Source organism: Myotis lucifugus, unplaced genomic scaffold (genome assembly GCF_000147115.1).
Source record: "Myotis lucifugus unplaced genomic scaffold, Myoluc2.0 scaffold_40, whole genome shotgun sequence".
In the NCBI taxonomy this organism is placed as follows: Eukaryota; Metazoa; Chordata; class Mammalia; order Chiroptera; family Vespertilionidae; genus Myotis; species Myotis lucifugus.
In genome coordinates this window covers 331,379-401,697 of record NW_005871088.1, presented here as the reverse complement: position 1 = coordinate 401,697, position 70,319 = coordinate 331,379, and the positions used below count along the sequence as shown (strand labels likewise).

General features: G+C 47.1%; 3 protein-coding genes and 1 non-coding gene across 5 annotated transcripts; 3 read left to right on the top strand and 1 right to left on the bottom strand.

Annotated features, from left to right (window-relative positions):
- Nucleotides 1-19,490: 19,490 nt before the first annotated feature.
- On the top strand, nt 19,491-34,137 carry LOC102417269 (opsin 1, long wave sensitive). Its single transcript, XM_006087664.3, has 6 exons — nt 19,491-19,676; nt 23,713-24,009; nt 27,419-27,587; nt 28,633-28,798; nt 30,181-30,420; nt 34,026-34,137. Exons 1-6 carry the CDS (start codon nt 19,565-19,567, stop codon nt 34,134-34,136), a joined length of 1,095 nt encoding a protein of 364 aa, XP_006087726.1. The 5' UTR covers nt 19,491-19,564; the 3' UTR covers nt 34,137.
- A 443-nt stretch (nt 34,138-34,580) lies between these two features.
- TEX28 (testis expressed 28) lies at nt 34,581-41,008 on the bottom strand. Its single transcript, XM_006087775.3, has 3 exons — nt 40,293-41,008; nt 36,481-36,616; nt 34,581-34,937 (listed from the first exon to the last, which is right to left on the bottom strand). The coding sequence occupies exons 1-3, from the start codon at nt 41,006-41,008 to the stop codon at nt 34,581-34,583; spliced, it is 1,209 nt and encodes a 402-aa protein (XP_006087837.1).
- Nucleotides 36,711-36,817, top strand: LOC111825794. The gene has a single exon (XR_002828966.1). It is a non-coding gene; the product is annotated as a U6 spliceosomal RNA (small nuclear RNA).
- Nucleotides 41,009-45,805: 4,797 nt separating the features above from the next.
- Nucleotides 45,806-66,359, top strand: TKTL1 (transketolase like 1). 2 transcript variants are annotated; one of them, XM_023753008.1, is made up of 13 exons: nt 45,806-45,939; nt 48,773-48,872; nt 51,704-51,801; nt 52,748-52,939; nt 53,025-53,152; nt 54,356-54,549; nt 55,733-55,897; nt 58,277-58,433; nt 60,176-60,306; nt 62,464-62,547; nt 64,668-64,764; nt 64,897-65,016; nt 66,187-66,359. In XM_023753008.1, the coding sequence occupies exons 1-13, from the start codon at nt 45,806-45,808 to the stop codon at nt 66,357-66,359; spliced, it is 1,773 nt and encodes a 590-aa protein (XP_023608776.1). The 2 variants fall into 2 exon arrangements, with proteins under 2 accessions (XP_023608776.1, XP_006087836.1); XM_006087774.3 differs by having other exon boundaries at nt 48,755-48,872.
- Nucleotides 66,360-70,319: the final 3,960 nt, after the last annotated feature.

The following is a 70,319-nucleotide window of genomic DNA, read 5'->3' as shown; positions in this document are numbered from 1 at the left end:
AGGGGTCGCAACCCACAGGTTGAGAACCGCTGATCTAAGGGGAAAGAAGTCAGTGCCCCTGACTAAAAGTCAGGTATTGCATGGGGATTGTTTTGGTTTGTTTTTGTTGTTAACCCGAGGATACTTTCCCATTGTTTCCAGAGAGAATGGAAGGGAGGGGGAGAGATGCAGAGAGAGAAACATTGATGTGAGAGGGACACATTGATTGGTTGCCTCCACCAGGGTCGGGAACGATTGAGCCTGCAACCAAGTTACGTGCCCTTGACCAGAATCAAACCTGGGACCTTTCAGTTTGTGGGCTGACACTCTATCCACTGAGCCAAACTGGCTAGGGCTGTATTGCATGTTTTAAAAATTCTTGCAGCACACTGGTTGAAAACTGCTGCTCTAATAAGTAAAAATAAAATATATGTAAGTAACCATATAAAACCAGTTAGGCTATTAGTAAAAGTCTAAACAGTAGTCCTATTTCCTTCATACTCTCTTTCTCTCTCTAAAAAAGTGTTTGGATGAGGAGAAAATGAAAAACTGGATTTTTTTTCTTTAATTGCCGTGATGTTATGGTTGCTAAGTTATAGGATATGGAATAAAGAGAGGCACTTTGGCCCTAGCTGGGTTGGCTCAGTGGATAGAGCGCTGGCCCTCTGACTGAAGGGTCCCAGGTTCAATTCCAGTTGGGGGCATGTACCTCGGTTGCAGGCTTGATTCCCGGCCCGTGAGGGTGCATGCGGGAAGGCAACCAATCGATGTGTCTCTCTCACATTGATGTTTCTCTCTGTCTCTCCTCTCCCTTTCATTGTCTCTAAAAATCAATGGAAAAAAATATCCTCGGGTGAGAATTAACAACAACAACAAAAGAGACACTTTGCTATCAAGCCAAATATTAACAGTTTTAAAGAAGCATCAGGGACCTCTTCTGTATTAAACACTCTTACCAATATTTCAAGGGCTTTCGCAATATAAGAGAGACATAGGGAACTGGCCTGTGAGCCTGATGGGAATGGAAAAGCAGAGAGGAAGTCCCTGACCCCTGAGGTTCACTGCCCCACGAGCCTCCATGGACCAAGGATCCAGCGCCAGCAGTTGGGAGAGTCCTCAAGTCCCCGCCAGTTACAGGATTCTAAACTGAGTACTGCATGGCCTTGGGTTGCAAAGGCCCTGGTCATTGCATTCATCGCCCAATGACGCACACAACTCATTTTGTGTGTGTGTGATAAAAGTTTTTGGAGCCCTCTTATCAAGTTGTGGCCTTAATAAAATAAAGCCAAGAAAATAACCTACAACTCCAAGTTCCTTCAACATTTCATTGCAAGGTAAAGCCTTGAACAATTACATTGTTTTGTTCCTTTAAAAAATAGCTCTTTCTTCTTCCCAATTTTATCTCAGTATAAAATAACATGCAAACGCTACATTTGGGTTTTTGCAAGATTTGAGATTTCTTTCTTTCTTCCTTTCTTTCTTTCTTTCTTTCTTTCTTTCTTTCTTTCTTTCTTTCTTTCTTTCTTTCTTTCTTCTTCCTTTTTCTTGTTAATCCTCATCCAAGGATATTTTCCCATTGATTTTTTTAAAGAAAAAGTGGAAGAAAGAGGGAAAGACAGAGAGAAACATTGATGTGAGAGAAACACATCGATTGGTTGCCTCCTGCATGAGCCCTGACCAGGGCCCGGGCCAGGGAGAAGCCCGAAACCAAGGTATGTGCCCTTGACTGGAATCGAAACCAGAACCCACTGAGCCAAAACAGCTAGGGCTATTATTAAGTTCTTACAAAAAACTTTATCAAATGGAAAATTTTCAACTCGTGATACTTATCCTATAGATCAGAAACATTATTTCTTACATTAAATGTCTATGGCTATGCAAATGGAAGCACATGAGTTGAATTAAATTGAGTTAAAATAACGAATGTCTTTATTTTAAAAATTGATCCTTTTAAATTTCCAACAAGAGCAATAATTATGTAGTCCTACAAAGCTACTCCATTTTGTAAAATGAGTCATTTTCATTCATCAGCTATAATCATACTGTTCTTAAATGTCAACCTACTATGATTTCTAAGATTTCCTAATCCATTGATTTTGAGACCTTGGATGACTAATAAATTGAGGTAATGAGCAAGTAAGCTCTATCTGAACAATTTCCAAAGTAATTACAATTCATAGAGACAGAGAATGTAGAAGCACATAGTTACTTTTTACTTATATATTCTTGTCTGTGTATAAACACAATTGCCCCTCATAACATTCTAATTGAATTCTGAAAATCACTGTAGTATAACATTGCTTTGTGCTCTGCCTGATTGTTTTAATTATATTTTAAAACCTTAGGAGCTCAAAGTCTTAGAGCTTTAAATAATATTGCCATCTGAACATCTTTTACTGTGACTGTATATAAATGTAAATTTGTATAACGCATATAAAGGCGTACTAAGTCAATAAATGTTTTAAAATATTATGTATAATATAGTAGAGAGGCCTGGGCACGCAGAAGAAAAAGGGTCTTTAAGTAATCAATATCTTTTCAGCACAGGTATTCTACCCGGAGGGCAGGAGTTCTTTTTCACCCTAGTAGGAACTGGCAGCTCAAAATATGTCAACAGAGTTGCTTTTCTGCTACCCCACACTAGGCATGATTATTTCACAAATGAGGCCAATTATAAGAAAACTAGAGGCCCAGTGCACGAAGTTCGTGCACTGGTAGGTTCCCTAGTGGCTGCCAGCTGCCTGCCGGGCCTCCCTCTCTTCCCCTAGCCGGCCCCATCCCTGGTCAAACTCCTGGAAGGACGAACTCCCGGTAGAGGGGACAATTTGCATAGTACGCTTTTATTATATAGGATAAGCAGGCAAACAAAGCAAGCAGCCAAGGTTCTTCCTTAGTGGAGGAGCTAAAATTCCTACTGGTTATCATGTTACTTTCTCCTATCAAATATTGTGACTCTGGTTTCACTGTCAAGGCCATGGGCATTTCTGGGTGCAGGACACCTGTGCTCTTATCAAGCAACTGACTATTTTCCGCTCACAACTCTCTTTGATACTGGCCTTCTCCTAAGATCAGTCCTCAAATTAATAGCAATGTTGACAAGGGTCTTCTCCACGCCACCGTCCTTGGTAGATGGCTGCTCGGTAGTGCCAAGGTTTGCCCCTTCGCCTGGCTTGGATGATCCATTGCAGGGAGCATGTGAATAAAGGGGGGGGGGCGCGAATCCAAAATAATGAGGCATGATCAGAATGTGCCTTTTATTCAAAACAACTCAATGAGATTTTAAAAGCTACCCTATCAATTTTTCAAAATGTCATTAATTTAAATGTGTTTGGGTAAAAAGGTATGAAACACTGATCCATGCTGCATTGTGGATGAATCTCAGGAACATGATGCTACTAGTAAGTGAAAGAACACAGACACCAAAGGTCACGTAGTGTATTATTCCATTTATATGAAATGTCCAGAACAGGCCAATCCATAGACAGATAGCACATTAGGGCTTGCCGGGGACTGGAGGGAGCAGGGAATGGCAAGCGACTGCTAATGGTACAGGGTTTCTGTTTAGAATAATGAAAATGTTCTGGAATAGATAGTAGTGATAATTGTACAACATTGTGAATGCACTAAGCTCCGCTAAATTGAATTGTACACTTTCAGATGGTTAATTTTACATTACATGAATTTCACTTCAATTAAACAAATTAAAATATGGTTTGATAATTGCCTAACTTCTGAGGATGAATTTTAAATTGCTTATATTTTTATGTGAGAGCTAACACATGCGCTCTCAGCACAATAACTTTAATACTTTCTGAAAGATCATATTCCAAGGTTAAAATCCCCTTGTTTATTAATAGCTTTAGTGACACACAAAATGGACAGATTGTCATGTCCAAGGTGGCTGGAAGCAAATGGCCCAGCAGGACAGTGTCAGGGTGCACAGCCTGGCCACTGTATCCACATCAAGGTTTGTCAAGTGGTGACAACATGGACACTGTTACTTGGGAAGGGGCAGTGCCACTGTCATAAACCCACACATTCCCCCATCAGAGACCTCCATGCCGACTGCTTAACAACTTCTTCCTGTCCATTGGGTTTTCTCTGAGATGTGGGGACTGACAGAGCACTTCTCATTGGATGGGTGGATAGTCATCAGAACCACTCCATTTAAAGGGGCCGTTCTTGCCCCACCAGCGTGGCTCAGTGGTTGAGCATCAACCTATGAACCAGAAGGTCACAGTTCGATTCCCAATCAGGGCACATGCCTAGGTTGCAGGCTTGGTCCCAGTAGGGGACATGCAGGAGGCAGCCAATCAATGATTCTCTCTCATCATTGATGTTTCTATCTTTCCCCCTCCTTCTCCCTTCCTCTCTGAAATCAACAAAAATATATTTTTAACAAAATCTGGTCCAGTAATACTTATATCAGACAAAATAGATGAAAACAAATAAACAAACAAAAAAAAAAACACAATTGCTCCCATTCTGCATGTCTTTTTGCAATATGATTTGGTCACTCCTCCTCCCAATAAGAGACAAAGTCTACTTCCCCTTCCGTTGACCAGGGCTGGCCCTGTGATCTGCTTTGGCTAATAGAATGCGGTAGAGTTGACATTGGGTAACTCCCAGGCCTAAGCCAGAAGAGGCTTTGCAGTTTCCATGTTTGTTCTCTTGGAAGCCATTACCACGGAAAGAAGAGGCCTGTCTCCAGAGGCCCTGGAGGATACGACGTGATGTGGAAGAGAATAATACAACCCAGCTAGAATCAGCACCATGCCACACACGGGACCAAAGTCATCTTGGATGTTCCGTCCTTGGCTAAGCTCCCAGTGAAGTCACACGAGAGACCCCAACCAACACCATGAAGAGCAAAGAACCATCCCCCAGAGCTAAGTCAACACATAAACTCATCAAAAATAACGAATCATTGTTAGTGAAGGCCACTAACTTTTGGAGTGACTTGCGATACAGCACCAGATCGCAGATATACTTGAGATCCAGACCAAATCACAGAGTGCATGTAAACCAGGAATAGCCTGAAACGACCTGAAAAACCTACCTCAACCTGTAGAGAACTAAAGCTCAAGATTCCTAGACAAACCCTAACCAGAAGAAGATTTCCTGAGGTAGGCTGCTGGCCCAAGACCAGTGGAACAGGACATAATTACAAAAGACTTTCAGGGAACAAGTGAAACTGGTGAGGGAGAGCCAGCTGTCATTAACTGTCCTGGAATACTCTTGGCATCGTCCTTAGTGTCACATTTTCTAATACTCATGCCATGAAACCTTTTCTCTTTGTTCTTTCTTTCTCCATGGAACAGGTTATGCTTCTGAGGACTGGACTGACATCAGGATCACATTAGATTTCATAGACGCCACCATTGGAAAGGGAAGTATTGGAATGCAGAAAATGCTTAAGAAAACCCAAAGGCAATGACCACAGAGCGAGATGCAGATATTCACATAACGAATGATTCAAAAACCCACAACTAGCCTTTGATAGAGGAATTCGGGTTGAAGACATACTGACCTTGACTTTCATTCATTAAAATTTGTCTTAGCATTCTGCCCCTGGACCCCCAAAATTCATGTCCTCCTCACATGCAAAATACATTCATTCCATCCCAACAACCCCAAAAGTCTTAACCAGTTTCAGCATTGGCTCAAAAGTCTAAAGTCTGGCCCGACCAGCATGGCCCAGTGGTTGAGCATTGACCTATGAACCAGGAGGTCACAGTTTGATTCTCAGTCAGGGCACATGCTCGGGTTGCGGGCTCAATCCCCAGTGTGGGGCGTGCAGGAGGCAGCCAATCGGTGATTCTCTCTCATCATTGATGTTTCTCTCTCTCTCTCTCCCTTCCTCTTTGAAATCAATAAAAAATATATATTTAAAAGTCTAAAGTCGGATTTAGATGCCATGTAAATCAGATATGAGTCAGACTTGAGGTCTGATTAATCATGAGGCAAATTCCTCTCCAGCTGTGAACCTGTAAATCAATCAAGCCCTGCGCTTCCAAAATACAGTGGCAGAACAGGCAGAGGGAGAAACTGGAAAAGGGAGAAGTTGGAAAGGAAGGGCTGACAGGTTCCAAGCAAGTCCCAACAGTGCAAACAGCATCAAATCTAAAGGCTTGAGAATCATTTTCTTGAACTTGAGGCTCTGCCCATCGGGCCCACTAGGGCAGAGGGCCTACCTTCTGGACACACTGGGGCATCCCTGTCTCCATTGCTTTCCTGGGCATGGCCCATGTGTCAGCTCTCACAGTTTGGCGTTGCATGCCTGTGGCTCTCTGAGGCTGGAATTATTCACAGGAGGTTCTACCAGTCTGGGCCCTGAGGTGACCCCAACCCCACGCTCCGCTAGGCATTGCCCTAGCTAAGGCTCTCTGCCAAGGTCAAAGGTCCAAGTGGCTCCATCTTTCAAAGTCCAGGTTGAAGGAGCCATTCTTCTAGAACTCTACTGGGCAGGGATTGGCCCCCACACTTTGAGGAGCACCACCCCCAAGGTCTTGGGAGGCACTGTTCCCACAGCTTTGGGTGGGAGTTGTCCGACCTGGTGAAACCCAGGCAGTGGCCCCACCTTTGAAACTGAGAAAGCAGCGCTGATGATCTCTGATCTTTGGGGTCCTTCCCTTGCCTTGAAGAATAGCTCTATGGTGCCGTCTTGTACAATTTAAGAAGTCCCCCAGCCTTCTTCACTCCTTCCTGTCTCCTTCCGCTTCAGTTCAAATCAGCAACTTTACTGCTAGGATGGCTGAGGAAGTCCGTGGTTCACACCCATACTAATTTCCTTATTGAAGAGTTGCTTGACCACACACACCCTTAGTGTTCACTTCAAAACCTGCTTTGTCATTTTTTTTTGCAATATGAATAGGCTGAGAATTTTCCTAATCTTTAAGTTCGGTTTCCCTTTTGATTAACCATTTTATCTTTAAGTCATTTTGCTCTTTTCACGCTTTACTGCGGGCATTCAAGAGAAGCCAAGCCACACCTTCACCACGATATTGAGATATTTCCTCAACCAAATACCCAATTTCATTGCTCACAAATTCTACCTCCAACAAAACACTAGGGCATGAACACAATTCAGCCAAGTTCATTGTCACTTTATAACAAGAATGGCCTTTCCTCCATTACCCAGTAACATTCCTCATTTCAGTCTAAGACCACATCAGAATGGCCGTTACCATCCATATTTTTGCTAACATTCTTCTCATGACCCGTTAGGTATTCCCTAAGAAGACTGGGGCTCTCTCTACAACTCTCCTCTCTATCTTCTGGATCCTCACCAGAATTGTTTTTAAAGGTCCATTCATAACAATGTACACTTTTTCTAGAACATGCCTCCAAACTCTTCCAGCCTCTACGCATTACCCAGGTTCAAAGCCGCTTCCATGTTTTTAGGTATTTGTTACAGCAGTACTCCCACTATTTTGGTACCAGTTTAATGTCTTAGTCTGTTTGGGCTGCTGTAACAAAATACCATACACTGGTTGGTTTATGAACAACAGAAATTTATTTCTCACAGTTCTGGAAGCTGGAAGTCCAAGATCAGGGTCCCAGCATACTGACCTTGACCTTGGATGAGGGCTCTCTTCTGGGTCACTGAAGACTTCCCATTGTAGTCTCATTGTAGTCTCACATGGCAGAAGGGGAACAGGTCTCTCTCAGGCCTCTGTTTTTATTGATTTCAGAGAGGAAGGGAGAGGGAGATAGGAGCATCAATGATGAGAGAGAATCATTGATGGGCTGCCTCCTGCACACCCCACACTGGGGATGGAGCCTGCAACCAAGGCATGTGCCCTGACTGGGAATCAAACCGTGACCTCCTGGTTTATAAGTCGATGCTCAACCACTGAGCCATGCCGGCCAGGCTCAGGCCTCTTTTATATGAGCATAATCTCATTCACAAGGGCTTTGCCTTCATAATTTAACCACCTCCCAAAGGCCTCACTTCCTGATACCAGCTCATTGGGCATCAGGATTTCAACATATGAATGGGGGCGGGGGCACAGACATTGAGACCATAACAAAATCATAATGCATTTATACCTGACTTTCAACTGCCGTTTACTGTATAACAGGGCAATGGAGAACTTAACTGAAGGCAGTTAGCTGGTCCCTGAGCATTTTGGTAGCAACAATGTGCCGCTCCTCTTCCCTGGGGCTGCTGGGATTCAGAGCAAAGCAGTTACTTGCACTGGTCAATCCGACTGGGTCCTTTTGCCTCCCAGTGTATACCTCACCAGAAATGTCACTTGCAAAATGACATTTTTAGTCACAACCTCACCAGAAATGTCACTTGCAAAGGGAAAGCTCAGATTCAGATATCCAGCCATACAGAACAAGGCTGCGCCTCACAGGAAGTGGCCTGGGGCCTCCTCTAGCAGGGAGGGTCACAACCATACACAGAGGCAAGCAAGTCCGCCCCCCCTCCACTTCCCAGAGAAGGAAGGGCACCCTGCATTCGGACCCAGTGGGGACAAGCTTTCTGTCCCTGAATCAAAGGCAGTAAAAACATTTCTAGAACAATGGACACAAAGCACATCTCTTGTTGCACTGTGTAAAAAAGATGGGACAGATGAAAGGAACACACATAATAACAGATGAAGGGAACACACACAATAAAAACACCTGGCCCCGAGCTACAGGAAATACTACTGTTAAAAAGGATTCGCCCTGGGCTTCTTTCTGTTTGGAATTCCTTCCCTGGCAGTGGTGGACAGTGAAAGGGAATCATATTGTCTGTGCACATCTTGTCGATCATTTTAATTGCATATTATTGTGTAAGCTTTTGTCTGATTTCCACTATCTGTGACAGAGAAAATAAGAAAACAATTACCTAGACCACAAATGTAATTGCAGACGACGCTGCGAATGTATTAATGCCACTGAGTTGCACATCTGAAAATGGTCGCGATGGCGAATTTAATGTTATGTGTAGTTTACCACAATTAAAACACCCATTTTTTAAAAGAAAAAGAAAATAATGAAGAGATTTCTGGGTTCGGGTAGGAGTAGGAAGGCAACAAAAACCCCGAATTCCCCCTCTTCTAAAATCACAAAAACACAGGAAGACTGAACGCCACCCCCACCCCACCCCAATCTACATGTTTTCTAAAACCAGGAAGCAGACAACTGAAGAATCTGTAGGACCAGCAAGCCACTAGGGTGTGGCAGAGCGGTGGGGTGGTACAGACGGTCCCTGCGCTACCCAGGACGCACTGACCAGGATGACCCCGCAGGTGGCTCCTGCGTGGGGACAGCTGTGGGCGGGTCTGAGAAGAATCAAGACAGAGACCTGTGCGGCAGGAGGGATACGGTAAAAGAGGCGAAGAAAGCGAAAGCGGCCCTGAATGGCCACGCAGTGCCATGTAGCTAGGCGAGAGGCACAGCGGCGCCAGAAGAGGGCGCCCGAGAGCTAGCGCTCAGGCCCAGTGGTGGCCCCTTCCTGCCCCTCAAGGGTCCTTAGGTTTAGAGCCCGCAAGCAGCTGGCAGATGGAAAACCGGAAAACCCAAGTCGTTCAAACACAAACAGGAAACATTTTGCGCGCCAGTAGGAAGTCAGAGGCTTGCATAGACTCCATTCCTGTCAGAAATTCTTTTCGATGCTCCATTTGTCACAAGTTTGGCCAGTGAGAGCCCGGTCGAGCTGGCTCCCGTGTCCTTTTGCCATTCCCCACAGTTTCTGGCACCACAGAGATGTACCAGGCTCACCTTGCACTTCTGATAGGCAGTACCTGGAAATATGCATAAAATATATCAATCTGTACATGAGTGTTTAAAACAATGAGAGTTCAGATCGAAATGTCTAATTAACACACAATATTATACCTCTCTCCTTTCTCTTACCCTTGAAGGTTAGGATTTGTGAAGCGAATTTCATTTTGTCTTTGTCCCAGGACACAAACAGGCCAGTTGTGACATAATGATGCTAATGTGAGAAGAGAAGCCTGCGGTGGCAGCTTCTGCGCTGGCCTGCGCCTGCTGAGCACCCTGTGCCTGCGTGACCCAAACACCACATCGTTTCATTACAGTGCAAATTCTGCCCGGGTTAAGGCTTGGTTCTGAACTTGATTGTAACTATGAATCCGATTGGGGAAAAAACACTTTTTTTTTCAAGTAAAAAGAAGAAAAATTGATTTAAAAATTAGCCCTAGCCAGTTTGGCTCAGTGGGATAGAGCGTGAGCCCCGTGGACTGAAGGGTTCAGGGGTTCGATTCTGGTCAAGGGCACGTACCTAGGTTTCAGGCACATACCTCGATCTCTGACCCTGGGTGCATGCAGGAGGCAACCAATCAATGTGTCTCTCTCACATGGATGTTTCAGTCTCCCCTCCCCCCTCACTTCCACTCTAAAAATCAATAGAAAATCCTCACTCCTCAGGATTAATTTTTTAAAAAAAGAAAAGGAAAAGGAAACAAAAAAAAAGAGACAAAGCATCAAAAGCCCATCTGGTTTTTCTGGAGTAAAATTCTATCTATACTAATAAAAGGGTAATATGCTAATTAGACTGGGAGACCTTCCAGACATCCTTCTAGACAAAGCCATGGTGGCAGGGCTGAGGCAGAGGCGGTTAGGGGCGATCAGGCCAGGAGGGGAGGGCAGTTAGAGGTAATCAGGCCAGCGGGAGGGGGGGCCAGTTGGGGGCAAGCAGACCAGCAGGGGGGCAGTTGGGGGTGATCAGGCCGGCAGTGGGGGGGCAGTTGGGGGCCAGAAGGCTGGCGGGGGGGCAGTTGGAGGGTGAGCAGGCCAGCAGGCAGAGTGGTTAGGGGCACTCAGGCAGGCAGGCAGGTGAGTGGTTAGGAGCCAGCGGTCCTGGATTGCGAGAGGAATGTCCAACTGCCACTTTAGGCCTGATCCCGCAGAGATTTCTGTGGGATCGGCCTAAACCAGCAGTCGAACATCCCCCGAGGAGTCCCAGATTGGAGAGGGTGCAGGCCGGGCTGAAGGACACCGCCCCCCATGCACGAATTTCATGCACCAGGCCACTAGTAATACCATAAAGGAATAAAACTCTTTCTCTTCTCTGGTGATCATGTGGCTACCACAGCAAATGGAACTGGGTGTGGAGGTATGATGAGTTTTAATCCATTCAAAGTTCAGATACAAATAAATGGAAGCATAAATGGTGCTTCCATGGATAAGAAGAATTAACATTAAAATGGCCATACTATCCAAGACAATTTATGGACTCAACACAATTCCTATCAAAATACCAGTGGCATATTTCACAGAAAGAGAAAAAATAATCCAAAAATGTATAATGGAACCATAAAAGACCCTAAATAACCTCAGCAATCTTTAGAAAGAAGAACAAAGTTGGAGGAATCACACTGATATCAAACTATACTGCAAGGCTATAACAATCAAAACAGCATGGTACTGGCAATAAAACAGAAATATAGATCAATGGAATAGAATAGAGAACCCAGCACTAGCCGGTTTGGCTCAGAGGATAGAACATTAGCCTGCAGACTGAAGGGTTCCAGGTTCGATTCTGGTCAAGGGCAAATGCCTGGGTTGCAGGCTCAATCCCCAGTAGGGGGTGTGCAGGAGGCAGTCGATCAATGATACTCTCTCATCATTGATGTTTCTATCTCTCTCTCCCTCTCCCTTCCTCTTGAAATCAATAAAAAAAAATTTTTAATTAAAAAAAAGAATAGAGAACCCAGAAATAAATCCATTACTATATGGTCAATTAATATTTGACAAAGTATGCAAGCGCATATAATGGTAAAGAGAGTCTATTCAATAAATGGTGTTGAGAAAATTAGACAGATCCATGCAAAAAAAATGAAATTAGACCATCCTCTTACACCATATATAAGAATAAACTCAAGATGGATTAAAGACCTAAATGTACTGCTCAAAACCATAAAACCTCTACAAGAAAACAGGCAGTAAAATCTCTGACATTTCTCTTGGCAATATTTTTTTATGGAGTAGCTCCTTGGACAAGGGAAACAAAAGAAAAAGTAAACAAATGGGATCACATCAAACTAAAAAAAAATTTCACAGCAAAGGAACCCATCAACAAAATGAAAGGCATCCTACTGAATAAGAGAAAATATTTGCCAATGATACATCTGATAAGGGGTTAATATCCGAATTTTATAAAGAACTCATACAACTCAACAACAAAAAAACCAAACAACCCAATTAAAAAATGGGCAAAGGACCTGAATAGACACTTCAAAGAGGACATGCAGATGGCCAGGAGACATGAAAATTTGCTCAACTCGCTAATCATCAGAGAGATGCAAATTAAAACCACACTGAGATATCACCTCACCCCTGTCAAAATGGCTGTCACTAATAAATCAACAAACAAAAAATGTTGGCGAGGATGTGGATGGAGAAAATGGAACCCTCCTGCACAGCTGGTGGGAATGCAGACTGCTGCAGCCATTGTGGAAAACAGTATGGAGTTCATCAAAAAAATAAAAATGGAACTGCCTTATGACCCAGCAATTCCACTACTGGGAATATATCCAAAGAAACCCAAAACACTAATTTGAAAGAATATATGCACCCCTATGTTTATGGCAGCATTATTTTCAATAACCAAAATATGGAAGTAACTCAAGTGCCCATCAATAGTGAATATCCATTTCCAGTGGATAAAGAAGCTGTGGTACATATAGACAATGCATTAAAAGAATGAAATCTTACCATTTGCGGCAGCATGGATGGACCTCCTAGAGGGTATTATGCTAAGTGAAATAAATCAGTCAGAGAAAGGTAAATACCATATGATTTTACTTAAAAGGAATCCAAAGAACAAAATAAATGAACAAGAAAACATAAACAGACTCAGATACAGAGAACAGACTGATGTTTGCCAGAGGGGAGAGGATAGGGGAGTGGGTGAAAAAAGGTGAAGGGATTAATAAGGATAAATTGGTAGTTTAGTCATGAAGATATAAAACACAGCATAGAAAATATCTATACTGGTATAATAAAAAGCTAATATGCAAATTGACCAGTCGCTATGATGAACACTGACCACCATCGGGCAGATGCTCAATGCAGAAGCTGCCCCCTGGTGGTCAGTGCGCACCCACAGGGGGAGTGCCACTCAGCCAGAAGCCGGCTCACTGCTGGCAAGCGCAGTGGCGGTGGCAGGAGCCTCTCCTGCCTCCAAGGCCCCACTAAGGATATTTGACTGCCGGGGAGGGGGCCTAAGCCATCAGTCAGACATCCCTTGAGGGCTCCTGGCCTGCTAGAGGGCTCAGGCCAGGGCTGAGGGACACCCGCCCCCGTACCCCAGTGCATGAGTTTTGTGCACCGAGCCTCTAGTAGTCAATAATATTGTAATAACTATGAATCGTGCCAGGTGGGTACTAGAAATAATAGGGGAACACTTTGTAAAGTATATGATTACCTAATCCCTATGCTGTATATCTGAAACTAACACAAAATAATATTAAAGGTAAACTTTAATTGAAAAATAAAATTTAAAAATGGTTCATATGGTACATTTGATGTTATGTATATTTCATTACAATAAAAAAAGTCAAAGGCAAATGGCCAAGTTGTTCCTTGCCTTGTCGTTGTAGCAGCCACTGACTGCTGGCCAAAGCCAGAGATGAATCACGGTGACAGCCAGCCCCCAGGGCTCCTAATCATTGCCCCTCCCAGTTGCTTAAGAGTAGTTGGATTAGACTAGTTGGCCATCTGATCTTTCAGCCTGGCTTGCGGCCCCAGCTGGCAGCAAGGGAGGGAGAAGGGGGGGGGCACAGTGGAGGGCCTCTCCTATTTCTCCTGCTGCTCTTCACCCACATTTCACCCCCTTTTTGTTCTTCATCTCCTTCTCAAGTGCTGCTCCTCTTTCATCCACCATAGGGCGGGACCCGAGTGAGCTTTCACTGGGCCTCGGGGAGCACACGTGTGCGGCCAGGTGCTGGGTGACTTTCCAGGGCAGTAATCTGCTTTCTGCTAAAACAGGACTTGATCTTCTGTTAGCCCTAATCATCAATTAGCACCCTACTCTGCAGAGACAGTGATGGCCCAGGACTCACTGCCATCCCCACCTCCTCCCGCCTCTGCCATCTCCCCTCCCCTTCCCCAGGATCTTGGGGCCAACCCATGACTGAGCTCAGTGATTAGTGTGATGCTGGGCAAGAGCGGGCCTGGCAGGTGGTGGGCAACTTCCAGGGCTCAAGCTGGAGGCTTCCTCCAGATGTCCTGCCCCTCCTCTGCTAGACTCTCCCTGAGATGGCGCTGCACATTGTTCTCAAAGGGCTTCCGACCAACATGGCAGCCCCATGGGGCCAGAGTTGGGGGGAGGCAGGACTAGCCTTTTCCCTTTATTTTACTTTTTAGGTTTTAAATAAGTTTTTATGGATTTCAGAGAGAAGAAGGGAGAGGGAGAGGGAGAAACCTCAATGATAAGAGAGAATCATTGATCGGTTGCCTCCTGCACGCCCTCTACTGGGGATCAAGCCTGCAACCCAGGCATGTGCCCTGACCAGGAATTACCAATAAACTGCGATCTCCTGGTTCATAGGTTGACTCTCAACCATGGAGCCACACCGGCTGGGCATAGACAGAAGGCGAACCTGGCCCAAAATGGCAAGGTCACCCCATCCAAGGCCATCCAGCCAGTCCATGGTGGTGCCAGGAACAGGTGGTCCTGTGTCCAGTGCTCAGAAGGGACCAGATGGGACAGGCGATCTCAGAGGAAGCCCATTTCCAGCTCTCGCATCTTCAGATGCTCTGATTCTTTGACCCTGGTGGAGACAGGCAAACAGAGCTCCCTGCAACCCAGGAAGGGAGAAAAGCGTGGATTGGGAAGTCACAATGACCTGGGATTGACTTCTAAGGCTCTGACATTGTCACATTAAGCTACACTGTGAGCCGCTTGAACATGTTTCCGCTATGGGCCCCTGCTTTCGCTTATTTTGGGTATATACCCAGAAGTGGAATTGCTGGATCACGTAGTAATTCTATTTTTAATTTTTTGAGGCATTGCCAAACTGTTTTTCCACAGTGGCTGCAGCGTCACAATCTAATTTTAGGATATTTCCATCACCACCAAAGGAATCCCTGTCCCCATTAGCAGTCATTCCTCATTGCCCCACCTCCAGCCCCTGGCAACCACTCATCTCCTCTCTGTCTCTGGATTTGCCTATTCTGGACATTTCATATGAATGGAATCATACGCTATATGGCCTTTTGTGACTGGCTTCTCTCATTCAGCATCATTTGAGGTTCATTCATGTTGTGCCATGGGGCAGAACTCCATTTCTTGTTATGGCTGAACTCCATTGTCCACATTTTGTTTATTCATTCACCTGTTGATTCACTTTGAGACTGTTTCTATCTTTTGACTTCTTATGAATAGTGCTGCTATGAGCATTCTTGTACAAGTTTTTTGTGTGGACATGTTTTTTTAAAAAAATATATATTTATTGACTTCAGAGAGGAAGGGAGAGAGAGAGAGAGAGAGAGAGAGAGAGAGAGAGAGAGAGAAACATCAATGATGAGAGAGAATCATTGATCAGCTGCCTCCTGCACACACCCTACTGAGGATCAAGCCCACAACCCAGGCATGTGCCCTGACCATGGAATCAAACCGTGACCTCCTGGTTCATAGGTCGATGCTCAACCACCAGGTGGGCTGTGTGTACATGTTTTCAGTTCTTTAGGGTAGATACCTAGGAGTAGAAGTGCTGGGTGAACTTTCTCATGCAGTTAAGGGAACACAGCTTTCCAGGTGTCCTTGGGCAGCGAGCCCAGCTTTCCAGGCTGCCAAAGGGCCCTGGCAAGGCTGTGACCAGGACTCTTTCCTTTAATTTCACGCAGAGCCTCTAGCCTGGCACCTGGCACGTGGCAGGCACTGGCCAATGCCAAGAGCCATTCTTGCTATGGGTGGCCCCGCTGGGGCTGCACGCAGCTCTGGCCCTCAGCTTGGCAGCCAAGGCTTTCCCTCCACCTGCAGGCGTGGCCGCATCACCAGGAACGTTAGTGCGGAGTGCTGAAGAGTCATGGCACTGAGAACGGGACAGTCAGGCCATCAGGCCTTGGCTTTATTGAGCTTAAAGCCAACGCAAAGGAGGTGGCTGAAGACAGCTGGATTTCAGAGCTGGCAGAAGCCATGAGAAAGGGTGTGCTCCCTAAGGGGGGGCCTGTGGAGGAGGGTGGAGGGTCCTCAGTAAAAACAGGTACCTGGACAGTGTGGCCCAGTGGTGGAGCATCAAGCTATGAACCAGGAGGTCACATTTCGATTCCTGGTCAGGACACATGCCCGGGTTGCGAGCTCGGTCCCCAGTGTGGGGTATGCAGGAGGCAGCTGATCAATGACTCTCTCTCATCATTGGGGGTTCTATCTCTCTCTTCCTCTCCCTTCTTCTCTGAAATCAATAAAAATATATATTTTTTTTAAAACATAGCCGGTTTGGCTCAGTGGATAGAGTGTCAGCCCTCGGACTGAAGGGTCCCACGTTTGATTCTGGTCAAGGGCACATACCTCAGTTGCAGGCTCAATCCCTGGCCCTGGTCTGGGCATGTGCGGGAGGCAACCAATCGATGTGTCTCTCTCACATCGATGTTTCTCTCTCTCTCCCCCCCTCCCTTCCCCTCTCTCTAAAAATCAATGGAAAAACATCCTCGGGTGATTAACAATAACAACAACAACAAAAACAGGTAAGGCTGCAGAATTGGGCAATTAGCAGGTAATTGGTGCCCCTGCCAAGTGCAGAGCCAGCAGCAGCCAGACTACAGTGGCTGAGGAGGGACAGCAGAGGTGACTCATCTGGAACACTCTGTGGAGAGGTTTACCTTTGAAGGCAAGTCTAGAGGGAGGCTGTAGTCAGGGGCAGTGCAAGGAAAGGTCGTGAACTCAGGGGAAGGAGACTTGAGCAGGGGGGGTCTGAGTGCCTGTGGGCACCTTCAGATGCTGCGGGAGGGTGGCCTAGATGAGCTCCCTGGTAACTGAAGGAGCTGCGGTTCATGGCGAGCAAGGAGAGGGGAAGAAGAAAGCAAGATGCACAGTAAGACTCTCCCCACCCCCAGGCCGCCCCTCCCCTCCTGGGGGAGGAGCCCCCATAAGTCCAACTTGCATGCACATGGGTACAGTGAGATGGTCTGACCCTCAAGGAGGCTCCATTTCCACGCCTGAGCCTTGCAAAGCCTCCCAGCACCCCCCACCTCCAAGGGCTCTGGGGAAAACCAGCTGGGAAAGGCAGATTTGGGCATCGGGCTGCTCCCCTTATCTGAAAATCCTGACCCTTGGGCCACCTGACCTAAGAGCAGGTGCGGGCCCAGCTGGTGCTGCTCAGTGTTTGAACATCAACCCCTGAACCAGATCACAGTTCGATTCCCGGTCAGAGCACATACCCGAGTTGCAGGCTTGATCCCCAGTGTGGGGTGTGCAGGAGGCAACCAATCAATGATTCTCTCTCATCATTGATGTTTCTATCTCTCTCTTCCTCTTCCTTCCTCTCTGAAATATATCTACACTAATAAAAGAGAAACATGGTAATTAGCGTACGACCGCTACCCTTCCCATTGGCTAATCAGCATATCCTTATGCAAATTAACTGTCAGCCAAGATGGCGGCCGGCAGCCAGGCAGCTGGAAGCTAACATGAGGCTTGCTTGCTCCAGTGACTGCAGACTTCAACTTTCCCTGCCTGACTTGCCGGCCTCTGAGCTACAACTCTAAGAAACTATGTTGCAAATATAGAAGCTAAACAAAACCCCAGAAAAAAGCTTTCAGCCAGCGGGGATCTCAGAGCTAGAGTTATACATTGTTTCGATTATAGCAGCGGAAGCCTCAGAGCTAGAGCCAGAGCTAAAGCTGGCCCAGAATAAAAAGAAGAAAAAGAAAAAAAGGAGTGGTTGGGAGCTTCAGTCAATTGCCAGCCTGAAAGCAGCCCTCAGCCCCTCACCCAGACTGGCCAGGCAACCCAGTGGGGACCCCCACCCTGATCCAGGACACCCTTCAGGGCAAACCAGCCGGCCCCCAGGCCTCTATCCTATATAGTAAAAGGGTAATATGCCTCCCAGCACCGGGATCAGCGGAGCCGCGAGGCCTCCTGGCACCGGATCAGCGTGACAGGGGGCAGCGCCCAAACCCCCTGATCGCCCTGCGGCTCTGTGTGTGACAGGGTGCGGCCCCCCCCCACAGGCCCTGCTCTGTGTGTGACAGGGTAGAGCCATAACCTCCCCATCGGCTCTGCCCTGAGTGTGAGAGTGGCAGCGCCCCAACCCCCTGATTGGCCCTGCTCTGTGTGTGACAGGGGGTGGCACCCCAACCCCCCACCCCCCATGGGCCCTGCTCTGTGTGTGATGGGGTAGAGCCATAACCTCCCCATTGGCCCTGCCCTGAGTGTGACAGTGGCGGCGCCTCAACCCCCTGATCCGCCCTGCTGTGTGTGTGACAGGGGGCGGTGCCCTAACTCCCCTATCGGCCCTACTCTGTGATTGACAGGGGGGAGCTCCTCAACCCCCTGATGGGCCCTGCTTTGTGCGTGACAGCGGGGAGCTCCCCAACCCCTGATTGGCCCTGCTCTGTGCGTGACAGGGCACGGAGCCCCAACCCCCCTGATGGGCCCTGCTCTGTGCGTGACAGGGGACAGTGCCCCAACTCCCCAATCAGCCCTGCTCTGAGCCCGACCAGGGGCTGCACCTAGGGATTGAGCGTGCCCTCTGCCACCCAGGAGCAGGCCTAAGCCAGCAGGTCGTTATCTCCCAAGGGGTCCCAGACTGCGAGAGGGCACAGGCTGGGCTGAGGGACCCCCCCTTCCCCCCCGAGTGCACAAATTTTTGTGCACCGGGCCTCTAGTATATATATATTCTTTAAAAAAATGGGTGTTGGATGCCAGGGCTGACCAGCATCCCCTGAATGACGGATGAACAGATTACTCTGACACAATTTCACAGTGAAAGAGAAGGCTAAGGGACGGCCTGGCTGAAGGAGCCAGGCAGCCTGGATTGCCTGCCTCGTTAGGCCTTTATTGGAATGTTTATCTTTAGATACAATCAGTAGGGTGAGTAATCTTGGGAGGACACATGTGTTTATTGTCCTCTAGGTAAGGGCATCCAGGGGTTAAGCATAAGGATTCCAGTAAACACCTGGGGGTCTGCACATGCACAGACTTGTTTGGAAAGGTCAAGGAATAATTAGGGGGGCCGCCTTTGACACTCCGCTAAGTCTCCCCTAAGTCGGAATTCCGATACACAGGGCAGGAGGCCTTCCACACACTTCCCTTTTCTCAGAATGTCCTTCTTACAAACTTTCCAACCAAGTCTCTTGTGTTCCCCAACAGTTGGACAGTAGGACGGAACAGAGGGTCCTTGGCAGCTCCGGCAGCTGCGTCAGAAAGCCAGGAGCTCTGAGTTTGGTTCCAGGCCAATCCTTCTGAGCTGCCCTCATGGGCTCGCCTAAGGAGCCAGGAAGCAAGGGCTGGGGGAGGAGGAGGTCTAAGTCCAGGCCCCAATTAAGAGATCAGATGGTGAAGAGTTTGGGGGCTTTTAAGGTGAGGAGGCCCAGCTGATCCTGCAGGCTTGTATAAAGCACTGTAACCCCCAGACAGCTCGAGGGCTGGCGGGCACCAGGGACAGGGCTTTCCGGAGCCATGGCCCAGCGATGGGGCCCCCAAAGGCTTGCAGGTGGGCAGCTGCAGGCCAGCTTTGAGGACAGCACCCTGGCGAGCATCTTCACCTACACCAACAGCAACGCCACCAGAGGTGAGAGGGCAGGTGCCGTGGAGGCTGGGTTCCGATGGCTGAAGCAGCCCCTCTGGGAAACCAGGCCCAAGTGGCCACACGGGGGGCCATAGGCTGCCCGCCCCACCAAGAGTGTCTTCTGCACAGTATCACAGCCAAAAGGGCTTTCCCTCTTAGCTTATTTTTTTAGCTTCTTTTATACATATATGTTTTTATTGATTTCAGAGAGGAAGGGAGAGGGAGAGGGAGAGGGAGAGGGAGAGGGAGAGGGAGGGAGAGAGAGAGAGAGAGAGAGAGAGAGAGAGAGAGAGAAGGAGAGAAACATCCATGATGAAAGAGAATCATTGATCGGCTGCCTCCTGCACAACGCCTACTGGGGATCGAGCCCACAACCCAGGCATGTGCCCTGACTGGGAATCGAACCGTGACCTCCTGGTTCATGGGTCGACGCTCAACCACTGAACCACGATGGCCGGGATCCCTTAGCTTTTATGATGACACGAATGTGGGGGGGTGTCCTTTATGAATAGAAAAAGACACCAGAATATCAAATATGAGCCCTGTCCAGTTTTGCTGAGTGGTTAGAGTGTCTGCCCATGAATGGAAGGGTCTCAGGTTTGACTCCTGGTCAAAGGCATGTACCTCAGTTGCAGGCTCTATCCCTGACCCACAGGTCCTAGAATGTGTGGGAGGCAACCAATCGATGTGCCTTTCTCACATAGATGTTTCTCTCTCTCTCTCTCTCTCTCTCTCTCTCTCTCTCTCTCTCTCTCCCCTCACCTTTCACTTTCCCTAAAAATCAATAGAAAAAAATCCTCGGTTAAGGATTTTTAAAAATGAATATCAAGTATGCATTTTCTTTCTTAAGCATTTTTATTGATTTCAGAGAAGAAGGGAGAGGGAGATAGAAACATCAATGATGAGAGAGAATCCTTGATTGACTGCCTCCTGCACGCCCCTCATTGGGGATTGAGCCTGCAACCTGGGCATGTGCCCTGAGTGGGAATCGAACCATGATCACCTGGTTCATAGGTCGACATTCAACCACTGAGCCATGCCGGCATGGCTCAAACATGCATTTGCAAACCTCGTAGGCTTCCCAGACCCTTTGAGAATCCCTTTCCCATGCAAGTTCATTACTCTTTCCTCGTGGCCCTGTAGTGCTAGTGAGCACTCGTTACATTCAAGTCTGAGAAAGGACCCGGTCTGACTCATCTTTGCATGTTCTGAAGCCAAAAGGAGGCAAACTCCAGGCAGGAGGCTTGAGGGCAGAGATGAGTGAGTTCTAGAACCTTTGGATCAGAAGAGACTGTATTAGTCACCTTGTCCAACTCCGTGTCCATGTCCGGGGCCTGCAGTCTTACCCGGCACATTCTGGGGGAAGAAGTTTGCTCCACTCCCAGGGCTGCCCTTCCGCTTAGAGTTGGCCCATGACGAGAGAGAAAGGCCCCAAAGAAACTGAAAACTCTGATGAGGCAGCTGAGTCCTGCCCTGGGAGTGACCCCGTCAAAAAGCTTTGCCTGTAAACCCTTCAAAGAGATGAGGACCCTAGTGATCCCCAGCCCTAGACCTGTCCCAGGTCCCTCCTCCAAACCAAAGGTTTCTTGACTGCCAGGGTAGTGATCAGCAGCGGGGTTCCTGGGCACATCAATCTGATTGAGCCCCAGAATCGCCTTGATGGAGATGGAACAAAGCTCTCTGTGGGGGCCTCTGGGGCTTCATCAATGCCCGATTCCTTTCTGCACATTTTACCCCAAAATATTCAAGTATCTGCCAAAGGAGAGAGAAAAGTATAGTAAACCCCTGGGTCTCAATCATTTGTCTTATTTCATCTATAACCCTCTCCTCTAATCCCTCCTTCTGATTTCTGGAAGCAGATCCAAGACATCACACCATTTCCTCTATAAATCTTCAGTACGCACCTGTAAGAGAAAAGGATTCTAGGAAACATAACCATAGCCTGACCGGCGTGGCTCAGTGGTGTGGCTCAGTGGTTGAGCATTGAACCACGAACCAAGAGATTGCAGTTCGATTCCTGGTCAGGGTACATGCTTTGTTTGTTTGAATCAGGGTTCAAATAAGGCCCACGCGTCCCTATTATAGATATGTCTTTATAGCCTTTTTTAATTTCGAGGTTCCCCTTCGACCTCTTTGCAATTTATTTGTCAAAGTAAATGACTCACTCACTGGACTCACTCACTTCAGACTCTGCTGATGTCTTCCTATGTGTGGCTTCCCATGCCCCGCCCACCCCATTCGTCAGGATGTTTCTGTAAACTGGCTGCTCTGAAGGTCTGCTGAGAGGTCAGCTGGATTTGTCGCGTGTTTTGACAAGATTGCTCCACTGGGGGGGGGGGGTCCTTTTTTCCAGGGTGTTGGCAGCTGCTGAGCCCAATGCCCAGACCCATTAAACCACTGGGGATTGCAAAAATTGCATTCGGACTGTCTTCGTCTGTTAGCTGGGTTACATCGATAAAGAGAAACATGTCCTCATCTACTATTGTGTTCCCTTTTGGGGGGGATGTATATGGGAAAGACAGGAGAAATGCTTGATTCTTCCTTTTTATCTCTCCTATTTCAAAATAATGACTTGGTTCCCCAGTGAAGCCAATTGAGGTTGACCTCATAGGTCGATGCTCAAGCACTGAGCCATGCTGGCCGGGCTCCCTTCCGGTATTTTTTAGAATACCTTCTCGTGCTCATTTCTTCACAAAATGAGTCCCAGAGTTTTCAGGAGGCAGGAGCAAGGTGGCACTGCTGGAGGCACTCCTTCCTGGCCTCCCACAGTCAGAGTGCCCCAGTCCCTCCGGCACCGTGCATGGCCCTTGTTCCTGCCCTGTCCCTCTTATCCCTGTCCTCCCAATCTGGTCTCCCTGGGTTGTCTGGGAAGGACACTACTCAGTCTGTTTCATTTTGAAATTGCCTCCGCCCCTTGCATTTGCTTGCAAGATGGAGTATTTCAAACACCTCACAGTCCCAGTTGCTATTCTCACACTGAACCTCTGTACTTTCCGGGGAACTCCAATATATACTAGAACATCTTGCAGTGATGGCGAACCTATGACCCGCGTGTCAGAGGTGACACGCGAACTCATTTTTTTGGTTGATTTTTCTTTGTTAAATAGCATTTAAATATATAAAATAAATATCAAAAATATAAATCTTTGTTTTACTATGGTTGCAAATATCAAAAAATTTCTATATGTGACAAGGCACCAGAGTTAAGTTAGGGTTTTTCAAAATGCTGACACGCCGAGCTCAAAAGGTTCGCCATCACTGGCTTAGAGTCTCATCGTGGTAGTCCCAAGGGGCCGAGTTGACTCTCAGCTGGGGAAACCTGGAGAGGCTTCCAGAAGCCAAGGGCATCTGACCTGGGCTTCATGGCGTGGAACGGAAGAGGACCTGGTGCAGGGGAGAGTGTGAGTGAAGATCCAACAACAGCCCAGCCGGTGTGGCTCAGTGGTTGAGCGTGGACCTATGAACCAGGAGGTCAAGGTTCGATTCCTGGTCAGGACACACGCCTGGGCTGTGGACTCAATCCCCAGTGTGGGGCGTGCAGGAAGCAACTGATCAATGATTCTCTCCATCATTGATGTTTCTGTCTCTTTCCCTCTCCCTTCCTCTCTGAAATCAATTTAAAAAGATATTTTAAAAAAAGAAGATCCAACAACAGAAAGACATGAAGTGTGCAAGGAAGACAGTGTAGAGGGTGTGGGGGTTCAGGGGAGCAGAAGCCTGCCAATGGGACTACAGGAGGCTGGCCCAGTGTACTGGGGTGGTGAATCAGAAGAGAGAGAGATACCCAGCAGAGATGATGAGGAGTTTCACTTTGTCAAGTTCAAAGATGCCTGTGCGGCTGTCCATCGAGCCAGGTCCTCTGGCCTGAGAGACGGGATTGAGGGCAGGTTGTTTGCAGATGGACAAAGGTAGAGAGAAAGGCAGCAGGTAGGAGAGCGGGAGTGTTGACGGGAGGCTCTGTCTGAGTGGGGAGAGGACGGATGGGTGTTGCCGTACAGGCAGATGACGCCACTACCTACTCTGTCCCTCCTGCCTCCAGGCCCCTTTGAAGGCCCCAATTACCACATTGCCCCCAGATGGGTGTACCACCTCACCAGTGCCTGGATGGTCTTCGTGGTCATTGCATCTGTCTTCACTAATGGGCTCGTGCTGGTGGCCACCATGAGGTTCAAGAAGCTGCGCCACCCTCTAAACTGGATCCTGGTGAACTTGGCTGTGGCTGACCTGGCAGAGACCCTCATCGCCAGCACCATCAGTGTCGTGAACCAGATCTATGGCTACTTTGTGCTGGGCCACCCTCTGTGTGTTGTGGAGGGCTACACCGTCTCCCTGTGCGGTAAGCCAGCTGAGGGCCCGGGCTCAGGAGAAGACCCAGCCTGCTGTGCATAAAAGACATACTCACACGGCACACCCCACGTGTGCCTGCAATGAACATGTTTGAAGGGAGACAGATGTGCAGGAGAAAGCGGGCCTGGGTCATCATTTAGGTGGGGGGCCGGCTGGTGCAATCCAACACAGAGATAGGTTCTGCCTGTTCTTTGTTTGGTTTTTGAAAATATATTTTTATTGATTTCATGGAGGAAGGGAGAGGGAAAGAGAGATAGAAACATCGATGATGAGAGAGAATCATTGATCGGCTGACTCTTGCACGCCCCACACTGGGGATTGAGCCTGCAACCCGGGCACGTGCCCTGACCGGTAATTGAACTGTGACCTCCTGGTTCATATGTCTATGCTCAACCACATTGAGATATGCCAGCTGGGCCAGGTTCTGCCTTTGGACAGCCACTTTGGGGCCATGCAGCTGGCATGTGAGGAGACAGATATAGAGTCAGACAACCTCAGAACAATGTGGGAGGGGAGGGCTTCGGGCCCCCCGAACTGAACGCCCACCATCAGGGCCATGTTCCCTTTCAGCTCACCTGTGCTGGCTTTTTCCAGGGAAAGAAGCAATTCCCAGATCCCTTTCCCCATCCCCATCACTAATATCTCTGTGGGCTGTGGCTCTATTCAGGTCAACATTGGCTGAGAAGTACCCATGTGCTGGGCTTTGTGGTGGGCACCAGGCATATAGGATGTGGCACCCAGGGTCCCAGTCCCAGGTGTTCCCAAGTCCAGGGAAGAGGGGCCCCTATCACAGATAGTGACTACAGAGTGCCATCGGTCCTCTCAGAGGACCGTGTCCTGGAGGAGCTGAAACTTTTTAAAAATTGTATTTATTTATTTTTATTGATTTCAGAGAGGAAGGGAGAAGGAGAGAGAGAGAGAGAGAGAGAGAGAGAGAGAGAGAGAGAGAGAGAATGAGAGATAATCATTGATCGACTGTCTCCTGCATGTCCCCCACTGAGGACCGAGGCCCCGGGAATCAAACCATGACCTCTTGGATTATAGGTTGATGCTCAACCACTGAGCCATACCGGCCGGGTCCAGCACTTCTAAACCACTTTTGGTGCCATGGATGCCCCCTGGCCCTCAGGGGAAACATATGCAGCCCTTCTCAGAAGAATGTTTGCAAATGCACACGAAGTCCATAAGATTACAAAGGACTACAATGATACTGAAATACAGTTCTCAAAGTATTAAACAGTAATTAGCAACATAGTCTTCATTTAAAGTATTAAAATTATAATACTAAGTTATATTATCTGTAATAATAAAAGCATAATATGCTAATTAGACCAGACATCCTTCCGGGCAACCTTCCGGATGAAGCCTGGGCTGCAAGGGAAGCCCAGGTCCCAGGTGCCAGAGGGAAGCCAGTACAGGCAGCTGGGGGAAGGAAGGCCTACTCTTGTTTGAATTTTGTACATTGGGCCTCTAGTAATTAAATAAATAGTATTAGGAGTATTTTCTAGAATATTAGTGACACCATTCTTTTTTTTAAATATATTTTATTGATTTTTTACAGAGAAGAAGGGAGAGGGACAGAGAGTCAGAAACATCGATGAGAGAGATCGATCACCTGCCTCCTGCACACTCCCCATCGGGGATATGCCCGCAACCAAGGTACATGCCCTTGACCGGAATCAAACCCAGGACCCTTGAGTCCGCAGGCCGACGCTCTATCCACTGAGCCAAACCGGTTCGGCACCATTCTTTATTAAAGTATCAAATAACTGGACCTGGCCTGACAGTGATTGAAATTTCAAAGTGATGCCCTAGCCGGTTTGGCTCACTGGATAGAGCATCAGCCTGTGCATGGAAGGGTCCTGGCTTTGATTCTCGTCAAGGGCACATACCTCAGTTGCAGGTTCGATCCCCGGCCCTGGTCATGGTGCACGTAGGAGGCAACCAATCGATGTGTCTTTCTCACATCAATGTTTCTCTCTCTCTCTCTCTCTCTCTCTCTCTGTTTCTCCCCCTCCTTTCCACTCTACCTAAAAATCAATGGAAAGCCCTAGCCAGATTGGCTCAGTGGATAGAGCGTTGGCCTGCGAACTGAAAGGTCCCAGGTTTGATTCAGGTCAAGGGCACATGCCCAGGTCGTGGGCTCGATCCCCAGTGGGGGACTTGCAGGAGGCAGCCGATCAATAATTCTGTCATCATTGATGTTTCTATCTCTCTCTCCCTCTTCCTTCCTCTCTGAAATCAATCAAAATACATATTTTTAAAAATCAATGGAAAAATATCCTCAGGTGAGGATTAAAAAAAATAAATAAATTTCTCACAGTGGTAATGAGCATAGTGATATTGGGAAATATCTGCCACCCTCTGTAAAGTGACCGAGTCATGGGCACTGCTAATACTTTCACACTCATAACAGAAGGAAATGCCAGTGTCGGTTAGAGGTTAGTAGAAACAAAGATGTCATTTTTCCCACCCCAGTTCATGGACACCTGAATTCTGTGCACAGACCTCCGGGGTCTAAGCAGCACAGAAGACATTGTCTCCACCTGCTAAACGGAGGAAGGAGGTGAGATATCAGGGAAGGGTTCCAAGCACCTGCAGAAACGTGTGCATACCAGCAGGAGGGGCACAGCTCTTGGCGGGGATCACAGCACGTCAGTGGGCAGGCCGGTGTGTACATGGCCACCGGCGGTTACCTCAATGCCATCACAGGAAAGGCTGGTGGCCAAGTACAAGAAAGAGGGAAAACGAGGTGGACCAAGAGGTCGAATCAGAGGGGGCAAGGAAAGACCCAATGAGGGAATACATGAGTTAGATAAGAAAATAGACCAAGCGTGGCCAGTGTGGCTCAGTGCTGGAGCATCAACCTATGAACCTAGAGGTCGTGGCTCGATTCCCGGTCAGGGCACATGCCCGGATGACGGCTTTGATCCCCAGTGTGGGGCGTGCAGGAGGCAGCCAATCAATGATTTCTCTCATTATTGATGTTTCTATCTCTCTCTCTCTCTCTCTTTCTTCTTTGAAATCAATAAAAAATATATTTTTTAAAAAGTAATTGCCCTGATCGGTTTGGCTCAGTGGATAGAGCGTCGGTCTGGGGACTGAAGGGTCCTGGGTTCGATTCCAGTCAAGGGCATGTACCTTGGTTGCGGGCACATCCTCAGTAGGAGGTGTGCAGGAGGCAGCTAATCGATGTTTCTCTCTCATCGATGTTTCTGACTCTCTATCCCTCTCCCTCTCTGTAAAAAATCAATAAAATATAATTTTTTAAAAAAAAGATTACTATTAAAAAAAAGTAATTGACCCAGTGCCCCCTGGACCTGACAACACGCTTTGGAGAATGAGGTTTTGCAAGTGGCTTGGGGAGCACCTCTTCATCTGTCTGTTCTCCCCTGCAGGGATCACGGGGCTCTGGTCCCTGGCCATCATTTCCTGGGAGAGGTGGCTGGTGGTCTGCAAGCCTTTTGGCAACATGAGATTTGATGCCAAGCTGGCCATCGCAGGCATCACCTTCTCCTGGGTCTGGTCTGCTGTGTGGACAGCTCCGCCCATCTTTGGTTGGAGCAGGTAAGGATGCCAGGGTGCCAGAAAGGCGCCTTGCTAGGACCAAGAGGGGAGGGTCAGACTCGTGATTCCCTTTGTGACCTCGGGGAAAATAGGTTTCCATCTCTGGGCCTCCACGGCCCCACAAATAAAGTGAAGGTGGACCCGGCTCCCCCTGAGGCCCCTTCTAGCGCGCAGTGTCTATGAGTGTACGAATCTGGCTGCTGGAACACGGTCTCCAACCCTTTCCCGTGGTTTCCAAGCCTGGGCTGCTCATGGGAACACATGGAGAAATGCCTACAATCTCAGGCCATGGGCTGATCTGGCTGACACCAGAAAAATGATTCGGGTGTTCACAGGTTCTTAGAAGGCAAGAGGGTGCTTCACCCTCTCTTTGTGAAAAGGGGATGTGATCCAGGTGATGAAAATGTTCTGAAACCAGATAGCGGCAATGAAAGTACTAAGTGCCACCGAACTGCTCACTCAAAAATGGTCAGCCCTAGCCAGTTTGGCTCAATGGATAGAGCATCAGCCTACAGACTGAAGGGTCCCGGGTACGATTCCGGTCAAATGCATGTACCTCAATTGCAGGCTTGATCCCCAGGGCCCGTGCAGGAGGCAACCAATCAACGTGTCTCTCTCACATCAATGTTTCTCTCTCCCCTCCTCCTCCCTTCCATTCTAAAAAAAAATGGTCCATTCATGTAACGTGATTTTAATTTCATTAAAAAACAAATAACTGCTGTAACCGGTTTGGCTCAATGGATTGAGTGTCAGCCTGCGGACTGAAAGGTCCCAGGTTCGATTCCGGTCAAGGGCATGTACCTTGGTTGCAGGCACATCCCCAGTGGGGGGTGTGCAGGAGGCAGCTGATTGATGTTTCTCTCTCCATCAATGTTTCTAACTCTCTATTCCTCTCCCTTCCTCTCTGTGAAAAATCAATAAAATACATTTTTGAAAAAAAAAAAAAACAAATAACTAACAACCCTACGCGTCAGTGGCATGGCTGGGCTGCGGGTCGCAGGTTGCCCTGCCTGCATTGGGACAGGCTGCCGGCTCTTCTATCCAGGTACTGGCCCCATGGCCTGAAGACTTCATGCGGCCCAGATGTGTTCAGCGGTAGCTCGTACCCGGGGGTGCAGTCGTACATGATTGTCCTCATGACCACCTGCTGCATCATCCCGCTCAGCGTCATCGTGCTTTGCTACCTCCAAGTGTGGCTGGCCATCCGAGCTGTAAGCCCCCGTGCCCTCCTGGCTTCGCCCCTGGCTGGTAGGATCATGAAGGCCAGGGATGTCTGGGCAGGGACAGAGGGTCACCTGGTCCGCTCCCCTGTCCCCAAACCAGACATGAATCTGGCACTTACAGCCCTGGCTCCCTTGTCCTTGTCCTTACAGAATAGGAAGGGATTACCTTCCTATTCTATAATAGGAAGCTGCATTCCTCCTGAGCCAGCCAGATCTGCAAATGAAACCTGCAAATCAAGGAGTGTTGTTAAAAGGATGCCACTGGAGGGCCCTTGTCCCCTCCACGGGCCTGTTGGGGCAGGCTAAGAAGTGAATTCACATGTGCCGTCTGCCCTCCAGGCTCCTCTCCCCCCTCCTCCTCCCTGGGAAGCTGATCCTCCCCTCCTTCCCTGTGCAAGCTGGGCTACCACTGGGGCGCCCCTGCAGGAAATCAGAGCAAGACAGCAGAGTGAGGTTGGGTCCTGGGGTGCTGGGAGCTCTGTGCTCCCCTTGTGGTCTCCTGAATACCGTAAGTTGTCCCTTTATCAGTGAGCTAAGCTACCATTAGCTTGATCTGGATGTACCATCTGTTCCTGTTGGGATCCTGCTTGGCACGGGTGGTAGAAGGCCCTTTGGGGTGGCGCCTTTCCTATATGAAGCTGCCTGTGCCCACAATCCGATCAGCATGGGCTTATAAGCTCTCTCTAGAGTGGAGGCTCCAGATAAGCTCCCCTCATCTCACTACCTTCAGCCTGGGATACCCCCCCCCTTCCTTCCCCCACCCTGTCGGCGGTCAGGGATCAGAAGCAACTTAGCTGGCTCCCAAGGTGTCCAACCATGGCTTGGGCCACGTTGGGTCTGAGTTGTGGAGCTCAGGCTCCAGAATGTGTTACCTGCCCTCACAGTTTCCCCTCGTGCCCACTCAGCTGTCTGCCATCAGGCCCTGCCCGTAGCAGGCAGAGGCCAGCTCCTGTGTCTTCTCCTGCCCAACCCGTCAGATCTGAGCACAGGAGGGAGCATGCTGGTAAGGGACCAGATGAGGCTAAGAACAGCCCCCTTAGCTCCTGCCCAAACTCCCAATGGGAGCCAAGCTAAGCCAAGAGTTTGGAAGGCCCCAGCTCAGGGCCATCTCAGCCAGTTCAGCTGCGTGCTGCCTCAAAGCTTGCACAGCTCTCGCGAGGCCACCCTCCAGAGAGCTGTAGGCCAGGCGTGCACTCACTCAGATGGGAGCTGGCTGCTGGCTGGCGAGGTGCCGTAGTGGGTGGGCCCATCTCCTTCTCCCCAGGACTCCCCATCCCTAGCCCGCCAGGAACACGGAGTCCCTTCAGATTCAGAGCCCTGAGGAACTCTCCTACTCACTGTCCCTTGGCACGACCCTCTGTCTCCCCCAGGTGGCGAAGCAGCAGAAAGAATCCGAGTCCACCCAGAAGGCAGAGAAGGAGGTGACGCGCATGGTGGTGGTGATGATCCTGGCATACTGCCTCTGCTGGGGGCCCTACACTTTCTTTGCATGCTTCGCTGCTGCCCACCCTGGCTACGCCTTCCACCCTCTGGTGGCCGCACTGCCAGCCTACTTTGCCAAAAGTGCCACTATCTACAACCCCATTATCTATGTCTTTATGAACCGGCAGGTAAGTCACACCATCCACACAGCAAACTAGAAATAGACCATGGAAGAGCCCCACGATGGCTCCCACCTGGAATAGTATCTGGTCTCCGGAACAATGACCGGAGAAGGCTCAGCACGTGACCCCAACCCAGGCAGTCCTCCTTCTGGATCCTTTTATGGTCTGTCTCTGCCTGAAGGTGGGCATTTCCTGCAGGGCCTGTGCACTGCAGAGCTCTTCCCTTCTGTTGGCCTCAGGGCTAGCCTAGAGCTTGAACACGGGAGGACTGCCTGGACATGGCTACATTTCCCTCAGGTGTGCACTTCCTGCCATTATTGGCACAACTCTTCTCTCAACCTTCATCTTTCCACCTTCAAACTCTAATTCTGACCAGGGCATAAAAAAGGCTCTTCTTGGCTGCACTGACCTGTGGCTTTATAGGTTAGTTTAGGGTGGACACACTGTGGTCCCACCCAAAGTCTCCCTAGATGGCAGCCAGCATGGACTGGCACACTGGGCCTCCACAGCAAACTGCCCATGACTCCTAGACTTCTTGATAGATACAGGTGACTATTGAGGTTCATCATCTTCCAAGTGCAATTTGCCTTATTCTTCCTTGAATCCGTCACATCCACTTCATTAGGGCGCATCTATGATGTGACTTGGTGACCAGAGAGGTCGTGGGTCAGAAATACTGTCCCTCAGGGACCTCCTATTTCACCACACCCAGCCTACTCCTTCCAACTGGCTTTTCTCTGCTCGCCCATTTCACAGTTGCTCCATGGCTGTGCCCCCTCCTGCCTGGCCTTCAGTTCCTTAAGCTTGCATTCTTTTGGTAATGTTTAAATATTCAGTAGACCGGCCAGCATGGGCTACTGAATATTTAAACATTACCAAAGGAATGCATGCTTAAGGAACCAGGAGGTCACAGTTCGATTCCCAGTCACGATCCCAATGTGGGGCGTGCAGGAGGCAGCTGATTGATGATTCTCATCACTGATGTTTCTATCTCTCTCTCCTTCTCCCTTCCTCTCTGAAATCATAAAATGTTTTAAAATAAATAAATATTCAAATAAATAAATAAATTGATTCCCTGGGGTTCCATTCCTGGCACCTCAATGCCCAGAGTACAGTTCAATCCCAGATCCCTGTTTTCTGTCTTTCCTGCGGGTCTCTTTTTAGGCCTGGCTTTTGTTAGTGGAATCCTAGGCTAGCTTGACAAGCACTGTCTTTGCTTGAGCCTTTCCATTCTCCTCACTCCTAGACAGATGTCGCACTTCTGGACCTCTCCAGGCTTTCAAACTTTCTTTTACCTTTTCACACTGTTACCCCTTCCTATTGCATTCTGAGAGAACTTTCTGGAATGGAACTCCATGAGGACATCCCTGATGAAACCCTTAGGACACAGTCTGGCACAGAATGGGTGCTCAGTAGGGAGATGTTAAGTGAATGTGTTGGATGAATTCTTAGGCTCATCTGGCAGCTCTTTAGCTGAGTTGATTCTGCTGTTCAGCCCATTTCTTATGTTATCAATGTCAACAATTATGTTATTCATTTTTGAGAGTTCTAATGTTGGAGGGAGCTGGATGTAATCAAGAATAGACTTGGGCTCTAGCCAGTTTGGCTCAGTGGATAGAGCATTGGCCTATGGACCGAAAGGTCCTGGGTTCGATTCCCGGTCAAGGGCACATGCCTGGGTTGCAGGCTAGATCCTGTAGGGGGCGTGCAGGAGGCAGCTGATCAATGATCCTCTCTCACTGATGTTTCTCTCTCTCCCTCTCTGTTCTTCTCTGAGATCAATAAAATTTTATTTAAAAAAATAGGCTTGGAATATATAGGAAATGCATCTGATCTGTGTTCTCAAAGCATTTTGGTTAGCACAGTGATGATATGAGATATAATCCGAGAAATACATACGGCCCAGATCTCTTTAAGGATCAAGCAGCAAAGAGCAGGGCCTCCCTGGTGCCGGAAGACTCTCTTGGCTAAAAAGACGAGGTGGTGGCTACACTGTTGTTTACCTAGTCCTCACCTGGTCTCAAAATTGATGGAATAGAACCCAGCCGCATGGCTCAGTGGTTGAGCATCATCAACCTATCAACCTATGAACCAGGAGGTCACAGTTCAATTCCCAGTCAGGGCACATGCTCGGGTTGGGGGCTTGATCCCCAGTGTGGGGCATGCAGGAGGAAGCCGATCAATGATTCTCTCTCATCATTGATGTTTCTCTCTCTCCCTCTCCCTTCTCTCTGAAGTCAATACAAATATTTTTTTAAGTTGATGGAATAGAAACAAGATGACAATCACATTCCCTTTCACTAAAATGCCTCTTGCCAGACATTCTGGAGACAGTTCACTCTATCTATGCATGGGCCCCTTAGCTGGCATCATCTTTGGTCACTGCATGAGTTCCCTGGGGTGCCGTAATGAACTACCACAGATTGGGTGGCTCTAAGTAACAGAAACATATGGTCTCCTAGTTCTGGAGGCCAGAAGTCTGAGATCAAGATGTCAGCAGGGCTAGCTTCTTCTAAGGGCTCTGGGGGGAAATCTGTTCTGAATCCTTCTTCTACCTTCTGGTGAGTACTTGCTATTCTTTGGTTTGTAGACAAGTCGCCCTAATCTCTGCCTTCACTTTCACATGGCCATCTTCCCTCTATGCCTGTATGTTTGTGTCCAAATTCCCTTCTACTTATAAGGACACCAGTCATTGCATTAGGGCCAACTCTGTTCCAGCTTGCCCTCATGGTAATGTATATCTTTTTTAAGAATATATATTTTTATTGATGTTTAGAGAGAGGGGAAGGGAGAGTGAGAGAGATAGAAACATCAATGAGAGAGGAAGTCATCGACTGGCTGCCTCCTGCATGCCCCACACTGGGGATCGAGTCCACAACCCGGGCATGTGCCCTGACTGGGAATCGAACCAGCGACCTCTTGGTTCCTGGGTCGGCACTCAACCACTGAGTCACACCAGCCTGGCTTAATGTATATCTTAATCACATCTGTAAAGACTATTTCCAAATAAGGTCACATTCACAGACCCCAAGCATTAGGACTTAAACATACCTTTTGGGGGGCCACGAAGTGACCCAAATAGTCACTATCAGCTGCTAAATTAGATGACTTAGATGACCAGATAGTCAGAAATAGACCATCCCCACATGCGAGGAACCACCGGAGTCTTCCTCCATTCACTCTGTAGGATTGTGAATGGCAGGAGAGAAGGTTTTGAGTCATCCAGGTGACACTTAATGAATACAGTGGGGCCTTGACTTACGAGTTTAATTCATTCCGTGACGGAGCTCATAACTCAAATTACTTGTATGTCAAACCAACAGTGAACGAGTGAGGCACGTGATGCTGGGCTGATGTTGTGGCGTTCACTGTGACATTCGCTGCACCAACTAGCGGTGGGGTATCTGAAGCTGGCTCGTAACCCGAATTTTAGCTCGCAACTCAAAGCAAAAAATCGGCCGAGAGACGGCTCGTATCTCGAAAAACTCGTTAGTCGGGACACTCATAAGTCAAGGCCCCACTGTACCTTCCTCCGAATGCCCTCAGCATCACCTTTAGCATAGCGCACTGACCCTTCCTGCTCTGCTGAATAACCCTTTCTGTCCTGCCAGTTTCGAAACTGCATCTTGCAGCTTTTTGGGAAGAGAGTGGATGATAGCTCTGAACTCTCCAGCACCTCCAGAACGGAGGCCTCATCTGTCTCTTCGGTGTCCCCTGCATGAGTCTCTCCCAGCCCCAACAACAAAGAGATCTGCCTCCTACCAAAAAACGTCATCCCTGTTCCACTCACCAGGGCTTTGGCCACCACCGCCACCATCCCTTCTTCTCCATCCCTGTGAAGTAAATGTAGCTTCTCTTTGCCAGAAACAACCAAGTCACAGAGAGGGGCCCCTGAGCCCCCGAGTCGCTGGGTCGCTAGAGGGCATGCGGGGTTTATAGAGGAGCGCAGCACTGCACTTCCAGAGACTTTAATCTTTTCCAAGGTCTGCAGATGGTAAGGAAGGGTTGTGAGAAAGGGAACTGGGAGCTGGGTGGGCACCCACACACCTCTCACGGGGCTGGTGTGGACAAAATCTAAAAGCCAGACCTGAGAAGTGGCCTCCTGGGGAGGGCTGGCTGGCTGCCCTGACACCTGGAAAAGAGAGGAGCTGGCCCACGCAGGCCCGTTAAGGCCCGCCTGGTAGGGGTTTGGCGTCCTTGGAATACAGTCTCCATCTGGAGGCGACCCAGACCTGCCAGTCCGTGGCAGGAATGGCATGCCACTTCTGCCAGGCCAGGGCCCCAACGCCGATCAGCACCATCACGCTGCACATGCGCAGGCGCGAATTCAACAGTGTCAAGGGAAAGGTGCACACCGCAGAGATGAAGACCAGGAAGATGGTGGCCAGCGTGAGGAGCAGGTTCAGAAATTGGAACACAAGCTTCTGGGGACAGTTCCTGAGGTTCTCTGTCATATTTGGTTGGGTCACTTGCTGTAGAGTTTCCAGCTTGGCTATACGTCTCTTAAAAGTCTCCATGACATTCTGCAGGTGATAAAAACACAGCGGTCAGAAGGAGTGCCTAAGGGTTGCACAGCATGTGTTGGTGAGCTGAAGATTTAGGAGGGAAGACGAGAGCCTAGAGCAGTGGTCGGCAAACCGCGGCTCGCGAGCCACATGCGGCTCTTTGGCCCCTTGAGTGTGGCTCTTCCACAAAATACCACGTGCAGGCGCGCACGTACAGTGAGATTGAAACTTTGTGGCCCATGCGCAGAAGTCGGTTTTCGGCCTGGGCGAGTCTATTTTGAAGAAGTGGTTCGGAAGTGGGGGGTGTCGGTGGGTCGGCCGGCGGGAGACATGGCGCAGGTGGGCCCCAGGATACGCAGCGCGGGGGAGGCGCGGGATTCATGCACGAGTTGAGTGAGCTGGTCAGTCAGCAGTCTCATGTGCAGTGGTTAGTGCTAGTCGCGTCCGCAAATCGCGCGCGGGTGACAAAAGTACCTACTCGAAGCATAAAGTTACCTGTATTTTTCCAACCAGCTGCAAAACCTACAGGTATTTTTGTCATCAATTTAAGAATTGTAATTATTTTGTGTTGGTCGCTTTATTATTATAAAATGAAACTTATCTGCTTAGAGGGGCTCAAATGCCTAACCTTGCTAAATAACTTCTCTCGCTTACTGTTTCTTTCCTTCCTTAGAACTCATGACAACTGCAATTATTTGATGTGACTATTTACTTATTTAAAATTGATCTTCCTCACTAGAATGTAAGTTCCAGAAGGATGTCCTGTTATCTCCAGCCTTAGACACATAATAGGCATTCCATAAATATATTAATGTACTGAACTCATGTTGTTAATACTAAGTACTCAATCCAAAATTATTAAGTTAATAACAATGTACCTACCTATATAGTTTAAGTTTAAAAAATTTGGCTCTCGAAAGAAATTTCAATCGTACTGTTGATATTTGGCTCTGTCGACTAATGAGTTTGCCGACCACTGGCCTAGAGCACCTACACGCTGAGGGCCCTGTCCTGGGAGGGTCCATGTCTCCCAGGAACAGTGAAGGTCTCATCTGACTTGGCACTCATCCAGCCTGGTCTGAGACTGAGAGCCTGGCTGTGAAAGAGCTGAGCAAGGTCAGGTGTAAGGTCTGAAGGTGTGGAGGAGAGTGAGGCTATCTGTCACAGGAGAGGGAGACCCACCACCCACACTTGCCGCTCCAGGGTCAAAAGCAGGGGTTCCCAGCTGGTGTTCCCTACACCCCCAGCAGCTCCTGGGTACTCATCAGCCCCCTCTGCAGGTGGTTCTGGGCTCAAGTGTGAGAACTGCAGTGCCCAAGTTCCCAGATCAGCTAAGGTGGGGAAGAGGGGAAGTGAAGCATGAACATAAAGATTGGCCACCGCCAGCTCTAAAACAAATGTGGGAGTTGCCAATGAACCCTCAACGGGGGTACAGCTTGAATATCTGTCTCTTTCCTTGGTTTGGAGGTTACCAGAACAAATTGGCTCATCCTTGGCTTCTCTCATCCCTACATCCTTCTCACTGGCCTTCTCTCAAAAAGCTCCCCGGTGAGGAACTCACCCATATTTCCTTGGCTTTCTCATAGGAAAGATAGGCCATTTTCTCTTCAGCGTAGGCCAGATTCTGTTTGAGACAGTAAATTTCATCCAGGTGCCGCTGCAGGTGCTCATTCACCCGTTCTGCCATCAGTGTTTGTCTTGGGAGCAAAAGAGAAAATAATACTCTCTGAGTAACCCCCCCACCAGAGCTTGTGCTGGCAGCGAATGGTCCTACATCAAGACTAGACTTGGGTGCTCGCTTCGGCAGCACATATACTAAAATTGGAACGATACAGAGGACATTAGCATAGCCCCTGCGCAAGGATGACACACAAATTCATAAAGCGTTCCATATTAAAAATATAAATAAAAGACTAGATGTGGGTTCAGGACCTGCCTTCCTCCTCTGGCCCTCAGCTCCAGTCAAAGCCAGCCTACTCTTCCAGGTCTGCGCCTCAGCCACGCCCACACTGACAGTCATGTATCTCCTATATACCATTCCCCTTTTGTAACAGCTTTACCAAAATAGAGATAGACTAGAAGTTGTAGAAATCAAGATCTAAATTACCCCCGTATGCTATTAAATTCCATATGTATTCCCGGCACCAGTGTTTGGCATGCAGTAGTTATTCCATAAAAATCTGTGGATTATAGAGATGGAGCAGCCACAAAAGACCACATAGTGTGTGCTTCTATTTATATGAAATGTCCAGAATAGACCAATCCAGAAAAAAACGAAAACAGAATAGTGATTGCCGGGGCTGGAGAAGGGGAAGGTGGGGAGTGACTACTAATGGGGGTGGGGTTTCTCTTTGGGGTGATGACAATGTTATGGTCTGTAATGAGATAGTGGTGATGGTTGCACAACTCTGTGAACATACTAAAGACTACTGAATTGTACACTTTAAATGGATGAATTTTATGGTATGTGAATTATATCTCAATAAAGCGATTACTAAAGCAAATAACAAATATAGGATTGTGGTCATGGTTGCACAATTCAGTAAATTTACTAAACATCATAAAAATGTACAGTTAAAACAGTGCATTTTATGGCATGTAAACTATATCTCAGTGGATCATTAAAAAATATAAACAAGCCAGGCAGGTGTGACTCAGTGGTTGAGCACTGACCTATGAACCAGGAGATCATGGTTCAATTCCCGGTCAGGGCACATGCCTGGGTTGTAAGCTCAATCCCCAGTGTGGGACGTGCAGGAGGCAGCTGATCAATGATTCTCTCTCATTGTTGATGTTTCTATCTCTCTCTCCCTCTCCCTTCCTCTTTGAAATCAATAAAAATATTTTTAAATATATATATAGAAGATTTGAAGCAAAAATGCTAAATGGGAAGATTTGAGAAGGCTCAGGGGTCGATCATGTTATTCTCTACATTTCGCTTGGGTTTGAAATGTTTCATAATTTAAAAAATCTTTGAGGTTCCTCATTTGGGCAACAGGAAGGACCAGGCTGATGGCCGTGATTCTGACGTGCAGAAGAACATAACCAATGGGGCTGTCGTAGGGACAGGGAATGTGAAGCAAGGAGGTAATTTGGTCCTATTTTGAGAACTTCACTGACACCTACATGTAGATGTCCCCCAGGGAGCTAATAAGCTGAACACTCATTTGCTGAAAGCCAATTCATCAAGAGCTGATCCATCAGTGTTTCAAGGAACATTCCATTAGTCTCTGCCCTGCTTCCTGTTGGGAAGAGAGTGGGCTGACAACATGGCTGAGGCTACTGCCCACAGAGAGGGGGAGTAGATACCCCATGATTATCTTTCCATTACCATGAAAGATCCAGCCACAAGAACATTTAAGATGTTAACTATATTCAAGTATACTTTCATGAATATATTCTCCATGAATATGAATGAAGCCAATGAACAGATTCTTCATTAATGTATTTCTAAGAATGTATTAATATATTCTTGAATGTATTCTTGAATAATTTAGTGAATAAGAAGATGTTTATTCATAAGGATATTCTCTCAGTCTCTCCTTCCCTTGCCCCCAGCCTCCTTACCCTCTGGCAGCAGTGCCCTGGCCTTGACACAGCTGCCTCCTCTCACTGTCCCTCTTTTAGTCAAGGACCCCTCTCCATCCAGCTCCTATGGTCACAGAGGCAAATGGAGCACTCTGAAAAATGCTCTTATGAAGACAGAATGATGACCAGTCAACCAAAATGCCCCCTAAACCTTCCAAAGCTGATAAGGCCGCCCTCTCCAATACAAATGATCCTAAACAATATTGTTGCTGTGAAAAATTATACTATTTTTTAAAATATATATATATTTGTATTGATTTCAGAGAGAAAGGTAGAGGGAGAGAGAGACAGAAACATCAATGATGAGAGAGAATCACGGATCAGCTGCCTCCTGCACGTCCCCTACAGGGGATGGAGCCCACAACCCGGACATGTGCCCTTAACCAGAATGGAACCCGGGACACTTCAGTCCGCAGGCTGATACTCTATCCACTGAGCCAAACCAGCTAGGACCAAAATATTACTAGTATACTTCTGACTGTACCTAAGGATTGGCTTTTGGGCAAATTGAGTTAGAACCCAGTGGCCTGCAGCCTGGACGAGAAATCTAAGATAGAGAAACAGATGGGGGGGCGGGGCTCAAGCAGTAGGGGTAGGGCTGGGAAATGCGGCAGAGTCGAAGGAGCTCCTCCTGAGCATATGTGGACCCTAATTGCAATCACGCACATCCTATAAGAGAGAGACAGAGGGCGCTTGTACACACAGTGAAGGAGGCCGTGTGAAGACAGAACAGAGAGAGATGTGAAGGATGCTAGCCTCGAAGACTGAAGTGATGTGGCCACAAGCAAAGGAGCCCGGCAGCTACCCAAAGCTGGAAGAGGCCAGGAATGGATTCTCACCTACAGCCTCCAGAGGGAGCGTGGCCTTGCTGACACCCTGACTTCAGCCAAGTAAAGCTGATTCCAGACTCCTGACCTCCATAACTGGGACAGAATACAGTTCTATTGTTTGAGGCCACCGAGTTTGGGGTAATGGGTTATGACAGTTGTAGGAAACTCCTCCAGGGTGAGGACACTGCTCAACATCCTCCAATGCACAGCACAGCACCCACAGCACAGAATCAGCTGGTCCAAAATGTCAATAGTATTGCCCGGCCAGTGTGGCTCAGTGGTTAAGCATCGACCTGTGAACCAGGAGGTCACGGTTTGATTTCCGGTCAGGGCATATGCCCGGGTTGCAGGTTCGATCCCCAGTGTGAGGTATGCAGGAGGCAACCGGTCGATGCTACTCTCTCATCATTGATGTTTCTAGCTCTCCCTCTCTCTGAAATCAGTAAAAATATATTTGAAAAAGAAAAAGAAAAGAAAATCAACCCACTGCACAGTGGGGAGATGGCATTCCCCAGAAGGCATTTTTCAGAATAAATGTCCTGGACGTGACATTGTGCCTGAGCTCAGCCATGAGCACAAGTGAGGGGATCAGGGTTGTTGAGGTGACTCCAGTCCTGCCTACACACCATGCCAGAAGACAGGATGGCAAAGCGCCTCCCTAACTGATGGGCGTCTGCTGGGCTCACCGCCACTTCGGCTATCTCCTGCCATTCCAGCTAGAGCCGCAGCTGCGGGACCGCCCAGTGGGGCCTAGAGCTGGAGCCTCATTGGTCAGCAGAGGGCCAAGCTGGTGTGCAACTGTGCACAGGGAATGAGCCCTCTTCACCGCGGGGGCCCAGGCACCAAGGGAACCACTGAGCTGCTCCACCCCCCTCCTCGGCTCCCTTTCAGCCTCCTGCAGACAGTCCTGGGGGCTGTCCCCAGAGCCAAGGTGGCCGAAGGGGCTCCACCTCACCTGCATTTCTCCTCCTGAAGGCACTCCAGCGACAGCTGCAGGTCTGTGAGATACATCTCCTTTAGGCCCTGAAAGGACACCTGGAGGCCCAGGTGGACTTTCTGGGCTTCTTTGAGCTCTTCCTTCACCTTCTGCAATAGCAAGTTTGCCTGCGACTCTGATGACGTCGCCTGCTGTGAGGCCCACAATTGACGCTCCAGTGGGAAGGGCCTGTCAGACGGGTTGGTGGCTAAACCGTCTTTCCCACCTGGCTTGGGAGCCTCTAAAAACGGGGCCTTCTCCCAGGGCTGCCGGCCATTGTCCGAGCTGCTCTCCTCCTTTGCCACTGAGCCCTTGGGCTGGCAGCCCTTCTCCAGCTCCTGCAGCTGCTGGCGACACTGATGGAGCCTTCGCTCTATCTGGGCGATGGTGGCAGAGGCCCTCTGGTTCACCTTCTCGAAGGCCTGGCGGATGTGCAGGGCCTGGCGCTGGTCGGCTTTGGACACCAGCTTGAGGTAGCTCACAGTGTTCTGGTCCCGGCTGGCCTTCTCCACTCTCAGCTGCTCTAAGAGGTAGAGGGTGCGGTGCTTGATGCTCTTCTGCAAGTTCCGGGCCATCTCGCCATGCAGCAGGCTGGAGTGGTCGCTGAAGCCCTCCTTGCTGGGTGACAGTGATCTGCACGAGCGAATGTCGGAGGGAAGGGTCGCACTTGGGCTCTTGATGTATTCCTCCTGCATTGCGAAACAAATAAAAAAATCAGGTACTCCGTAAGCTGCCAAATAGTAGGAGAATTGAACACACGATTGCCTCACTCTACAAAAATACTTACACGTATGCAGAGATACTTATGTGTGTTAAGATTTATGCATTTGAAATGGGCCCAGCACAGACCGGAGAAGTTAATTTCATCTTCCAGGCCTCTCTCCCCTCCTTTACAGCACCCGACTTCTTGCTTTATGGGTGTACCTCACAACGACCCCAGATGGCTAGCGGACCCCCTCCACACACACCCCTTCTGTTCTTGGGCTTCCTCTCTTCCAAGAATTATCAACTGTGCATCTCATTTTATTAAAAACTGTTCTTGTAAAGTAGGGAATAAACTCATTCCCATTAAGCCATACTTCTTGCTGTATTGCTACTGTGGACTGAAGGGTCTTGGGTTCGAGTCCAGGCAAGTGCACGTACCTTGGTTGCAGGCTCGGTCCCCAGCCCTAGTCAGGGCAAGTGCGAGAGGCAACCAATCGATGTTTCTTTCTCTGTCTCTCCCCCTCCCTTCCATTCTCTCTAAAAAAAAAAAAAAAAAAAATCAATGGAAAAAAATATCCTCAGGTGAGGATTAACAACAAAAAGGATAGTCAGAGAGCTTTGCAACTTAGCAGGTTTGTTCCTTTATCCAGTCTTTCATTCAACACATACTTCCTAATTGTCTACTGTGTGTTACAGAAGCCAGATACATTCCTTGTTCTCATAGAGCAAGCATGTCAAACTCGCGGCCCACGGGCCGCATGCAGCCCACAACGAATACTTTTGTGGCCCAGCCAATATAATGGTATGTAAGAAAAATTTTAATAAAAATTTCATAACTTAATTTTTACAATATCCTGTTATACATAATTATTAATAACGAACTGCAACGTTCACTAATGACTGATTACTATAATCCTGTTGCATTCATTTCCCTTACTCGCCTTACACGCAGGCACACCATTTCTCTCCACTAATGCTAGCAGTGAATATTATAGCAGCCGATTGCCACGTCATTAGTCTTGGACTGACTTGTTTGGTGTGTGCAACAGGAAATGTTTCACTTTCAGAGAACAAGAAAAATAGGTTTATTTGTGTGACGCTTATTAATTTGTGTAGTTATTCAGTGTCTGGTAAGTTAATATTCAAGAAAAAATATTAATTTTTATTAAAATGTTCTATTACTTTATGTGAACAATGACTCATTTATTTCAGCCCTTTGTATTCAGCATGTCTCTATCGAAATAAACCTACATTTCTATGAAAATTGAAGCTTTTGGGGGTTTTTTGTGGTCCACCTAAACTTAAACCTTGCTTATTTGGCCCATGTTAGCCTTTGAGTTTGACATGCTTGTCATAGAGCTCATAGTCCAGGATGGAAAATTATATTGTGACACAAATGAATGAGTCTCTCACATGGCGAGGAATGAGAGAAAGAGTCTACCACTCTGGGGCCTCTCAAAAGTTTGCTTGGGAGAGGCATGGGGGACATCTGTAATACTGTCAACAGTCAAAATATATATACTTTTAAAAATTCGCTGAGCCCAGCTTTAAACTATATTTGTATATACCATTGGTAAAAGGAAATAGGAAATAGGGAAAATTAAAGTTTGCTAATGACTTGTTCTGTTGGGGAATTTTATAGATATCACATCAAACTCAAAATTGAGAGAAAAATGTTGGCGAAAAAAATTAAAGGTGCCCTGGCCTGTGTGCTCAGTGGTAGAGCATCAGCCCATGCAGAGAAGGGTCTGTCTCAATTCCTGGTCAAGGTCACGTACCTTACAAGTTTGTTCCTAGGCCCCTAGTCAGGACACATGCTGGATGTCTCTCTCTCCTTCCTCCCTTCCACTCTTTCTTTAAAAAAAAATAATTTAAAGGTAACCAAAAGAAAAGAACAAAAACAAAAAACAAAAAAAAATTTAAAGGTAACCACTCAGGAAAAGCCAGGTACGTAACATCCAAATAACCAAAGGGAGACATAAAATGGAACCTGATTACTCCAAAAAAAAAAGAAATGAAGGAAAGGAGGAAGAAAAAGAAAGATCTTTTGTTAAACTGAAAATATAAAATAGGATGTCAGTAAGATGTGATTATCAATGACTATATACCAGTGATGACGAACCTATGACATGCGTGTCAGAGGTGACACGCAAACTCATTTTTTTGGTTGATTTTTCTTTGTTAAATGGTATTTAAATATATAAAATAAATATCAAAAATATAAATCTTTGTTTTACTATGGTTGCAAATATCAAAAAATTTCTATATGTGACACAGCTCCAGAGTTAAGTTAGGGTTTTTCAAAATGCTGACACACCGAGCGCAAAAGGTTCGCCATCACTGCTATATACCATGTACTTGAGGAGGAGACTCAAAACCATAAATACGTTAGCCCTCTACATATTGACCTATAAATTCAACAAAATCCCAATTAAAAACGCAATGGGCCCAGCCAGCGTGGCTCAGTGGTTGAGTATCAACCTATGAACCAGGAGGTCCCGGTTTGATCCCCCATCAGGGCACATGCCCGGGTTGCAGACTCGATCCCCAGTGTGGGGCATGCAGGAGGCAGCTGATCAATGATTCTCTCTCACTGTTGATGTTTCTATCTCTCTCTCCTTCTCCCTTCCTCTCTAAAATCAATAAAAATATATTTTAAAAAAACAATGGGAATTTCTTATGGATCTTAAAAATAGTTGATTTCAAAATTTATTTGGAAGAAAAAGTGCAAAAAAAAGCTAAGAAATTTTTTTTATATATATATTTTATTGATTTTTTACAGAGAGGAAGGGAGAGAGATAGAGAGTTAGAAACATCGATCAGCTGCCTCCTGCACATCTCCTACTGGGGATGTGCCCGCAACCCAGGTACATGCCCTTGACTGGAATCGAACCTGGGACCTTTCAGTCCGCAGGCCGACGCTCTATCCACTGAGCCAAACCGGTTTCGGCAAAGCTAAGAAATTTTTGCAAAAGAATAATAAATATGGTCTTGAGACAATTGGCTTTTTGAAAAAAATTAGAGTTTCCTGATAATCATATCTCTAATAATAAAAGCGTAATATGCTAATTAGACCAGACGTCCTTCCTTCTGGACAAAGCCGCGGCAGTTGGGGGCCAAGGCAGAGGTGGCCACTGCCGGGGCGGCGGTGGCGTGGCCCAAGGCCCTTGCACGAATTTTGTGCATCGGGCCTCTAGTGTAAAGTTGGGACAGAATAAAGAATTAAGCATAAAAATGAAACTGTAAAAGTGTTAGGAGGACATGGTAGGAATATTTTTATAATCTTTGTGTAGAAAAGATCTTGGTAAACGACTCAAATCAAAATGCCACGAAGCAAAAGATTTACATATTTTACTGCATAAAAGTGTTTTAAAACATTCTTATGGGGAGAAAAAAAAGCATAAAGTTAGATTTTGGTTCAAACACTTGCTTCTTCTTAAAAATAAAGTATCTCTTAACATTTTTTTTAAGCAACAGATTGAGGCGAAAAAAAGATTTGCTATATCTCTAATAGATATAGCAAAGAAGTCTTACAAATTAGGAAGCTAAAGAGAAAGAATCCAATGTAAAAACAATAAGGGATAGCAATAGACAATTCGGAAACGATAGATCACGGACGGTAATAAACACACGAACGGCTATAATCTACTGCAAGGATCTTGGGCAAACGTAAACCAAAGCATTTGCTAAATATGATTTTCTCATCCATCAGAATGTCACACGTTAAAAAGGCTAACAATAGCCAGTGTGGATGATGTGAGGAAATGAGCACTCGTGTTTTTTGTAAGTAGGATCACACATAGGAGCAGGGTTTTTCTCGAGCAGTCAGAGGTATCGATGAAAAATGGCAATTCCCTTTAACCGAACAAGAACGTAATCGGCTTGCGATCTAGCCGCTTTCAGGGACAATGGCGCTCTCTGGAGCGCGGCAGTTTTCAAGATGCTTCCCAGTGGTTCAACGTGGGGTATAATGTTGTGGACATGGTGCGGCTGGAAGCAAGGCTGGGTCTTGGTAGCCCGTCTCAAAATCCGAGAGACATGAGGTCTCCGAGACACAGTGTGACCTTCGTACAGATGGGGACCTTCATACAGAAAGTCAACGGGAACCCCCTCAAGTCAGGCTCCCTGGGAAAGCTGCTGGCCAGCGTTAGGCTAATGCCACCTAAACTCTCACACGGGTCGTACCATACCCAAGATTCCGGAAAGAAAGGTCAGCACAGAGACACCTGCTGCCTCGGAATCCTCAGCCTGCCTCCTGTGCTGAGAAGTCGACCTAGGAGCCGGACTGCTATTGGGTGCAAGGAGGGTGTACCCCAAAATTGTAAAATTACAGCGTACTCTTTTAATAGTGTGATAAAATGTGCAAAACAAACTTCAGCATTGTAACTGTTTTTAGAGTGTGTGAAACTACTTTACTACTTTCGCCATCTTGCCGCCTACCAAACAAAGTATCCAGTTCAAGACCTTCTTCATAACTCAAAAGTAGATCCTGGACCCCTGTACAACCATAAAAGTAGACCCTGAATTCGCGTACAGAGGCAGTCCTCTTTGAATTAATAACACGAGGGAAGCTATAAAGAAATTAACTGATTTTGGAAAATATCATATATGCAAATGAAATATATATGCAAATAAAAAATGTTCAAAATCCACTTAATTGGGGCGCGCGGAGGGATCCACGCGCGCGCGGAAGGTTCTTCGCAGAGGGAGCCGGTGCAGAGGCCTATAAAAGCCTGAAGCGCCCACTCGACGCCATTTTCTCTTCAGACTCTGTCTGAGTAGCAGCAATGGCTGAGGCTGAGGTGAACGTTGCCATCCCGGAGGAAGACAAACCTGATGCGGATACTGTGCAGGTGCTTCGGGACCTGGCCAATCGCCTGCGCATCCATTCCATCAGGACCACGTGTGCCTTGAGCACCGGGTAAGGCGCCTTCGAAGCCAAAGTGGCTCCGGCTCGGGGCTGCAGGCCTAACGGTCATGAAGTGAACCATTAGGCCCGGTTTGGGGCTACTGGGGTTTGGCTTCCGTTTCAGGCGCCAACTAAGCGTAGCTGTGGCCTCACTGGTTCACTTAGTGCCCAGCCACGTGCTCCGGCACTAGCCGCTCACCCCGGAACCCACGCGGGGGCTGGACGGGGGGAGGGGAGGGAAGCAGTGTGGCGGGGGGAGTGGGCGCCTTCCGGGGATTGGGTTGGGTTAGCGAGGATTGGAGCTGGCTAGCATTGGAACGGGAAGGCCTGGGGTTTTCTGTGTAAGTGGTTGCGTCGTCACCCGGGTCCCGAAACCCAGGGCATGGGAGTGTAAAGAAATAAACCTTAAAAGGGGGCTGTTCGGTTGTCTAGTATTTTGTTCAGGATTTTTTGCATCCATATTCCTAAGAAAGGTTAGCAGTTTTGTGGTATTTGTCTGGTTTTAGTGTAAAGGCGATGGTGGCTTCAAAATGCGTTTCGAAGTGTTTCCCGCCATTTTTTTTGGTTGTGGGTTTTTTTTCCCCGAAGAGTTTGAGGATTGATTTCTTTAAAAATTAGCCAGCCTGGCGGGTGTGGCTCAATTGGTGCAGCAGTCATCCTGTACAGGAGGGGGCAGGTTTCATTCCCGCCCAGGGCACAAACGCACAACGTGCGTGTGTGCGCCGCGTATGCGTGCCTGCATGTGTGTGCGTGTGTGCGCGCGCATGCGTGTGTCTGCGTGAGAGCGCGCGCATGCGTGCGTGCGTGCGTGCGTGCGTGCGTGCGAGCGTTGGATCCCAGTTGGCACGTGTTCATCAGTGTTTCTCTCTCCCCTCCCCCTTCCTCATTCTTTTCCCTCCTCCCCGTCTTCATCCCTTTTCCCCCTCTTCCCCTCCCTCCCTCTGAAACCAAAAAAAAAAAAGGCCCAGAGTTTTTGTTTGTGGCAGAAGTTTTTGCCAACTGATTCAATCTCTTCGTTAGTTATGGGTTTATTCCGACTTTCTATTTTTTTGTGACTGTCTTAGGTTTTCTGTTTCTAGAAATTTTTTCTAGGTGAGCCCATTTATTGATGTACAACTATTCACAGTACTTTTTATAGTCCTTTTTATTTCTGTAGAATTGGTAGTAATGTCCTTTTTTGTTTCTTAAATTAGTAATTTCAGATCTGATTTAATAATTTAGTAATTTTTTTTACTTAGTCTAGCTAAAGGTTAATTTTAATGTTTTCAAAGAACCAACTTTTGTTTTTGTTTATTTTTTGTTTTTCCTGGTCTCTATTTTATTCATTACATCCCTGGTTCTTATTTATCCTATAAGGAAGTTTGTACCTTTTGACCACCTACCCTAACCCCACCTCTAATAACCACAAATTTGATTATCTCTTTTTTATGAATTTGTTTTTCTGTTTTTATTTTATATTCCATATATAAGTGAGATCACATAGTATTTGCCTTTCTACTTCTGACTTGATTCACTTAACAATGCTCTCAAGGTCCATCCATATTGTTGAAAAGGAAGAATTTCCTTCTTTATTTTGGCTGCATAATAGTCCATTGTATACATGTACCCCATCATCTTTATCAGTTCTGTGGACACTTAGGTTGTTTCCATGTCTTGGCTATTATAAATAATGCTGCTATGAACATAGGGGTGTTGATAATCTCTTTGACATAGTGCTTTCATTTCCTTTGGATGTGGTCCCAGAAATGGAATTGATGGATCATATTGTAATTGTATTTTTTATTTTTTGAGGGTCCTCCATACTGTTTTCCATTGTGGCTGCACCAATTTTCATTCCCACTAACAGTGAACAAGGGTTCTCTTTTCTGTACATCCTCACCAACACCTCTTATCTTTTTTATAATAACCATTCTAACATAATGGGAGGTGATATCTCATTGTAGTTTTGATTTGCATTTCCTCAATGACTAGTAATGTTGAGCACCTTTTCATGCACTTGTTGGCCATTTGAATGTCTTTGAGAAAATGTCTATTCAGGTCCTTTGACCATTTTAATTGGATTATTTTGAGGGTTTTTCTAATGAATTGTCGGAATTCTTTATATATTTTGGATATTAACACCTTATCAGATATATGGTTTGCAAATATTTTCCCCATGTAGTAGGTTATTTCATTTTGTCGATCGTTTCCTTTGCTGTGCAGAAGCTTTTTAGTTTGATGTAGTCCCACTTGTTTATTTTGTTGCTTGAGCTGTAGGTGTCATATGTAAGAAATCATTACCAAGACTCATGTCAAGGGGCTTTTTTTCTATGTTTTCTACTAGGAGTTTAATGATTTTTGGTCCTACATTACCTCTTAATCCATTTTAAATTAATTTTTGTGAGTGTTGTAATATATGGGGTCCGGTTTTATTATTTTACATGTGATTATCCAATTTTCCCAGCACCATTTATTGAAGAGACTGTCCTTTCTCCATTGAGTATTCTTGGTTCCCTTGTCAAATATTAGTTGAACATATATGTGTGGGTTTATTTCTGCTTCATGGTATTTCTGATTAATGACATCACAGATAAATTCAAGCAACTGAACAAATGTTCAAGTGCTTATGGAGTCACCAGGTTGTGAGGTTACTGGGTCTGAAGGCATCCTTAAAAACTGAGCTTGGGAGGCAGTGGCCCTGCCTCCCTTTCCCTTGGTTGGATTCTTCCAGGGCTAGGAGCAATGACTGCTGCTTCTGGTCTGAGGAGACTGTGCTGAGAAGTCTCCTCATGCACTATCCTTGGTGAGTTGCCTGTGAGAAATGACCTGTGCCGTGTCTGTCTTTCAGCCACCCCACATCATGCAGCAGTGCCGCTGAAATCATGTCTGTGCTGTTCTTCTACATCATGAAATATAAACAGGAGGACCCAGAGAACCCGAACAATGATCGCTTTATCCTTTGCAAGGTAAGCAGGCATGGGAGCCCAGAGCCTACTCAGATGCTCGCTTAAACTCACTTTTATAGCCACCATGTAGCCCTAGCTGGTATTACTCAATGGTTGGAGTATCAGCTCACACACTGATTCTATTCCCGGTCTAGGGCGAGTACCTGGGTTGCAGGTTCAATCCCCACCCTTGTTGCCGCACATGTGGGAGGCATCCAATCGATATGTCTCACATCGGTGTTTCTCTCTCTTCTTCCCTCCCTCCTACCCTCTCTTTGTCTCTTTCCTCCTTTCTCCATCCCTTTCTCTCTAAAAATCAATGGAAAAAATATCCTCAGGTGAGGATTAACAAAATATAAAGATAAAAATATAGCCACCGTGTGGCAACAAAACCTGAAATGGGCTCTATTTATCTTTTTATGTTCTTTTTCCTTTTCCGTATATCTTAGTCCATTCGGGCTGCTGTAACTAAATACACAGACTGGATGGTTTATAAACAATAGAAATTCATTTTTCACAGTTTTGGAGGCTGGAAGTCCAAGATCAAGGCACCATCATGGTCGCATTCTGGTGAGAGCCCTCTGCCTGGTCACAGACTTTTCACATGGAAGAAGCGGCCTCTCTAAGGCCTCTTTTATAAGGACACTAATCCCATTCTTGAAGGTTCGGCTCTTGTGACCTAATCACCACCCATAGACCCCACACACTTCCTAATACTATCACCTTGGGCTTTAGGTTTTCAACATAATGTATTTTGGGGGGACACGAACATTTAGGAGCATAGCACCTTATAAAGATCTAAAAGGTGTCCTGGGGAGGACTGTGTGGTATGAAGGATGACTTGTGGCAAGTAGCCACCCTTCCTTTCCTTTGGTGGTTCCCCTCCTCACCCCACCTAGCACTAAGTTCCCCTTGGCAGGGTCATGCTGCTCTCATTCTCTGTCACACGTGGGTAGAGGTGGGCAACATAGCAAGTCCAACTTGCTGAGCTTGAGGAAAATTGAATTGAATTTGAGGAACACTCTACCCTGCCAGTCAGCTTTCTCTTCCATTTCTCTGCAGATCTGACTTGACATTAATGGAGGACTTTCTCATTACATTAGGTATAGTGTCAGGTACCTCATTACATTGGGTGATGGGAAAGAAAAGGAATGTTAAAAGTAAGATCGACTTAGAAGAATGTATAGCTCTGTGCAGCTCTTTGATGCTATCTGAAAGTTTGCTGTATCCTGAGCTATTTGTTTGTTTTTAATCTTCACCCGAGGATATGTTTGTGTGGTGTGTTTTTTTTCATTGATTCTAGAGATGTTGCCTCCTGATAGGGGGTTGAACCACAACTTGGGTATGTGCCCTGACTGGGAATCAACCCAAAATGAGACCCATTGGTGCATGGGACAATGCTCTAACCATCTGAGCCACGCCATTCAGGGTCTGAGCTAATCATTTAAAACTCAACTAGTAGAGCACCAGGTGCAAACACATCCATGTTTGTTTCTGTCTTTCCCTGTGTCTTCTACTCTCCCTAAAAATCAATGGGAAAATATCCTCGGGTGAGGATTAACAAATAATAATAATAAAGCCAGGGAGAAGCAGAGTTGGTCTGAGTGCAGAGTCTAGGCTGGGTCCAAGGGCATGCAAGACAACTGGGAGCCAGAGCTTGTTACTGGAATAAGGTAGGAGCCATGGAGAAAAGGATGAAGCTAGAGAGACTTTAGTGGGACAGTTCTGTGAGGCTAGAGATGCAAAACGGAGAGAGAGTCTCTGGGGTCACAAGAGCACGTGGAGAAACCTAGGGAAGGTCAGGAGCCCTGAGAGGGATGGAAAGGAGAGGGATCTGAGACTAACAAATACCCATCCACGGTAGTGACAGCGCACTAACTTCTGCTTCATTGGAGCTGTCATTTGAATGGAGCGAGGGAGCAGGCAGACAAACCTGTAAATAGCTAGCTAGCATATCATATGGGGCTGAGCATCCTGGATCCAAAGGAAGTGCAGGAGGGGTAGGGCTTACTAGTTGAAAGAGATGGTCCAGGGCGGCCATGATGCTGACATTTGAGAATTTTGGAAAAGGCGAGGAAGTGAACAATGTACCTATTTAGGCACAAGCCCACTGAGCACTTGCGGAAGAGGGAGCAGCAAGTGCTAAGACCCTGAGGCAGGCATGTGCCCGGGATGTTCAAGGGGCAGCAAGGAGGCCAGAGCACCCAGAGTGGTTGGAGGGAGAGTAGGAGGTGAAGAGGGGCCAAAGTGGACAGGCCAGTGCAAGACCTTGGGCTCTACTTGGCACAAGATAGAAAGACTTGGTCGGTTCTTGGCAGAGAGTAATGAACAGGCTCTCCCATGGCAGCTGTGTTGAGAATGGCGATGGAGGAGCAGGAAGGCCACTGCAGTGATGGAAGGGAGAGGAGTTTGTGACCAGGCCGAGATGGTGGCAGTGGGAGGATGAATAAGTTCAGTGGGCCTTAAGAACCCGTATTTTCCAAAAAGATTGAACATTTTCGTTTGTGCATGTGTGGATAAAAGGCCTTGTGAAATGACAAGGTTCATGCTTAGGTTTTCTGCTTTGCTTTTGGGCCCTATGTAGCCTGCAAATTGGAGGAAAAGCCTCCCTCTATGTTCCCAAAGCTCCAGTTGCCCTTGCCATGTTGCGTTGAATACCTATGGTTTCCCTGTCTGTGATCTAAGATTTGGGGTGCATGTGGGTGTAGTGAAGAGGAAGTCACACCACAGGGTGGGAGGGGACATTCTGAGGAGCAGCCTGTTCTCAGTGCCAAAAGTTGGCCTGATACTTAACTTCCTGATACCTGTGTCCTTCATGTGCACCTAGGTTCATTTGGTTCCTTCTCTTACAGCGACTGGCATTTGTTGATGTGGCAATCGGATGGTATGGACCAGGACTGGGGACTGCGTGTGGGATGGCATATACTGGCAAGTACTTTGACAATGCCAGGTAAGTTGCTTACCCAGAAACCACTTAACTGTCTCCATACAACACCAGACACTTTGGCTTTATTTAATCAAAGGTTTCTTTTTCTGAAGTGGTTCCACCTTTCTGAAGTCAGGCATATCAGTGCCTTTCTTACAGGGGCATGTGCCCAGATGCTGCTGAAATGGGAGCAAGGTGGAGGCTGGTGGCTGGGGGGGGGGGGTGTTGTCCCAGGGTTGGCTATGGTTATGTGCATGTTCAGAGCCCCTCAGTTCCTGGTTCCAGCCCGGGTGGTCCTTCTGGAGGCATTTCATGCTTCCTCCACTACTCAGGCAGCTGCCCTGCTCCATTTCCCGTAAGTCTGTTGACATTTTTCATCTTTCATTATTGCCTCTATTAGTCCCTATCCTACATTTAATCACTTTTTAAAACATAACAGCATTTTCGTGGGGTCTGGGTTGTGTTTTATTGATATAAATGTTTCATGTTTCTGCTGCGGAGGAGTTTACCATTTGCAACAGAACATATGCTCCTGAGGTAGAATGTTTTGATTGTTATGATTATTGTAAATAAATTTGTAAGATCAGAAGTAGAAGGTGGCAATGCTTAAAATGGAGCTTACCAAAAAACTGTAAATGTTTGGGTGTTTAAGGGAGCAGCTTTCTTCCCATCCCCTCTTGTTTGTTGAGTCCAGAGAAGTGGCAGAAGAACCTAGAAATAGCCTTTACGGCTAGAATGAGAAAACTAGCCAAAGGTGGTGAACCCCATCTCATGAGACCTCAGCTTTTAAAGCTGTGTTTCCTCAGCTGTCGAGTTTGAACAGGGTGGACAAGGAAAATAGTCTTAGGAACTTGATGATCTGAAGCAGCTGCCTCCGTCTGTTCCTTTGCTTCTCTCCATGAAATGTATTTGCTTGAGTGGCCCTGAAGAGACCCAAGCAGAGTCCTAAACAACTTTTCGCTTGCCCCAGCTACCGGGTGTTTTGCCTTTTGGGAGATGGTGAGTCTTGGGAAGGCTCCGTTTGGGAGGCGTTGGCCTTCGGGTCTCACTACAATCTGGATAATCTCATGGCCATCTTCGACGTCAACCGCCTGGGCCACAGTGGCGTCTTGCCCATTGAGAACTGCATAGAGATCTATCAGAAGCGCTGCGAAGCCTTTGGGTAACTATCCTTCCTGTCTTATGTCACCTCTTTTCTGCCCCATCCCCCCTTCACCTTGTAACCTGGCCTCCTCCTTGGTTGATAGGTGGAACACTTACGTGGTGGATGGTCGTGATGTGGAGGCGCTTTGCGACGTGTTCTGGCAAGCAGCTCAAGTGAAGAACAAGCCCACTGCTATCATTGCCAAGACCTTCAAGGGCCGTGGCATTCCAAGTAAACAAGTGTTTCTTTTCAGCTTGGGGTTATTAAAAACATCTGTCTGCACAGAAGACAAGGCAGGAGACTCAGGCTGGCCAGGCAGACAACTGACTTGGTGCACAATGGCTATGCTTGAAATATGTGTGGAGGCTCTTGCTCTCCTTGGCTCTTACAAATAGCATGTCTGGTTAGGGTGGAAGGGGAAGCCCAGACCCCCAGCAAGTGAGCAGTGATTTTTCTGCCTACACAAGGAAGTAGCTAGGAGGATAGTCCAGTTAGAGGACTGGCAGGGAATGAATCTCTGCAGGAGTGCAGTGTGAGAAGGTGCTGCTACCTACGTGAGCAGATATGTAAATAAGGGTGGACACAGACACAGACACCCATGCTTGCCTATGTCCACACTATCAGGGAAAACACAGGCAACTAGTAAAATGGTGCCTCTAGGAAAGGTAGCTGTGTAACAGGGCCTGGGGAAGGAAGGGGTTTTGAAAGTCTTCTTGCAAATGCCAAAGCTGACACCTAAAGTTCTTTCAACCTAAAGTTGTTCCTCTCAAGTATAAATAGTTGTAAAGAGTATGATTCCTGGTGTGTTTTGACATCAAAATTTTGTAATAAAACTTCTATAACTCCTCCCCAAAATACAGTCTTACTCTGGTATCCCCAGTTCAGGAGATGACCACCTGACCAATTTGCTTCTGGCAGAAACCTGGGTATCATCCTTGCCTCTGACTCTTCCCTTATTTGCCCCCTACACACATACCCAGTCCACCATCAGTTCTGATTTCTGCCCCTAAAGTATATCTCAGATCTGTTCACTCCTCTCCATCTCTCCCTAACTGCTGTCTCCACAGGGCTGCTATGGTGATCTTTCTTCTTTCTTTACTACAACACAGGCCTGACCAGTCACCTCCCCCACTCCAACCCTTCAGTGGTTTCCCATCTTGCCTTGGACAAATCTCAAAACTCCTTATATGAATGGGATCCTCCATGGTCTGCCCTACCTGTCTCTCCAGCCTCATCTCCCTCACTCTCCCCAGCACATGGACCAGTGGCCCCCTCAAGAGCCTCTGGGCCTTTCGTCCAGGCTGTTCTTTGGGAGTGCAATACCATCTCAGGCTGTGCCATGTTTTTACTCCTGTGAATCCTTGGCTGACATCATTTCCATCAGAATATCTTAAATATTTATGGAATAGACATCTTTTATTCCTTTGGTTGCAGGCGTTGAGGATACAGAAAATTGGCATGGAAAGCCAATGCCAACAGAAAGAGCAGATGCAATTATCAAATTAATTGAGAGCCAGATAGAGACCAACAGGCAGCTCACACCAAAATCCCCTGTTGAAGACTCGCCTTATGTCAATACCACCAATGTAGAGATGACCTCTCTGCCTGTTTACGAAGTCGGTGACAAGGTAAGCAAACTGCTTTGTTCTCTGCTTTTCTTTCTAAATACATGGGACTCGATTTACTCAGATATCCATGGATGAACCAATTATTAGGTGGTGTGACACCTAGTAAAGGTTATAAGCAATAAGGATGGGTTTACCAATTTTCTTTTACTATGTCTGATATTTAGTCTTTGATTTCAAACTTATATCTGAATTTTCTTATCAGTCATTTGCTACTTAGTGTCCAGCATTGTGTATGTTTTGTTTGTTTCCTAAATTCAGTTTGTGAGTTGGCAGTCCACTGTGCATGAAAAAATTCTGTGTCTGCTCTAAGAATGGGGGCCTGGCTGGGCTGATCTTTTGAACTTTCTGGATTACACAAGGAACCACACCAATTAAAAAGACCAATTCTTGCCCTGACCGGTTTGGCTCAGTGGATAGAGCGTCGACCTGTGGACTGAAGGGTCCCAGGTTCCATTCCAGTCAAGGGCCAACAGGTCATCAGTTTGATTCCCGGTCAAGGCACTTGCCCAGGGAGGCAGCTGATCAATGTTTCTCTCTCACCCTTCCTCTGTAAAAAATCAATAAAATATATTTTTTTAAAAAAACAACCACCACCTCTTAGCCCTGGCCAGTGTGGGTCAGTTGGTTGGACATTGCCCGGAGACCCCTTGGTTTGCAGGCTGATGCTCCAACCACTGAGCAACCCGGCCAGGGCTTAAGTTCTACATTTTAATGTTTATAGCTGAAAAGTCACAGAGGCATTTACATTTGGGGAAATTAAACTTTTTTTTATCCTCACCTGAGGATACGTTTTTATTGGTTTTTTAGAGAGAGCGGGAGGGAAAGAGGAATATGACTGGTTGCCTTCCGTATGCACTCCAACCAGGAATCAAACACACAACCATTTTGGTGCATGGGATTACGCTCCAACCAACTGAGCCAGCTGGCTAGCGCAAGGGAAATTTAGTTTTTTTTAACTATACAAATGGTACGGAAGAATAAATTTATTTTTGAGAAATTGATACCTAAGTGAGGCAAATATGCATTTAAGATTTGCTAGCAACCCATTTTTATGACCCTAAAGGAAATTATTGGTGAATCGCAAATTTGCTTTCTTCATTTAGATATAATACAGTTTGTAATTCTACAAAATGTTCACCTTTCTAAATCCATTCTAAGAAACTCTACTGTTTGACTTTTCCAGGTAGCTACTCGCAAAGCATGTGGTTTGGCTCTGGCTAAGCTGGGCCATGCCAATGATAGAGTCATTGTGCTGGACGGTGACACCAAGAACTCCACCTTCTCTGAGATATTCAAGAAAGAGCACCCTGAGCGCTTCATTGAGTGTTTCATTGCCGAGCAAAACATGGTGTGTATGCTGTGGGCATCTCTCTTGGGTCTTCTCATTGATTAGCAGTGGCCCACTGGACACATGAGTCCTGGCCCACATTACAGTTTTTCTTTCCATGGGTGGGGGGTGGGGGAGTCTCCAGGGAAACTGGTAGAGAGGAGCTGGGCAAAGTCTAAGGGGTAGTTTCCAGGACTGCTGGGAGGAGCATGGTAGACTGCCCAGCACCCTGTCCCGATAGGTCGCAGCCATCTAACCCCAAGGCTCCAAGCCCAAAACATCCTGAGTTCCGTAGTAGCTCTAGGTGGCCCTGCTCTTTCTGCCCTGCTTACAATTAAGCAATCCTATAGCCACCCAGAGGCTAGTAGGTTGAGAAAGCTACAAGATACAATGATTTCTCTATTTCTTCTCACTGTATTGCAGGACCTAATATATCCTAGATACTCAAATGTTATGCCAATTGCAGCCTCAAGAAGGCCAATAGAGAGCTGTGGTCTTGGGTAAAGTTGTTTGCTTATCTGTGCTTCATCTCTCCCTGGAGTGATATTAATGCAGGGAGTCTCTTTTAGATGAGTGTACACCCTCTTAAAGAGAGAAAGGAGTTAATGCTAGTAAAAGCCTTGACTTCTGAAGCGCTGTGCCAGTAGAGGACAATGCACACCTGTCTTCACATTGTAGAGGCCAAAAACAGCACTGGCCAGAAAACTATGGGCCAGCAGGTCGCGCATGACCTCCAGAGATATTTTATTTGGAACAAGTAGTATTTACAAATTTTGTAATTAGTTGCAGGCTTTTAGAAACCAGATTTTATATAGAATCTGAACTTCTGGATTCTCTTCAAGAATGGGAAAGTCTGGCAACACTAGGATAGCATTTCCTCCTGCCACCAGTCAGCTGGAGCCATTTAGATGGGCTGTACCCCTGCCTCCCACCAGCCTGCTCATTCACTCACGGTGCTTCCCTGGCCCTGTCAGTGTTGGAATTTAAGGCCCCCTGTTCAGTAAAGTAGGTCATCACAATTGTAAGAATATGTACATTTTTTTCTGAGTCTCATTAAGCGATTTCCATTTTGAGTGGAAAAAATATAATCCGTAATTTTCTGAACTGAGCCTCCTATCAAAAAGCTTGCTCCCCAACTCATTGATGATCCCTTCAGTCACCAGTCATATGCTCTGTGCCTACTAATGTGTTCTTAGAGTTGGAAGAAGTACTAAAGAAGCAGCCAGCAGGTCGTATCCAGTACCATGGTGAAACAAGTGGGTAGTGAGAGTGTGACTAGCACCAGTCAGGGATAGCTTCAGGAGAGGTGACCTTTAAGCTGAGACTTAAGTGACAAGGAGTCAGTCATGCACAGCTCTGAGAGATGGCATTCCCAGCAGAGGGCACAGCTATCTCTGATAGGCTCAAAGTTGAGATGTTTGTGGGGCAGAAAAAAGGACAGAGTGGCAGAAGCATGGTGACTATTAGAACAAAATTGGTTCAGAAAGGTCACCAAGGGGCAAATTATACAGGGCTTTTGCAGGCCACAACCTCATGCGAGTTCCCAGTAGGGGGCAAATGAGGAAGGGTGTGACCGAGCCCCAGGACTCAGTCCAGTGTCCTTAGGGAAGAGCTGTGCGCCATCCACAGATCTAGCAGGAGCAGCAGCAGTCAGTGGGAAGGGGCATTGTCCTATGCAGTGCTGCTGAGGTCAGATACAATGAAATGGAGGTCAGGCAAACTCTTGCATTTGGCACCTTCAAAGTCCCTTATAGGCATGGTAGCCTAGAAGAAGGAGGCTAGGCAGAGAGTGGGGACAGGGAGAGAAGTTGTGAAGCTGGAGATGGGAGGGTGAAGATGGAAGATAGCAGCACAAACTCAAATGATGAGTAAACCCAAGAGAAGGAGAAACTGAATACGGAGGGGAGGGGATAATTACATAGTCAGAGATGCCCTTGAGAAAGGAAGAGAAGGATGAGATTCAGCATGGTGAGCAGGCCCCCCATGTCTCCCAGCAACACAGTGGAGAGGCTGGTCAGGGGGCAGATGGGGGAGCCTCCATTGTTCACCTCTTATCCCCCAGGAGGTGTGAGGTAAGGGCACCAGGAAGAAAGGTGTACAGAAGGTATGGGAAGGACACCCACGAGGACTGAGGGGATGGCCGTGGGTGTCCTAAGCTTTGCCTTTTTGCGTTTGAAGAGCCAGGCCAGCACCACAATTCCTCTGGTTTCTGGCAGTGTTCAGGGGACACTGTGGGTTTGCCAGGTTTGGGGTTTCCCTGGGTATGTGCCTGGGGTTGGGTATACAGAACAGGGTGTTATCAGGGGACCATGCATTACTGGTTAAGGGGAAAGGGGGGCAGCTAGGGGTGATAGGGGCCTTGTCCAGAGGTATTCTGATTCACTTTCTTGGTGTTAACAGGTGAACGTGGCGCTGGGATGCGCTATTCGTGGTCGGACCATTGCTTTTGTTAGCACCCTCGCTGCCTTTTTGACCCGAGCATTTGAGCAGATCCGTATTGGAACCATCACTGAATCCAACATCAACCTTATTGGGTCCAACTCTGGGGTATCCATTGGTATGAGTTCTCAATGCCATCATCTTGATAGCTTTTCTAGTTGACAGAGAAAGATAATTAATCTAAACGATTAAATTGCCAATGTATGTAGGGTTTTATAGCATTTGATTATTTGTAACCACTTAAAGAAAAAACAAATGCTTTAAAAGTTCCAGGATACTCTGGGTAACTTTGAGCGGATCTCTTGATATTATTGTAAAATGCCCAGTCTTGCCGTCAGTGAGAAGAAGTAATCTGTCTTGAGTGCATCTTTAATGTCTAGCCACATACTGGGAATGAATAGGGCCACCCCAGCATTACAGAGTTCCTTTCTGCTCTTGGTGTGGTCATGGCACAGGGAAGCAAGGAGCACAGCCTGTACTGGCTTTGCCTGGGCGGAGCAGCCTGGTGGGATGGAATGGGAAGCTGTGAGAATCCTGATGCTAGGGAGTGAGGCCAAGGAAGATGTCACTCTCAGGGCATTAACCTGGCAGGACATGCGAAATGGAAACAATGGGAAATGGGGAAGCCAGGAAGAGGGTTGAAATATGGTGTGCATTAGCAGTGGGTGGAAGATAAGAGTGAATCTGAAAAAGTCTGAAGAAAGAAGTCACATTGCTGACAGACGGAGGAGTTCAAAATTACCTGGGAAACGTCAGGGAATCATGGTCATGAGTGACAGAAATGAGGACTTGGGAAAGGTGGAGGTGCCTGATGTACTGTGGTGGGGCAGGGCCCCGAGGTAGATGTGACAGCTTACAATTGCTGCTAGAATGCTGGAGGGGAGGGTGGGCCAGAAGTGAATATTTGGGAGTTATCTCTGGGACTCCCTGGGAGAGCTAGACTGGCCAAGAAGTCTCTGGATGGGACACATGCAAGGGGGGGAGAGTGAAGTGAGGAGCGCCAACAGCATTTCAGGGTTGGCCTGGGCAGAGGGCCTGGTAGAGATTTGGGGGTCTTTGCCTGGAGCTAGGTATAGTGAAAGTTTCAAAATAAGTCAGCAACGTGGAGAAGTGGCTCTAGGGCCAACCCAGAAGAGCCGGGAGTTCTGAGGTTAGACACTTATCCCAGGCAAGGCAGTGTGCATAGTGAAAGTCCCCTTCCCAGCTCAAAGAGGCAGGCCACCCTAGTATACATTGGGCTTTCTCTTTTCACGGTGTTTCTGATCAGAAACTCTGTTCCCAAACAAACCCTAAGGTCTCCTTAGTTACAATAGCACCCCAAGGGTGCCCCCAAGGTATGTTATGCTCAGCTACCTTGAAGGCCTTAAGAAGTGAAGAAGACCACTTCAATCTAAAAACCTCAGTCTCTTGATGGAGAAGATAGAAGAGCAGAGAAGAAAAGACAAAGCTGAGAGGACCCTCTTAAGGAGAAAGGGGACAGGGACAGAGACTTGATGGGGCTGACTCAGCCACCTGTGCTCAAGAAGAACCTGAAGTCACCTTGGACAGCAGTAGCAGTGCCCAGTGATCAAGGGTCAGGGCCAAGAAGAGATCACTGGTTGATCTGGGAGGTCAATTAGTCAAACCTCGAGTGTCACAGTGATGTCTTGAGGGAGATAGATGTGTGACAGCTCATTATAATTATGAGGCAGCATATTGACATACGAATTGGATAGTTTTGTAGGCTCTGCTACAGTTGTGGCCACCTTTCTCCCCCGCCCCCAGATGTCAATAAGAGCTGTTGCTTATCCAGCAGAGGAAGTGGTCCTAGCTTCTTGGTCTGTCTCATGTTTTTGTTGGGCTGTGGCTTTGTTTTCTCAGGTGAAGATGGCCCCTCCCAGATGGCCCTGGAGGATTTGGCCATGTTCCGAGCGGTTCCCAACTGCACCGTTTTCTATCCAAGTGATGCTGTCTCCACAGAGTATGCTGTGTTCCTGGCGGCCAATACCCAGGTATTTTTAGGGGCCACTGGTTCGGACAGAAAATGCTTCTGAGCTCTGCTACTTAGTTTGGTACTGATGGTTGGATTTTTCCCATTTTCTCTCAGCATAAAGGTAATAGATATTCATTATAGAAAATTGGGTTGTAGGATTCCTTTTAAAAATAGAACCATTACCCAATAAAGGTGTTAAGCACATAAAACATGAACACATTCAAAGACAAATAGTGCAGAGGGATGCTGAACACCACCTGATGGCCCAGGGCTTGGCAAGAAGAGGGAGCCTGGGGCTCTGAGGCAGGGAGCTTTTGGCAGGGCCCAAGGAGTGGGCTCCAGCAGTGAGCCATCTTGTGCTGGCCTTAGACATACCCCATGCCACCACCTGTGACATCCAGAAAGCCGGAGAGTGGCCTGTGAGACTTCACTGCAGACAAACCCTAAGGTCCCCAACCTGGCTCCACCCTCAAAAACAGTGCAGATGGGCAAGAGTGTGGCTTCTGCCCCACTTTCCCCTCTTGAAGCCTCACGTAAGGGCATCAGATGAACACAACCTAATTCCTGCCCAGAATCCAGTTACAAGGGCATCTGGGGGATATAGTTTTCACCTTTCCAATCATTCCAACTGTCACCAGACTCTCCTCACTACCCAGCCCTGCACCCAACCATACCCCTGCACAGGTGACTCTGGGCACAGTTAGGGTAGATTGTGGAAATTCCATTCTAAACATTTGCAATGTGTTAGAGACATGTTTCTTTTTTTAAATGTTTTTATTGATTTCAGAGAGAAGAAGGGGGAGGGGGGAAAGAGAAAAACATCAATGATGAGAGAGAATCATCAATCGGCTGCCTACTGCATGCCCCCCACTGGAGATCGAGCCCACAACCCAGGCACATGCCCTGACTGGGAATCGAGCTGTGACCTCCTGGTTCAGGGGTTGACACTGAACCACACGAGCTGGGCTTGACCTTTTTTTTCCCCTTAACCTAAGTGGGCTCAAAGTATATGTATGTTCTATACTTGATTTTTTACTTACTATATCCTAGAAATTGTTTCATGCCTGTGTATATACATAGTGATCTCATGTGCTGGAGGATTCCATTTCTAGGAAGATCAAGAGGCAAAACAAAGCTGTGGTCACAGAAATCAGAACAGAGATTGTTGCTTGGGTACAGGAGAGGGGCACAAGGGAACTTTCTGGGCAGATGAATGCAATCTGGACTCAGGTGATGGTTATGTGCTATATACCTTTGTTAGAATTTGTGGATCGCTCCACTGAGGTAAATTTTACCTCAATAAAGACACTGAATATAATTGATTTATAACATTGGGATGAATGAACAGAGCTGTGTTTCTAAATTAATATATTAGTTTATAATGTATGATTTAAATATGTGTGTAGTCCTAGCTGGTTTGGCTCAGTGGATAGAGCATCTGCCTGCGGACTTGAAGGGTCCCAGGTTCAATTCTGATCAAGGACACATGCCCGGGTTGCAGGCTCAATCTCCAGTAGGGGGTGTGCAGGAGGCAGCTGATAATGATTCGCTCTCATCATTGATGTTTCTATCTATCTGTCCCTCTCCCTTCCTCTCTGAAATCAATAAAAATATATTTTTTAAAGATATGTGTGTAAATTAAATACTTTAGACATTTGGATATTTATACTTCTGTTTGTGTTGATAAAAATGTATTTACATCTTACTGGGGAAATACTGAGTCACTTTATATTCCAGTGTTTAAGGTATTTCTAAGGTTGAATCATTACAAGCTATTGTGGAAAAAAATTAACTGTATAACATTGTGTTCTGACCTTTCTATTTAACATGAGCCAGTGCTACTGCCCTAAATTTATGTTCTGTGTGTGGGGACAGAACAGGTCAGCGAGTATTTGAGAAAGCTTTTTTAAATCAGTGAATGTGGCAACATGGAAAGCTTGTCACTGAACGCGTCGCCAGGGTTCTGCATAAGCTTTTGCCTGGCTCAGTAGTAACCTGACCAGGTGATAGCTGACCTGTTTGCCAGTGGTTTGCCCTTGCTCCAAAATGTGTGCTTTATTTTAGTAAAAGAACTATTCAGTCCTCCTCCTCCTCCCTCCCTGCTTTTGTTTAAAGGTTTATTAGTTGGAAATTGAGTTAGACTTTCTAATAGTTCTGGTTTCTGTTTATACCCTAGGGGCTATGCTACATTCGGACCAGTCGACCTGAAACTGATGTTATTTACTCTCCAACAGAAATTTTTGAGATTGGAAAGGCCAAGGTAAGCCCTTAAGTTCTCCAGTGTTCTCTATGTCATTTCATGTGCAGATAACTATTCTAAAACTAGCACTAGGTATCCTCACAGTGAAGGCTTCATCCTTTCTTTGTTCTAGTTTTTAAAAAAATCAGTTGTGACCTTTGCCTGCTTCTCCAGAAGGAACATTTTACCAATATCAGCCAGAATTGAACTTGTCTCCTTTCTGAATGGAGTCTCTCTTTGTTGAATTTTTAAAGATAAAGCAATACAACTTGAAGGTACTTGAGTTGTTTGGCTATAACATCACACAGCCTCAAGCTAAACAAAATAATAGAACCCATTATTTCAAAGGAATAACAGATCTATGAGGTTCTGGCTTTGCATCCTCAAGGCCAGGAACAAAAGGAAATGGGAACCATCTTGCTGCTGGCAATTGTGTGGCCCTGAGATGGTTTTTGCACATTGGATGGGGCCTTAACCTGCAGACCTGCTGATAAAGGCTAGCATCCTAGGTAATTTCTATCTCCTGCGTCCTCACTAAAGCCCTAGAAGCACACATTGTTTGCAGCCCTGTTTTATAGATGGGTATCAGAGAAGGTGAGCAGCAAGAGATCATACTGCATAGGAAAGTTTTATGCCCTTTAGAAAGTCATTAATACTCTTCTTGACACGTTAAGTGCCATGTCAGTCACCGGTGACTGACGCTATACTTTCCGTTGGGACCTCATCAGTCTCCGGCCGCCAGCATATCGGTGAAAGCAGATATTGTGGGTTAAACGGAAAGGAAGACAAAACAGGCTTGGCGCTTAACGTGTTAAATATGTGAAAGACCAGTAGCCATTCTTGAAGGAGCAACAGGTGACATCCTACTTGGTTGCTAAGGGCTAGGCTGCTCCAGAATTTATAGTTGCTAGTGCTCAGAATGACTGTGACTGAGCACTGAGTGGCTTTAGTGCATTATATCCCGAACAGGCTATGCCTGCCACTAGGTAGCTGGCCAACACTGGGTGGAAAAGCTGCAGTATTCACCTTCAGTGTCCTATTATCCTCTGTACTCCCACATTTAAACTCAAGGCCATATGTTTTCCTCTGGGACGTGAGGGTTTCAATGATAGTCAACGGTCTACAGAGCTTTCTCTTAACTCTCCGGTCTTTTTCCCCCCTAATATTTTCCCTACCCTAACAAAGTTAATTTCCTAATAGTAAAGCTATGGATAACTCAAGGGCTGAGTTTTATAGAAGAGACATAAGGGGAGTGTGTGTGTGTGTGTGTGTGTGTGTGAGGGGAGTGTGTGTGTGTGTGTGTGTGTGTGTGTGTTGAGAGAGAGAGAGAGAGAGGCAGGCTAGGATATTCTCAGAGAATAGAGTGGCTTAGAAGCCCTGACTATACTGTCATATAGGAAAACCTATAAAGATGGCTGAAATGAAGATTAATTCCATATGCCTTTGGTTGGGGAGCTTTGAGGAAATCAAACTCTGAGAAAGGCCAAGGGCCCTGTCTTTGCTTGCAGAATAGCAAGTGATGGAGAGCATGGGCTTGACATCAGATGGGCCTGGTTGCTGTCTCAGCCCTAGGCAAATTCCTCCTGCTCTGAGATTTGCTTTCCTTGGCTGCAGAATGGGCCACAGCACACTCACGGCATGCAAGGGGCTTGGCACAGAGCGTATACATAATGTCCTCAAACGGTCCCTGTTAACATGTTCACCAGTGGAGTTCAATCTCTTTATCCTCACCCAGCAAGATGTCCAAGCAGTCTAGAGATGGTGCCTTTCCAGACCCCTTAGTGGGTATGAGTCCATCCTCTGGCTGAATATGAGCCATACAACTCACTTCTGGCCCCTCTGTCTTTTAGATCCCTGTTTGATATACACCTTCTTGGGTAAAGTGTCCTTTTGTATTGTGTAAGAACTTAGTAATTTGGCACTGGAAATCATGAGGAAAGGTCGATGAATTTGTAAAACAAATATGAAGTGGGGGTTATCAAAAAGCGTGTCATTTTTTCAGTGCTTTGATTCAGCCTTTTTTATAGTGAATTATTAATGAGTGAAATTGGGGAAGAGCAGTGTGTTAGAGTGTCTTCCACCTTGAGATGTGCTCTGAACATAGTAACCACAGCATTTTTGTTTTGCGGGTGCAATACCAGGTCATTCGCCAGAGTGTCGATGACAAGGTCACAGTTATTGGAGCTGGAGTTACTCTGCATGAGATTTTAGTGGCTGCGGATGAACTTTCCAAACAAGGTCAGTTTGTTGTTGTTAAATGTTGAAGTTCCAGCTGGGGAGAGGTGGGACTTGGGCTGCCTCATGTGCCCCAATTGGTGGTCTTATTCTAAGTCTGCTTCATATACCAAGCTGGTTATTGCTGTTCTCCAGATACTCCTATCCGCGTCATTGACCTGTTTACCATTAAACCCCTGGATACTGACACCATCATCGCCCATGCAAAATGCACAGGTGGCCGAATTATTACCGTGGAGGATCACCACCTAGAAGGTATGTCTTTTCAGAGTCTGCTTTGGCAGGACATTTTTGATTGGAGGCGCCCCGTGCTCCTGGGCATCATCAACCACTTAACCTGTATTGCTGCTCTTCACAAGTATATCAGTTTAAGAGTCTCTTGGCCACCTACTCATTTATGTATCCCCAGCACAATGTACAGTGCTTGGCCCCTCGGTGGCTTGGTGGCACCACAAAGGAGTGCCTAACTCGGCATTGTGGTTGAGGAGAGTTCATGAAGAGCTTCACAGTTGCTCTTGAGTTTTGAACTATTAATAGTTTATGCCCCCCAAAATGGGAGCTGGGTAGTGTTTGGCCTGGGAAAGTTAAGTGGGCCAGATAAGGGGATGGGGAGTTTCATGGCAGGGGTCCCCAAGAGCACAGTCATGATCCACAGTCTCTGGAAGCACTCCCAATGCCCTCACGGCTGAGATTTACCACAGGGAAAGGGCACAGGACCCACAAAGACAGGTCAGGGATGGAGAACCCCAGTCCTTAGGCTCCCTCCATTCCTCCTTCCCTCCGTCCCTCCCTCCCATGAGGGGCCTGCCAAATACTCTCCCCTCTTCAGCAGTGAAAAATGCATCACTACAGACCCAGGGAACCCACCTGAGACCCAGCACCCTGGGTTTTATTGGGGGTTGGTCATGTGAGCCCCACCCCCGGGCCAAGCATGTACCAAATTATTATAGAAACAGTCCAGGTGCAGGGAACACCGTTATGAGTAGGGGAAATGTCATGTTGGCCGAGGGGACTTGCACCAGCCCATTGCCCAGGTGCCACCTGAGGGCCAACCTTGCAAGTGGCCCTTCTGAAGCTGGTCACCTCAGGCCTGCCAGTTGCTCTTTTCTTTACAGTTCATTTGTTGATTTTAATCGTTTGGGGGATTGGGGGATCCTGACAGCTTTGAGTATCTGAGCTCCACAGTCCTCTGTATCCATGGAGCCCTGGTTGAGAGCCCCTAGTGTAGGTGGGGCTGGGAGCAATTTTGGAACCTACAATGTAGAATGAGAACTTCTGGGCAGTTGGGAATGACTGCTTCCATGAATCAATACTAGTGAAAAATCTTTCTCCTGGGAACCAGAAATTCAAAGGCCTGTATATCATGGGGCATTAAGGCTGACTACCCATTTCCAGAACAGAGCCTAACTTCCCTTGCTTCCCCAGGTGGCATCGGGGAGGCTGTGTGTGCAGCTGTTTCCATGGAGCCCGACATCCTGGTGCACAGCCTGGCAGTGCAAGGAGTTCCTCGGAGTGGAAAACCGAGTGAACTACTGGATATGTTTGGAATTAGTGCCAGACACATTATAGTGTCTGTGAAATGTATGTTAACTAACTAAAATAGCTGATGACATTTCTACATTCATACTTGTTGACAAACCAGCATTTAAATCTATACTGTTTCTTCTTTCTTGTTAAAACAAATTAACTACCTTCCAGTTAAGCCATAACTACGTATACAAGTTTTACTCACATGTTTAAGCAATTAAAATGGGTTTTAAGATTTCAAGTGATAGAATGGCTTTCAAAACAACCACTTCATAGGAAGTTTTATGATGAAACTAACCGATATCTGTTCTGGGGATCAACCTTAAGTAATAGTATCTTAAATGTGTGTGTGTTTTTCTCATAAGTAAAGAAAATGTGAACTGTAGACTGTAACCGCCTGGGTTGTGCAGCACCACGCTGCACACTGCTGTCCCAGGCGGAGAATGTATGTGCTGCCATCCTACCTGCAGCTTCCTGGGTAGTGTGTGACTGCAGAGGCTCTGGAATTTCATCTCCCCGTTACGGTGCGTGAGGCAGTAGTGAAAGCTCTTAGACTGTCCTTTGCTGCTTGAGGTGACTCGTCTATGAAGAAAGAATACAACTAGTTCTAGTATACACACTGCACTCTTGTGAGGTCTCAAATGTCTCATTTGCCCAGTGACCAGACCAAACTGTTAACTCTTTTCTATTCATTTACTTGTTAAAAGTTAATAAAGCATTCAAAAGCATTTGTGCCTTGTATGTGTGATTTGGTTTTTCCTGGATAAAATCCTCAGTAAGGAAAGCGCTTCTATCTAAACCAGAAGGAGAAAGGGTACTGAGCAGGAGGTGCGCCACTAGAGGACAGTATATGGCCTGAAAAGCCATCCCTGAGCCAACTCCTTATTTCAGCTGTAAGTACATGAATCATGTGGCTAAAATACAAGAAGGAAGTACCAGCCAGATAAAGATGGGCTCAAACTTCAAAACTAAATTTAAAATTGACTGGATGTGTCTTGGTGTGTCATGGTCCTTATTTTTATTCCTTTCATTAACTGGTCATTAGGAGTCTTTGTAGGATGTGAGGTAGGGACTGAAGAACTGGCCTGGCACTCCAGAGTCTTCCTTGGGGGCCTACTCATTCTGCTCCTGCTCTTTTAAACCGCTGAGCTCATTTCCTGGCCTGTAAAATTAGTATATTTGTTGTACTTATTTTATAAGATTTCAAAAAAATTGGTTTAATAAAGAATTGATATGATCAATACAAATATCAAAAATTTAAAAATCAAACTTATTAGCAAAAATCAGTTGATAAAGGGTCATTATCGGAAGTTTAGAAAATGCACATACAAAAAAGATTTTTACCTCAAGCATCTCATACTCCATACAATTTAACCCATTAAAAGTATACAATTCAGTGGTTTTAGTATATTCAGAGTTGTTAGACAACCATTACCATGGTCAATCTTACACTTGCATCACCCCAAAAACCCTGCATGGCTTAGTAGTCGCTTCCTACTCACTTTCCCAGCCACTGACAATCACGTATTTTCTGTCTAGGATTTGCCTATTCTGGACATATATATGAATGAAATAGTATGTGGCCTCTTTGTGTCTGGCTTATTTCACTTAGCATAATGCACTTGAGGTTCATCCACATTATAGCATCTGACAGAACTTCTGTTCTTTCTAAGGCCATATACTAGTCCATCCTCTGTACAGACCACGTTTTATCCGTTCATCACCTAATGAACATTTGAGTCATTTTTACTTTGTTTACCATGAATAATGCTAAGAACATTTGTATTCAAGTTTGTCTGTGGATACATAGGGTGTCCCAAAAAATGTATGCACACACTTTGAATACTTACAAAAGGCAGTGTTTATTAAAATACATTTCAAAATTGAGCTGTCAGCTGTCACAGGGTGTATACATTTTGGGGGGGACACCCTGTATATTTTCACTTCTCACGTGTATACAAACCTGGGAGTGGAATTGCTGGGTCATATGGTAAATGTTTACTCTCTTGAGTGTCTGTGTGTGTGCATTTAAACAGTTTTGTGATGAGTGAATCAGAATGACTGACATGAAACCAGAATGTGTAGCTATGTACTAGCACCACAGTTGCTTGAATTCGGGTGTAGACTGCCCCTATCTGGTGAAACCTAAAACAGAAACTGTAGATACCATCCATGATTAAAGTGCCTGGACTCAGGCCCCCTCAGGTGCTGTGAAAGAACAGTCGGACCTATCTTGTACTAGGCACTGAAACCATGGTCACTCAGAGAAAGCAGTGCCCTGTGGCCAGCTTGGGCCAGTTATAGCTTTTCTGAGTGCAGAGTAGCCAAGGGGTGGGGGAGGACAGGCACACAGTAAACTCGCATAGGCACTGAATGTTCCCTAATTGTTCTGGAGCCATGGCCCCTTGCCCCTGAGTCTTCAGAAGCCTCCTTGCCGCTCTGAATCCCTTCCATGGAAGAGTGGCACTGGTGGGGGGGGGGGGGGAGTGGCCCGCTGCTTGGCCTTCATCCCCAGGTGGGCTACTTGTTGGGCTGGTGGGGCAGTGACTAGGTAACCCACTTTGCCTGTTTCACCTGTAAAAGGGGATGCTGCTGCTCATGATGGCGATAGTATCTATCTCACAGGCGATAGTATCATAGTATGGCCAAGATTTCAGAAGTGCCATCGACATGAGAACCGCCCTGCCTTCCTGACCCGTTCCTCCTCCCCAGCCCTGGCTCGGCCCTCCGCCTGCCCCAGCCCCTTCCTGGCCTCACAGGGATTGTCCAGGGCTCAGCGGCGGCGAATCGGCCGTCTTTCCCCTCCCTGGCCACCCCGCCCCTTCTCTGCAGCCTTGGCTGCTCACATTCCCCTCCGAATCGCCTGTGCTTTTACTGGTGCGCCCTCTACCCACCATTTGACAGCTTCGCGCTGGCCCACGCCTGGCCTGCCTACCCGGGGCGGGCACGCCAATCCTTCTGTGGGCGGCAGTGCAGGCTACGTCATTGGGTTTTGTTCCGTCACTCATTGGGACTCAGCCAATCAGCGCCGCCAGCGACAAACTGGGCGTGGAGGGCAACACCAGAGGAGCAACACCCACGGGCTGGTTGCATGCGCCCCGGCATTCCTGGGACAAGGGTTAGGCGGCTACCCTGACCCCAGAAACGAGGCGGACATGGGCACTTGGTTCTAACCGCAAGCTGACCGGCAATGGAGAGCAGAGAAAAGGGAACGCTCGGGTGGAATGGAGTTGTAAGGGCTAAGGGTGCAGAGGAGAGGAAGGTAGTAGTGGCTGGAAGTGCCGGCAAGTGCGGGGGGCGGTGCATCCCAGGCCCTCCCGGACTCCTAAAGGGGAAGGAAAGTGACTCAGAGCCCTGAAGCAAGTGGGGCCTGGCAGCTGAGTTCTCTAGGTAGGGCATGCCCACCCACAGGCCGTTGTGGTCTTATTTGCCACAAGAAAGTAAGAGAGGGTGCCTTCTATGTCCCCACTGTGATACCGTGCCCTGCCAGGCCATGCTTGGGATCAGAAAAGCGGTGGCCTGGAATTCAGGAATCCTGAAATGGTCCCACGTGCGATTCTCTGTTTAGTGAGGAGGACAAACAGCAGTTACAGAACACTCGAAGTAAGGACGCAGGAGTGCACCAGGGCTGTAGAGGCAGAGATGCAAAAAGATCCCGCCCTTAGTGTATGCCTGTGTCCCTGGAGCATGCTGTGACTGGTCCCTAGTTTGGGATCTAATGGCAACAGGGGGTGGTTGCAGAGGATTTCAAGGACAGCGGGTGTCTCCTTGCAAGACACCTGCTCAAATGAAGTAATGACACAGCCCTCCAGCAATGGAACACCAGTCCCAAGACACAGGAAAGCAGCCAACTTTCAACAGAAGGGGGGCTCAGAGGCACTGGGGGCTTCCTGGTGGTCCGTTTCAATTAGGATAACCAGATGTCCCGGTTCCAGGTATCAGGATCCCGCTCCTCTAACCACTGCCCTACCTTCTATCTCTCTCTCTCCCTCTCTCTTCCTCTCTGAAATCAATAAAGAGAGAGGGAGAGA

Coding starts and splice junctions, on each gene's coding strand:
- LOC102417269 (XM_006087664.3), top strand. CDS start 19,565: ATGGCCCAGCGATGGGGCCCCCAAAGGCTTGCAGGTGGGCAGCTGCAG. Junction 19,677..23,712: donor CAACAGCAACGCCACCAGAG/GTGAGAGGGCAG, acceptor TCCTGCCTCCAG/GCCCCTTTGAAGGCCCCAAT. Junction 27,588..28,632: donor CCCATCTTTGGTTGGAGCAG/GTAAGGATGCCA, acceptor TCTTCTATCCAG/GTACTGGCCCCATGGCCTGA.
- TEX28 (XM_006087775.3), bottom strand. CDS start 41,008: ATGCAGGAGGAATACATCAAGAGCCCAAGTGCGACCCTTCCCTCCGAC. Junction 36,617..40,292: donor CTTCAGGAGGAGAAATGCAG/GTGAGGTGGAGC, acceptor TTTGCTCCCAAG/ACAAACACTGATGGCAGAAC. Junction 34,938..36,480: donor AGAAAGCCAAGGAAATATGG/GTGAGTTCCTCA, acceptor TATCACCTGCAG/AATGTCATGGAGACTTTTAA.
- TKTL1 (XM_006087774.3), top strand. CDS start 45,806: ATGGCTGAGGCTGAGGTGAACGTTGCCATCCCGGAGGAAGACAAACCT. Junction 48,873..51,703: donor ATCGCTTTATCCTTTGCAAG/GTAAGCAGGCAT, acceptor CTTCTCTTACAG/CGACTGGCATTTGTTGATGT. Junction 55,898..58,276: donor TCATTGCCGAGCAAAACATG/GTGTGTATGCTG, acceptor TGGTGTTAACAG/GTGAACGTGGCGCTGGGATG.